Below are 64,121 nucleotides of genomic sequence, written 5' to 3' on the forward strand. Positions count from 1 at the left end.
CTGTTATTGATTTTTTTTGTTATTTTCCAACAAAAAATCTTTTTTTTTGAGCTAATATACTTTATATTATACTAAAGGCTTAATCTGTTATTGGTTTGTAATTTCACTCCATTGTGGTTGTATTATTTCAATCCTAAATCTCTCTAGGCCTGCTTTGTGGCCTTGCATATTGGTCTCTCCTGGAGATCGCTCTAGTGCACTTCAGAAAAATACCTATTCTGTTGGTGTTGGTCGCAGTGCTCTAGACATAAATCCAGATTTTTTAGGATATGCTCTCTGAGCGTTCTGTCCGAGGGCCTGCAATCTATATCGGTACTAACTTCCGCACATTTTATCTGATCCCGAACCCGCAGTACCACAGGTCGTCCAGGTCCATTGAGTAACGATGCTGCTGTCATCAATCACTCCGACAGGATTTTCTATTGCTCTAGTCTTGCTGCCAGCTCAGCGGAAAAGCGAAGATCTGTTCTCAGTCTCGGCTTTCGGCTCATTCTGCCTGGGCTGAGCCGCCAAGGGGTTGGGACGCTTGGGCGTCACGTGGTTCAGACTTGACGATGGCGGGCGCTGGGGAAGATGCGCGAGCGCTCTTCAGGGCCGGCGTCCGTGCCGCACTGGAGGCTTGGCCTGCCTTGCAGGTGAGTGGGGGCCACGGCGGGATCACGGTTAGGGCTCGCGGCAGAACAGGACTTGGCCGAGCGAGGCGCCTGAGGTTTGTGTGGGTATCGTGAGCGGCGGGCCCCTGGCCATGCCGGGGACTGGCTCATGGGCTGACGTGGTGGGCTCGGGCCTGTGTTCGCAGATCGCGGTGGAGAATGGCTTCGGGGGCGTGCACAGCCAGGAGAAGGCCGAGTGGCTGGAGGGGGCAGTGGAAGATTACTTCATCCGCAATGGTGAGTGAACACGAGGCGCTGGCGGCCCGTGTGGGGGACGTGGAGGGGAGGAAGCCAGCCCTGGTGGGCCTGCGCTTCCTCTAGAGCAGCTGGTGGTGATATATGAAGCCAAGGTGGAATAAACCCTGACTTTGAACTCGGAATCTTGCGGACGAATGCCTTGGGGGCTGTGCTTTGGACAAGGCGTTTTACCTCCCTGAATCTGAGTTTCCTAGCTCTTCAAACGGGTATGTGGTTACAAATGTATCCACCCTGGCACTGGCCATTGCCAGTCACATTTTGTAGTTTCAAGTTTTTTAGCAGCTACTTTAAAGAAGCAGGCTGAATTAATAATGTCACCCAACTCAATATATCCAGAATATTTCAATGTGTCTCAGCATAAAATATCATTAAAACATTTTACATCTTTTTTAGCGTTATGTTTTCTTTTCTTTTTTTTTTTAAAAAAAAGATTTGTTTTATTTGAAAGAGAGCGAGCGAGAGAGGTCTTCCATCTGCTGGTTCCCTGCCCAAATGGCTGCAATGATCAGAGCTGCACCAGGAGCCAGGAGCTCAGGGGCCCAAGGACTTGGGCCATCTTCTACTGCTATCCCAGGCCACAGCAGAGAGCTGGATCAGAAGAGGGGCAGCCGGGACTAGAACTGACGCCCATATGGGATGCTGGCACTGCAGGCCAGGGCTTTAACCCACTGCGCCACAGCGCCAACCCCTAGCGTTATGTTTTCAAAATCTGCTGTCTTACAATTTTAGCACACCTTAGTCTGGCCATTCCGTTTGGTCAGTAACCACACGTGGCTATTGTGACAGCAAACATCTGCACCTTAGGTTTATCTTAAGGGTTATAGAGCAACAAGGGGTCTGAAAGAGGACCTGTTGCAGAATGTGGTTTTTGAGGAGATTCCTTATTCATTTTCTAGCCCTTGGAATGATAGTAGGCAGATTCTCATGTCTCAAGAAAGTTTACTGTCTAGTGAGGGATCCAGACAGGTAGACAGTTACATCCTGGGTGATAGGTGGTTTGTTTGGTTTTATTTATTTATTTCTTTTATTTGAATGGCAGAGTTAGAGGCAGAGAGATAGATAGGTGTTCTATCTGCTGGTTCACTCCCCAAATGGCCACAATGGCTGGAGCTGTGCCAGTCTGAAGCCAGGAGGTAGGAGTTTCTTCTTGGTCTCCCACGCGGAGGGCAGGGGCCCAAGGACTTGAAACATCTGCTTTCCCAGGCCATAACAGAGAGCTGGATTGGATGTGGAGCAGCCAGAACTCGAACTGGCGCCTATATGGGATGCCTGCACTGCAGGTGATGGCTTTAACCCGCTATGGCATAGTGCCGGTCCCGATGATAGGTGTTTTGATAAAAGCTCAGAGTACTTGGGGTAACATGAGACTGGGGAGAAAGCCTCTCAGAGGGAGGTGGTGATTGGGCTGGGTCTTTAGAAAAAAGAAAAGGTTTATTTATTCATTTGATAGGCAGAATTGCAAAGAGAATGATATCTTCCATCCACGGGTCACTTCCCAGATGGCCACAATGGCCTGGGCTGGGCCGACTGTAAGCCTGGAGCCAGGAACTCCATTTGAGTCTCCTATGTGGGTGGCAGGAACCCGTGTACTTGGGCCATCCTCCATTGCTTTCCCAGGTACATTAGCAGAGAGCTGGATCGGAAATGGAGCAGCCAGGACAGGTGCTCATATAGGATGCCAGCGATGTAGGCAGCAGCTTAACCCACTGTGCCACAACATACCCCTGGGCTGCGTGTTAGGGGATGAGAAGGAGTTAACTACATTGGGGAGGCAGAAAGAACAACACTCATAGTTCTGTGGTTTGAGGCGATAATGAGTTATATTTGGAACGTGGCAGGGAACTCAGTGTTGTAGCAAGGGTGTTTGCACGTGTGTGGGGTGGGGTGGGGTGGGGTGGAGGAATGCTCTAGAATGAAACTGGGGGCGGGGGCAGGACCTGGAAGGCTCTGTGTGCCTTTGATTTTATCCTTTAGGCCAGTGTTTCCAAAATGCATGCTAAGGAAGACTCATCCCAGTTAGATGTTTAGTGAAGAAAAAGCTTCTCCAGTCAAATTCTGTAAGAAAAGCTCTTTTCTTCAGTTCCTGCTTGAGTCCCGACACTCATTAACATATTATAGGCTTGGCTAAGGATAAGAACCACTAAAAAGAAACCTATTTACCTTTGTTTCCCATTAGCTTTCTATGGATAGCTTCCCTTAAAACCCAGCAGAACAGATATTTCTCAAAGGCAAACTATGAAACACTGCAGTCGGTGATAAAAATTCATGGGTAGGTTCTAAGGTGAGTAATAGGATGGGATTTGCTGACTAGAGAGTTCAGAAAGTAAGCAGTATGGGGCCCAGCCTGGAGAGGGAAAGACCCGATGAGAGGGCTGTAAAGGTCTAGAAAATGGTGAGGCCTGAAGCAGGGCGGTGGCCATAGCCATGGGAAAGAAGATTAAAGGCCTGGGAGATTGCTTGGCTGTAGAGGGGAAGGGAAAAAGAGGCCGATTTGGGGTTCGAGTTCCCTCAGCTGGGTGGATTAAGTGCCTTTCTTGGAATAAAGGAACCCAAGAGGATGAGAAGCAGGTGCTTGGAGTGGAATGTGATGAGCCTGGCTTTGGGTATGGCAGACTAGAGGCCCCGGTGAAACATCTAGGCACAGAGGAGTCTGAGTTAGAGACATGGGGACTGTTAGGTTTGAGTGGTGGAGGAAACCAAGGGAGAGGATGAGCTCTCGCAGGGGGAGCATCTGGGGGAAGGAGGGTGTGAGGAGTTTTGTGCAGGACTTGAGTCACTGTCTAATTCAGCAAATTAGAGTAGGGGCCCATAAGATTCCTGGAGCCCAGAGAGGGCTCAAGTCACACAGTAGGATGTTGGTGTCGAGACTGTGACAGATGCATCATTGGAGATGTCACATCCATTTTCTTCTTACCTTTCCGATTAGTCTGTGGCCTTCCATGTCAGTGGAGTCACAGTTGTGAAGGGTCTCTACACTTAAAAACCTTTAGGCCTTGAGTCATGGAAATTAACCTGGTTCATGGATTTCCCCTGCACCAGGCATTGCATTGGATGACTCCTCATAACAGACCTTTGAGGAGACCACTATTAGACCCACCTTACGGATGAGAAAACTGAGGCTCAGAGAGGAAGAAGTAGCTTGCTTAAGGTTTCATAGAGGGGAGGTGCTTCAGAATAGGCCAGATGAAAGAGGCTAGGAATAAGGCTGCAGGGGCTTGAAAATTAGATATTAATATTCAGAGACTTTTTAAAAGTCATGTTAAAACCTGGCATGCAGAGCATTTTAGCAAATAAAAGGCTCACTGCTTGGGCCTTTACCCACCAACCAGATGTGGAGCCACCAAGTAGGTATTGAACAGTAGTGGGCAGGGGTGATGAAGTTGGCTGGTTGTTGACCAGAAGGTTCTCTCCTTTCCTACTCAGCTGACTTGGAGCAAGAGGAGGTGGAAGACTTCCTTGGGGAGCTGATGACCAACGAGTTTGATACGGTTGTGGAGGATGGGAGTCTGCCCCAGGTGAGTTTATCGTGGTCACAACTTGCCATGTCCCTGCCTGTTTTGGGTCCATACTCCTGACTCCAACCATTCTCCTGGGTGGTGCACAAAACTCTTCTAACCGAGACTCTCTTGTCTCTGTGTTCTTTTATTTCTCTCCGTGTGTCATTCTCCGCCAGGCTTATTCCTCAATCCCACCCCACGGGAGGTCAGTCCACCTCTGTCTTGGTTAGCACGGTTCCCCATGATGAGACTGCTTTCCCTTTTTGCATCTGTGGTTTTTCAAAGCCCAGTTCTAGTGCCTTCCCAGCTGGAGGCCCTCCCTCAGTGCTTCCAAGTCTTCACCTGAGCTCCTCATAATGTGGTTGCTTCATTGGTGAACTGTTTGGGGGAGAGCATGCTCCATTCTTTTCTGGAAAATTCCAGCCCCTTTCCCACCCTTGCTGCAGACACTGGTTGGCGCTATAGAAGACTGTCTGGAAAATGCAAGCTGGTTGAATGTTTTCTTGCCAGGTGAGCCAGCAGCTACAGACCATGTTCGGCCACTTCCAGAGGGGTGATGGGGCTGCTTTAAGGGAGATGGCCTCCCACATCACTCAAAAAAAGTGCAAGGTCACAGCCACAGCTGTTATGACAGCCAAAGAAACTGATGAGGATGAGGTGGATGCGGACAGCGTGGAAGAGATGGAGGTGACAAGGGTGCCTCTTGGGTGGGTGGGGTACAAATGTTTTCAATTTTCTGGGAAAGCAGCCAGATGGACAAGAGAAGTGATGAGTTGGGGCGGGCAATGTGGTGTGGAGAGGGAGGGGAACTTTACTAAGGTCACTGCAGCAAGCAGTCCTGCAGAAGCTGGGAGCAGAGCATGGGTTGCCAGTGGCCAGTGGATTCAGTGCTGTCTTGTACTTTTCCACCAGGTCACGGCTATGAATGATGGAGCTGCTACAGATGGGGTCCGCCCCCAGCCTGAGCCCTCTGATCCCAACTCCCAGACTATTAAGGAAGAGGATATAGTGGAAGATGGCTGGACCATTGTCCGGAGAAAGAAATGAGTAGGGCTGAAAGTGGTTTGGGCCCTTGGTTTGCTAGGTGTTTTGAGACTTACTTGTAGGGGGGTTTGTGGAGGGTTGTAGACCGCTGGACTGGCTACCCTTTTCCCACCCTCTCCTTCACTCCCCTGTCCAGTTTCCTCCACGTTAAGGAAAGCCCCTAGAGTCTTTGGTCCTGGGGGTGGTAGGACCCAGTCTACCACAGCCTCTCAGGCTTTAAGTTACCATGTGAGTCTTGAGGCCCGTTTCCCGGCAGAGTGCCTCTTGGGTGACGGACGGCATTATGAAGTGGACATGAGTGAGTATTGTGTGGCTGGAGGAGGAGCTTGAGCTTGCCAGCGGGCAGGTGGATTTGTGAAGGGAGAGGCCCAGAAGGAGAACTGGTAGTTGGCACTAGGGGCCTGGCTGGGTCAGGAGTGGTGCGGTGAACATGCAAATGGAAGGAAGTTGAACGTGGGAACTACAAGTAGCTGCGGTGCGCTCCCCTCGCCTTCCCCACCCTGCCCACAGCAGCTCTGAATCTCTGCCCAGAACCTGGAACCTCCCAGGAATGCTCCTTTTGTGCAGCTGGCCTCCCACCCTGGGAATTCCAAGAGCTTGGCTAGGTGGTGAGCTTGGGAGACTGGGGCTTTGTTTTCTGCCTCCTCTAACCTCTTTCCTGACTCTATCCCATCCCATTTAAGTCCAGGGATGAGGCCTAAGACCTTAATAAATGCTAGCTTATTGTTTAATCCGTGGCTTGACCTGTGAGTAACCTTGGAAGCAGCCTTCTGGGAGCCGAACCTCAGAGTCCACAAGGGAGTGGTTTCTGGGCCCACCCTAGTAGCCTGGTACTTTCGACAGACAGACAGACAGATGAGTGCAGCAGAGCAGTGCTCTGGGAGTTACTGTAAGCCTGAAATAAACTGTATTTTTCTTTAAAAAACAAAACAAAACAAAGAGTATCCGTTGTCCTCCCCCCACCCCCCTTCCCCTGTCCTGCCCGGTGGCCCCGCCATGGGTCTGGACGATAAAATACTGGGTAGCCTTGAGGCCAGGAAGCTGAAGCCATGGGAGAGGTGAGAGGGGGTCTAGTCACCACCTCACGTGGAAACACTGGCTGAGGAGGCAGGGCTGGGTCGGTGGCAGGGCTGGCACTGGAATCCAGGTCTCCTGCCCCCTGGTGCTTTGGAGGTGGGGGGATTAGGTGGAGGCAGGATCTGTAAGGTGTTGGAGATGGGAGACTCAATGGCCCGATTCAGGCGAGGTCTGGCAACAGCTCCCACCCTCCCTGGGGACAGGGATTAAAAAAAATGAACATCACTGTAGGAATATCTTTTTAAAAGCCCACAATTTGTGAAAAGATGAATTAAAAAAACCCAAAACCCAGCATTCGGGATTGAAAGTGCCCGTGATGGGAGTTCAAGTATTGACTGAGCTGGGAGGGAGGGGCTGGAGCTCCCCAATCGGATATGGGCAGCTAGAGTGTGGGGCACCCCCGAACCCTCTAGGTCTTGTCTCGGGGCTGGGGGGCTTCGAGGGGTTCAGCAGTGGCTCCTGACGCCGCCACTGGTGCCTCCTCTGTTTCCCTGTCCTCAGACAGTGTGGGCCCTGGGCAGAACGTGTCCCCACGGCCAGCCCGGCCAAGCACGGCCATCCAGCGCCGCTGTAGCTCCTCTGTCTCAGGACTGAAGTACCAGCTCAGGTGGCTCTGGGTGATTTTAAAGACGTGCCTTCGGTCAGGCCTCTCCCCTGCCTCGGGAGGCCCCACCTCAAAGCCAATGAGGGGCAGGCTGCGCTGGGCTTTCACATCCTGGAGAAGAGGAATGGAGCTGGCGTCACCGCGGGGCTGCTCCTTCCCCTTGGCCCCAGCTTCTCTCTGGTTTTGCATCTGCCTCCCTGTTTTCCTTCCCCTGCTCAAGAACCTTCCACGGCTCCACGGTTACCAACAGGAAGGTGTCTGAACTGGGGTTAGAAGGCAGGCCAGTGCAAATAAATCCCTGTCTCCTCCCACACCCAGAATCAGCTGGGCCTAGTCTCGAGCATACCAAACAGTGGTTCCAGGCCTTTGTCCCCTCTCTGCATGCTCTTGCCTCCCCCGAACCAGAACTAACTCTTGTTTCCTCTCAAAAGCCACCCCCTCGCCCGAACTCACCCCCATTTCTCTCCATCCTTGGCCCACGATCACCCCTTGTCTCCAGTCAGTCTTTGCCTCGTATGGTTGGTGGTTCTGGTTTCCTCAGCTAAAAGCGAGGCTCACCTTATCACTTGTGGCCAAGGACTGGAAGGGACAGGATGCATACCTGAGGGGCTCCATAGATGTACAGCACCAAGGGTTCATTCTCAGGGACCACGAACCATGCCTTGTGCCATCCTTTCCCACCCTTCTCCATGTAGTGCAGGAAGCTGCAGATGACGCTGTTCTCCGCCGCCACTGAGGCCTGTTTCTGTGGCCGGAGACACATGTGGAGCATCAGTGTTGACAGAAGGCCCTGCCTGGCTCCCCTTGGCCTTTAACCCACCCCACCCCACCCCACCCTCCTAATGTAGAGATCGCCATTTCCCTGTCTCAGATGAAGATGCTGCAGCTCAGGTGGCAGGAGCGATTTGCCCAGTGTCACCCAGTCATGTAGAGTGGAGGAGATTCCAAGCCAGACTTGTCTGCCTGCTGTGGACAGGGCTGCTGGCTCTAAGAGCCAGTGGAAGGGGTGTTACCGATCTTAGGTGGGGCCCTTGAAATGCTAAGTGGGCATTCTTTCTTCAGTTTATTCCTCAAGTCATTCGCACACTTAGGCCTCACTCTTCTCTCATCTTTTCATAGTACATCTGCTCCCTACACTCCAGCTCCAGCACTGTGGCTCAGGGGGTGCCGGTGAGTGGTTAATGCAGTTGGGCTGGGAAATCCCAGCTCTAGATGGGAATGTATTGACTTGGAAGGAGAGCACTGAGCGCTGTTAGGATGAAATGAGTTAGTATATGCAAAGCATTTAGACTACTCCTGGCACAGAAGTGTTCTTTAACTGTTAAATACCTCCATTGGTTAAAATAACTAACTGAAAAATATGTATGTGTGCACGCCTAGAAAGATGAGCGTTAACAGTGCTAACTTGGGGTAGAAGGAATATGGTGGTTTTTTTTTATTGTTTATATTGTCTTATGCTACTTGGTGATAAGAAAAGGCAATTTGTTCATTTAAAAAGTCCCAGCTCTGCCATTCGTTGGACAAATGAGTGCTATGATCCTTGGTTTCCTCATTTGTAAAACAGGGATGATAACAGTATGGGCACATACTCTGAGGATTAAATGTGTGAAGTTCTTCAATAAAAATGGCTTTCGTTCACTCCTTTTACTCACACGCTGCTAGCCTGGGCCGCTTGATCAGCAGGTGTACATAGTCCCCTACGGTTTCAAAGACATCCGGGCCTCTTCCATCACACTGGGTAGGCTGCTGGGGTCCCCTGGGCCACTGTGGGGGTTAGTTGGGGCCTACCTCCAGGATGGACCTCCGGCGCTGGGGTGTATGCTGGCTGCAAGCTGGGCTGCTCCCGGGCACCCCGTGCAAGGCCACGTAGCAGTCCGTGCACACACGGTTGGAGCGGTTGTTGTCATAGATGAGGCGGGCCCGGAACTCGGAACACTTCCCACAAACCACCTGGGTGGCAAGTGGGCAAGAAGAGCCTGATTCCAGCAGGCCTTCCCCTTTGGTGTACCAACTCCCACAACCGACTTGTCACCTCCCCCTACTTGGAGGGTACCCACTCAGAAGCGGGCCTTTAGGCTGTCAGCCTGTCCCTCCAGCTGTGCCCCTGCCTCCCAACACTCACATGCCCACAGGCCTTGCAGTGGTGCCTGCGTTTGGTGATGGAATTGAAGGGTTCCTGGCAGCGCATGCACATGGTGACTTCTTTTTCCCGGATGGGCGTGGGTGCCCTCTTCCCAAGATCCACGTTCTAGGGGGAGGGCCAGGTCCCGGGTCAGAGACAGCTACTCCGCAGCCCAGTCCAGCCAGCCCTTGCCTGTTCCCCAAGGCCTGGGTCATCTTAGGATTGAAGGGAAAACCGGAAGGCTGGTGCAGGGAGAAGAGTGGGGGCTCTTACTGGAGAGTTGGGTGGAGTGTCTTCATCTTCCCTGTTGGTCGAGTTCAATAGTTTGAAGGTCTCCAGCGTCTGTTCGTGCTTCAGGAGGGTGGAGTTGATGGCCTGGAGAGGAGGTGTCAGGAGAGGTCACATCATCCTACAAAGCCGCCCATTTCCACCCTCCCCTCACCTTCCTATGCCCTAGCCTGGAGTCAAGAGAAGTTGGGTTCTAGCCCAGCTTTGCTCCTGTGGGGCACGTGACCTTGAGCAAGTTCCTTCCCAAATGCAGGGCACAGTCTTAACAATTGTAAGATGAGAGAGGAGCATGGCTGAAATCCTCAGGTGGCCTTCTTGCCTGTTGCTTAGACCTAAGGTTTTACAGGGCTTGACTCTCAGGGGGGTTATGTAACCTGAGAAGAACCAGCTTTCGAAGAGAAGCATCTGAGTTCTGCTTAGTGTCTGGATCTCCGTGTGCTTATTTGTAAAACGGGCATGGCAGTTTGGAGGGCCGGTGCCCAGGCCCATTCTGGTCTCTGTGACTTTTAAAGCAGAGCCCCCCTGCCTCCAGCCCCTACCCACAAAGCCTTCCTGGATGTTACCTGGACCCAGTCTTTCTTCTCCTCCTCAGTCCTTGGGCGGGGGAGAGGGGGACAGGGGAAGGAAAAAGAAAGGTATGGGTTAGGCAGACTAACACAAAGCAATTGCAGTGTTTGGGGTTCAGAGGGTTTGACCCTCTGCTGCTTCGCTTGTTACTTTTGTGGGCAAGTTATTTAACCTGTAATTGCCAGCCCCTGTGCTTACAGGAACTTGGACCTCAGAGAAGACCCTGCCCTCGAGGAGCATGTGGTCTAGCAGATGACGAGGTGCTGTAACAAGGTGAAAACAGGATCCAGGTGCCCAGAGGGGTGGAGGCTTTGGAGGAAGTTTTCCTCAAGGGGGTCCTAGCCTCAGGTAGAGCGTGTATATGATGAATGTGTATGGAACGCACAAGAAAGCAGCATTTCCGTAACTGGAGGAGGTCAAGCTTGAGAGAGTGCAGTTTACCATTGTTTTCTCATCTGTACACGAAGATGATGATTATCACTCTCTGAGCTGTGAGGAACAGCAACTGAGGAGCCGTGTCAAGTGCCCAGTACGGCGGCGTTTGCAGCGCTAATCAGGGCTTAATCAGTGTGAGTTCCCGTTCCTATTGTCTGTCTTTCCTGCCCCTCTGGTCTGCCCTGCTGCCCCCAAGACCTCTGGCCTGGTGCAGCTCCCTTTAATGGCTCACTAGGAATAGGACCCAGCCTCCCTGTGGCCTCCCATTTGGGCTCTTCTAATTGGCTTCCGCATCCACACTCCAGATGTCAAAAGTATTTTTCTACTATGAAAAGTTTGACTACAGTTGTAGAACCACTTCATGAAAAATTAAGGACGTGAGTCAATATTTAGCTACCAGAATGCCCACTGCAATGCTTTTTATTATAGTGAAAATTTGGAAGCAGCTTGTGTCCAACAATAGGGGGTCAGGTAAAAATCAAAAAAGGTAGTGTATAACTACTACAAGAGAACATTCATTATCTAATAAGATGTTTATGGTGTGCTAAGTGAAAAGGACATATATAAGATACATGTACTATCCCATTATTGTTTGAAAAATATATATGAAGGTACTTCTAAAAGTTCATGGAAAATGGAGTTTAAAGATAAGTTTAGGCTAAGGTAGGCATTCAGCCTAGCAGTTAGGAAACTGGTTGGAGGAGCTGTTGTGGCATAGAGGGTAATGCCAGCATTCCATACAGGTGCCAGTTCGAGTCCTAGCTGCTCCACTTCCAATCCAGCTCCCCTGCTAAAGGCCTGGGAAAAGCAGCAGAGGATGGTCCAAGTGTTCAGGCCCCTGCCACCCATGTGGGACACCCGAATGAAGCTCCTGGCTTTGGCCTGGCCCAGCCTTGGCCATTGCGGCCATTTGGACAGTGAAATGGTAGATGGAAGATCTCTCTCTTTCCCTCTCTATCACTCTTTCAAATAAATACATTAAAAACCTTTAAAAAAGGACACTGGAATGCTTGCATTAGAGTGCCTGGGTTCAAGTCCCAGTTCCACTCCTGATTCCAGCTTCCTTCTGGTGAACACCCTGAGTCCGCAGGTGATGGCTCAAGTACTTGGGTCTGTGCCATCACATGGGAGACCTGGATTGAGTTCCTGGTTCCCAGCAAGCTCAGTCCAGCCCAGGCTGTTGTGGGCATGTGGGGAGTGAGCCAGCAGTTGGGAACTTGTCAAACAAAAAATAAGTAAATAGCAAAAAAGATGTTTATTTTGGTGTAACATTTTTTGAAATCCACGTATGGTTTTCCATAGCATGCGTTTTCCCATGAATTTTTTTAAAGACCTCTCATATGTGACATGAGTGTTCACATTTCACAAAGCTCATCCATGGTACACTTAAGATCGTCACATTTTACAGTATGAAAATGTTGCCTCAAGAAAAAGGAGGAGAATGGGCATTGTGGTGTAGTAGGTTAAGCCTCTGCTTGGGATGCCAGCATCTTATATCAGAGTATCGGAGTCCCAGCTCCCTCTCTGCTAATGCACCTGGGAAGCAGCACACGATGGCTCGAGTGCTTGAGTCCCTGTCACCCACACAGGAGATACGGATGGTGTTCCTGGCTCCTGGCTTTGGCCTGGACCAGCCCTAGCTGTTGTGGCCATTTGAGGAGTGAATCTGCAAATAGAAGATATATCCCTCTGTCTTGAAATGTTTTTGAAGATTTATTTAGTTATTTGAAATGCAGAGTGACAGAGAAGGAGGGAGAGACACAGAGAGAGAGAGGACTTCCATCTGCTGGTTCACTCCCCAAATGACCACAATGGTCAGGGCTGGTCCAGATTGAAGCCAAGAGCCAGAAATTCCATCTGGGTCTCCCACGTGGGTACAGGGGTCCCAAGCAGCTGGGTGATTTTCTGCTGCCTTCTCAGGCACGTTAGCAGGGACCTGGATCACAAGTGGAGTAGCCAGGATATCAACTGGCACTCTGATATTGGATTCTGGCATCATAAGTGGCTGCCTAACCTACAGCACTACAATGCTGAGCCCTAAATTTTTTTTAAAGACTTATCTATTTGAAAGGTAGAGTGATAGAGGGAGGAAGGGAGGGAGGGAGAGCGAGCGAGCAAGCAAGCGAGCTCTTCTATCTGCTGGTTCACTCCCAGGAGCCCAGAACTCCATCTAGGTCCTGTCACATGGTGACATGGACCCAAGTACTTGGGCCATCATCAGCTGCCTTCTAGGGTACACGAACAGGAAGTTGAATTAGGAGTGCAGCAGCTGGGACTTGAACTGGCACTCTGATATGGGATGTGCGCTACACCCTAAGACATCTCTCTCTCTCTCTGCCTCTCAAATAAATCTTTTTTAGATTTGTTTAGAGAGAGAGAGACAGAGAAAGAGAAATCTTCCACCTTCTTGTTCACTCCCAACATGGACGCACTGGCCAGGGCTTGGCCAGACAGATGCCAGGAGCCAGGAGCTTTTTCTGGGTCTCCTACGTTGGTGCAGGGGCCCAAGCATTTGGGCCATCTTCTGCTATTTTCCCAGGTGCATTATCAAGCAGCTGGATTGGAAGTGGAGCAGCCGGGACTCGAACAAGCACCCATAATGGGATGCTGGCACCACAGGCGGAGGCCTAACCAACTATGCCACAGCATCAGCCTCCAATAAATAAATTTTTAAAAAGATGAAGTGGGGTCTTAGGCAAATATTGAATTCTAGTTCATAATTTGCATGGCAAACCCTTGAGGGTGTCTAGTTGTAACTGATTTTGAAATGCATTAAAAATCAAATGGATTGATAGATGAATAAAAGGACAGCTACAAAGTAAATATAGCAGAATGTTAACACTGGGAGGACCTAGATGGTGGGTTTACAGGTGTTCACTGTAATTCTTTCAAGTTGACTACTTTGGAGAGCTATCATGATAAAATGTGCCAAGTAAAGGACAAAAAGGGATTGTGATACCACATCAGTGTGGGTTATTTCTGGGTGGTAGGGTTCTGGCGGGGATTTTACTTTTTTTCTGATTGTATTTTTTTTGAAAACATGGTTTCATATGTATCTAAATTTTCTAATAATATCTTTACAGTGACCATATGTTGCTTTTGATTTTTAAGAGCCACAGTAATGCTTTTGGCCATTCATACCCAAAGTGTCATGATATTTGTTGTTTCCTTTGAAATGGTTCAATAAAAGACATACAAGGCAAAATTGTCAATAGTTGTTGACTCTTAAATCAGTGGTTCTAAACTCTCGCATACATGTTAACATCACCTGGGGAGCTTTGAAAACTTCCTCATGTTCAGAATACACCCCAAACCAGTTAAATCAGATCTCTGGGGGTGGGGCCCAGGCAGTAGTATTTGTTAAAAGCTCCTCAGTTGATTCCAAGGGTCAACTAAGTTGTGGGCAAATGAGCTCTTGTTGTGCTTTACTTTGTGGCTAGCTGAACATTTTCATTAAAAATAATTTTTTAAGGGCAGTAAAAGTGAATGCAAAGCGAACCCTCTGTCTTCCTGCCACCACTAGGAGGAAACCCTACACTGCTCAGGGGCCTCTTCAGGGCTGAGTCCATCTGTGGCACTCTCGCTCTCTGCAGACAATATATCTTTATCATGTGGCTTGTCACCACCTCCCCCGGATGTGACAGTACGCCTCGCAACCCCAGGCCTCCGGGAGGTTCTCTGGGTCTCCCTGAGTCTCAAGGCTCAGCTCCCATCTCACTTCATTTTCTACATGCATCTCTCTCTTACCTCCACACAATCCCGCCAGTCATTTCTCACTTCTCAGAAGCAGGTCATCTGATGTGCATCCATTCTCTGACCCTGACCATGACCTTGGTACCCTTTCACCCGAGTCCTTAGAAGGTAGCATGGACAGTGGTCAGTAGCTTGGACTCCAGGCCCAGAGACCCTGAGCTTTAATCCTAGATCTGTTCCTTTCTAGCTGTGGGATGTTGGAAAACGTACATAAGGGTTCTGTGCCTCTGTGTTCTTATCTGTAAAGTGGTTGGACACTTCCAAGGTTGTTGTAAGGATTCCACTAATCAGTTTAAACAAATGTATAGGTTAAAATTAGCTCACTGGCACAAGAGTAAGTCTGCATGAAATGTGAGCTATTATAATGATCTCTAGAGGAAGTAGATGAAAAACCCCTCTGTTAATGGCTGGGCACTTTACTCATGGTATTATTTTAACATTTTATTTTTTTGACAGGCAGAGTAGACAGTGAGAGAAAGAGACAGAGAGAAAGGTCTTCCTTTTTCCATTGGTTCACCCTCCAATGGCTGCCGCGGCTGGTGCGCTGCTGCCGGCGCACCGCGCTGATCCGAAGGCAGGAGCCAGGTGCTTCTCCTGGTCTCCCATGCGGGTGCAGGGCCCAAGCACTTGGGCCATCCTCCACTGCACTCCAGGGCCACAGCAGAGAGCTGGCCTGGAAGAGGAGCAACCGGGACAGAATCTGGCGCCCCGACAGGGACTAGAACCCGGTGTTCCGGCGTCGCAGGCGGAGGATTAGCCTATTGAGCCGCGGCGCCGACTTATTTTAAAGTTTTTATTCTGAAAAATTTCAAGCATACCAAAAAGTGGGCAGGATAGCCTAAGTATAGCACATCTATTCTCACTAAATACATGCAAATTAAAAAATATATTTTAGCATATTTACTCCATGTATATATATGTAAGCATGTCTTCAAAAAGTGTATTAAAAACCACTAGGCAGAAGTACAGGGATTCCAGTTTTCTTGTGCCAAAATAAACTTTTCCTTTAATTCCATTTTCCAGGAGCTTTTTGAAGCACCTTTGCTGATAAATGTGTGGGTGTGTGTGGGTGTGTGTGTGTAAATGTGTATTTTTTGGATGATGAATCATTTAAGGTAAATTATAGACATCATAGCAGTACATCCTCAGCACGCATTGATGAAGAAAATAAAAGGCCATTATCTAACCACCACATGCTACCACATCTAGGAAAGGCAGCAGTAATTCCCCCAAATATCCAGTGAGCAGTCCATGTCCAGTTTCCCTACTATCCCACAACGTCTTTAAGGGCTGTTTTCCCCAAACCACATTTTCTGCTTGCTACTTGTCTTAAATCTCTGGCCCCACAATAAACTATGAATTTATTCCCTCTCCTCTAACAAAACCCACCGGAAGAAATTCTTGTTTTAGTCCAGGGGAGCTGCTTCATTCTCCAAAAGGCTCTCGGGGCAGGGGTGCTGCCTTTCCCCACACCAGGAAGTACTCACCCAGCTCCGAATGGTATCTAGCCCTTGGGATCACCCTCACTGCGGAAGAGCAAGCCTGTGTCTTGGGGGAAAGTTGCCCGCTCTTTCTCTGGAACAATCTGTGGACTTGGAATATCTGCAGGACAGAGGGGGCTGCAGGGAGAGCATGGGCAAGGACAGGTACCTGGCCTGGAGCTCCAGGGAGCGCTGCTTTCCTGACACCAGGAAGGTCCGAGGCAGATTGAGGTTGGAGCTCTCCTTTAGCTGATTGCAGAGAGAAAGGGGTGTGCTGAGGCCTACTGAGCTCCCCAGGGCCCTCAGCCCTTTGCACACATGCACGTACAGACTTGGGGTCAAAGCCAGCCATGTCTGTATTGCTCCCGACACTAGTGCCCCCCTCCAGGTTCCCATTTCCCACCTCCTGGTGCTCACCTCCATGCCATCTACATCAATGCGTGCCCGCACGCTAAACTTCTGGCCGAGGAGCCGCAGCCTGGGCACGCAGTAAAGGAGGCGGTCGTTGAACTAGGAAGAGAAAGGGTTGGGCTGGATGTGGCGAGGACCTAGTGGAGATGTGGCCTGGCTCCCTACCCTCACAGGACTCCTCAAGCTTTACTGCTGAGGACTCCAGGCAATCGGTGGAGAAAAGCCCAGAGTGGGCACAGGGGTTGCAAGGAAAGGGTCTGGGCATGGGAGTTACCTCCTAGTGGGTGACCTTGGGCTTAGTCACTTCTCTCTAATGCTTAGTTATGCCAGCTGAGGCAAAAAAAGAAAAATAACACTAGGTGCAGTTAGTGAAAATACAATGCGTTACTAGAGGAAAGAATGGAGGTGCAGGTGAGTGAGTACCAGGTCAATGTGCATGAGGGCATGAGCCACTTGCAACCCCACACCTGGCACTTACGAGTATGAGGTATCGGTCTTGAGTGGTCCCATTCTTTGCTGAAAGCTTAAGGATGTGGCCTTCTTTTATGAGCTCTTTGGTGGGGCTGACAATGTCCTCTTCACCCCCTAGCAGCTCATATACCTTCAGCAGCTTGTGCATTCGCTCCTGGCAGGAAGACAGTGAGCAAAAGGCAAGGCTTGGGATTGCCAACTGCCCCCCATATGCACCCCACCCCCAAGTTGCAAGCTTCTCACCCTTGGACAGAGATGCCACAGGTGGGGGGCCAAGGAAGGGGAGGGGCAAGAAGGGCCACTCACCATTTTGCGGATGGCAGCATTAGAGTGCTCTGCTGCTGTGGCTATCAGCTCCAGAGACTCTATGAGCAAAGAGAAGTGAGGTCAGAGGGGGGAGGAGACGAGGTGAGGCTCCTGGGGGGCTTCTTTCCTCCCTGCAAACCTCCTCCTGGCCTCACCACGCTCTCCCCAGCTCAGAAAGTGCCAGCCTCAAGTGTGTCCATAGCAACATCATTGAAAGTCAGAAACTACCTCAATGGCACACGAGCAGAATCACAGTACCTAGGCTAGCTGGCAGCCAGTAAAATGCAAACTTGCCAAGATCATTATTATCATCAACAGTAACAAGAGTTACATACATAACCGGAAGGAGACACACCCATGTTTAACAAATTGGCTCTGGGTGGTGGCTTTAGGGTCTTCTTCAGATTTTTCTGTATTTTCTATGATTTGATAAAAATATCTATTACTTTTATGAGGGTACTTCAAAAAAATCATAGAGGGGCAGGTGTTTGGTGCAGCAGTTAAGATGCCACTTGGGACAACCATAGCCATACTGGAGTACCCTGATTCAAGTCCAGACTCTGGTTCCAGCTTCCTGCTAATGTGTAGCCTGAGAGGCAGCAGGTGATGGTTCAGGTACTGGAGTCCCTGCCACTCAACGAGAGAGTGCTGGATTGAATTCCAGGCTCCTAGCTTTGCTCTGGCCCAGCCCTGGCTGTTGTGGGCATTTAAGGAGTTAAACCAGTTAGATGGCTGATCTCTCTCTACACGTCTCTCTGACTTTCAAGTAAATAAACTTTTTAAGACATTCACAGAAAGTGGAATTGGAAGGTAAGTTTATTTTGGTGCAAAAACAATTGAAATCCATGCAGTTTTCCCATAACACAAATTTTCCATGAACTTTTTGAAGACCTTTGTATAATCTAAAAAAGTCATATAAAGAAACAGAGGGGCCGATGCTGTGGCATAACGGGTAAAGCTGCCGCCTGCAGTGCCATCATCCCATATGGGCGCTGGTTCGAGTCCCAGCTGCTCCACTTCCGATCCAGCTCTCTGCTATGGCCTGGAAAAGCAGTAGAAGATGGCCCAAGTGCTTGGGCCCCTGCACCTACGTGGGAGACCCGGAAGAAGCTCCTGGCTCTGGCTTCAGATTAGCACAGCTCTGGCCCTTGCTGCCATTTGAGGAGTGAACCAGCAGATGGAAAACACATACTCTCTCTCTCTGCCTGTTACTCTGCCTTTCAAATAAATGAATAAATCTTTTTAAAAAACCAAAGAGATGGTCTCTGTTTCTCAAGATAAATTTAAAAATAAATTTAAAGATTTATTTATTTATTTGAAAGTCAGAGTTGCATAGAGAGAGGAGAGGCAGAGAGAGAGAGAGAGGTCTTCCATCCGCTGGTTCACTCCCCAGATGGCTGCAATGGCCAGAGCTGCGTTGATCCGAAGCCAGGAGCTTCTTCTGGGTCTCCCATGTGGGTGCAGGGGCCCAAGGACTTGGGCCATCTTCTACTGCTTTCCCAGGCCATAGCAGAGAGCTGCTGGTTCATTCCCCAAATGCCCCCATCAGCCAGAGGTGGAGTAGGCTCAAGCCAGGTGCCTGAAACTCCATCTGGGTCTACCATGTGGGTGGCAGGTGCCCATGTGCTTGTGCCATCACCTGCTGCCTCCTAGGGTGCATGTTAGCAGGAAGCTGGATCACAAGCGGAGGTGCTGGGACCCAAACCAGGCAGTCTGATGTGGAATGAAGGTGTCCCAAGTGTCATCTTTACACTGTGCCAAATGCCTGCCCCTCCATGAACTTTTCGAAGTATCCTTGTATGTTCCTTCTGCCTATTCTTTGGGGATTCAGATCACAGATAGTATTTCTTTTCCCCCTGCTCCTTTTTTCCCCCCTATAATTTCCCTATTTCTCATAGTGACCAGGTATCATCAAGAAAAAGTGAAAGCAGTCCTCTAGGATCTGCACACGCTAGTAAACCCTGCCACTGCTTAAGGCCTTGTCACAGCCTCACTGCACCCCATTCTACATGTTGGATTGCCCCACGCAGAAGATACCTGTCTTGGAGAAGCACAGGTACTTCTGAAGAGGGTTCAGATGGCTGGCAAACCAAGTCTCGTTTTCCTAGGAGGCTCTCCGCGTGACCAAGTTTTGGTCCTCAACAGGATCTATGGGCCCTTGGCTCAGCTCAGGCCTCCACATGCCTTTCAGTCACCGGGCTTCAATCTGCGAACCCTCCTACAGCCTCGCTACCAGAAGGCACTTTTTTCTCACACACAGCTTACTGCGTCTGCTCAGATCGGTCAATGGCTCCCTCCCCTTTGCCTGCAGGGTAAAGACTCAGGCTTTTCATGGGAAGTCCTTGGTGATCTGGCTTCTGCTGACCATTCCAGCTTCCTCCATGTGCACCACCCTAAGCATGCCCTGTCTTGTTTCATCTGGCCAAGTGCCACTCGGTTTTCTGGATTTAGCTCACCTCTCCCAGTAAGGCTGCTCTGAGTTCCCAGGCTGGGCCAAGTCTCTGTCTGGGTTCCTACATTCCCCCTTCCTCCCTTCTGTTCCACTGGTCAGGGCCATAGTCCCATTACCCTGTCCAGGGTTGTTTTTTTTTTCCAGCACTTTCTATAAATCACTATGCCCCACTTGTCCAATAAGGAAAACAAGGCTCAGAGAAAAGGCGGCTGCCTAGGTTGTCTACCTGGGGCTGATCTCCTAAGCATTTTGCATTTCTCCTACCCAGGGCAGGAGGTAGGCTAGGTGGTGGAGGTAGAGACTGCCTAGGGAAGGGGACAGGACAATTTTGGCAAGCTGTAGGCACACAAGCTCAGGCCTGAACAGGCTGCTGGGCTCAGACTGGAGGTTTTCCTACAGGGAGCTCTTTCTGCAGATGTCTCATGTGTGGCAGAGACTGGCATTTCCAGTCCAGTGTGGGCAGGCTCCGGGGTTCAATGTGGAGATGTTAGCCCAGAATTTTACTTGGAAGTTCAGGCCAGGGAGTGCACTTCAGGGAGCTTGGTCTGGAAGCCTTTACTGGGGCTTGGTCTGGACTCAATAGTTTAGGATCTTGGCTGGAGTTCAGTTTTGGGCTCAGTGTGGTCAGCGGAGGCCAGGAGTTCTAGCTAGCTGGTTTGGAGAGTTAAATCTAGTAGCCAGCCTCTGCAGTTCAGACTGGGATACAGAAAAGTGTAGGTGAGTTAGTCTGGGGAACCAGAGAGATGATGCAGTGGAACTCAGACTGGAAGGAACTTTCTGGGGCTCAGCCTTGGGATTTCAGTCTCGGGCAAAAAAATAGAGAGCTCAGGGGCTGGCATTGTGGCATAGTAGGTTAAGCCTCTACCTGTGATGCCAGCATCCCATATGGGTGCCAGTTCGAGTCTCAGCTGCTCCGCTTCTGTACCAGCTCCCTGATAATGTGCCTAGGAAAGCAGTGGAAGATGGCCCAAGTGCTTGGGCTACTGCACCCACATGGGAGACCCAAAAGAAGCTCTTGGCTCCTGGCTTCGGCCTGGCCCACCCCCAGCCATTGTGGCCATTTGGGGACTGAAGCAGCAGATGGACAATATCTCTCTCTCTCTCTCTCTCTCTCTCTCTCTCCTCTTATCTCTGTAACTCTACTTTTCAAATAAATTAAAAAGTTAAATCTTAGAGAAAATGTGGGGGTGGTGTTGTGATGTAGCGGGTAAAGCCACCACCTGCAGTGCCGACATCCCATATGGGTGCTGATTCGAGTCCTGGCTGCTTCACTTCTAGCTGGCTCCCTGATAGTGCACCTGGGAAAGCAGTAGAAGATGGCCCAAATCCTTGGGCCCCTGTACCCACACAGGAGACGCAGAAGAAGCTCCTAGCTTCGGCTGAGCCCAGCTCTGGCCGTTGTGGCCATTAGAGGAGTAAACCAGAGGATGGAAGACCTCTCTCTCTATCTCTTCCTCTCTCTCTGTAACTCTGCCTTTGAAATAAACAAATAAATCTTAAAAAAAAAAGGGAGCTCAGCTGAGCAGAAAACCATGTGGGGAAGTTCTTTCTGGGGGTTTCATCTTTGGGCTCAATGTGGGGAGCTTGGTTGCCCAAGCTCAAGCTCTGAGGTTTATTCTGGGGGCTCACATAGGGTTGGGATTGATATAAAACAGGAAGTTAACTTCCTTATATGGGAACTAAAACAACAAAAAAGAAATGCCTGTGTGTATCAGTTTTGCTGTAAATACGGTATCTCATCAAACTTTGTTTTAAATCTTTGTCAGATTGATAGGAATTATATACTACTATAGTTTTTAATGGTTTTAAACCATTTTAAAATCGACTTTATGAGTGAAGTTGAGCTTTTTTTATTTGATTATTTTTTGCAGCCCTTGCCTATTTTCCTGCTAGACTGTAGTCTTTCTACTGTTTATTGAACTCTTTATTTAGCAGAGCCATTAAACCTTTAATGTAAATTAAAAATGTGATTGCAAAAAATAAGTAGAATATTGCTACATAAAAGAAAACTCAGGAAATTAACTGTGATAAACTTCATCTGGGGGCTGATTTTCAGGGAGTCAGCCTACAGAGCGTCAGCCAGGGTATTCGGTAATAAAAAGCAACCTTTATTGAGCCTTTACCATGCACCAGGCGTGTGCTAAAAGCTTGACCCAGAGTATCTCACTTCACCTCAAACCAACCCTATGAGGTAAGTAAGACTGAGAAGCTTCATGCAGAGTTGATAAAAGGATCCAACCCGAGTCCCAGTCTAAGAAGCTTACACTGGAATCCAATCCAGGGAACTCATTTGGGGGTTTTCTATCTAGGAATGCCACGCAAGGGATCCAGTGCAGAAATAAAACCACAGCACTGGGCCCTGGAAACACAGCATACAACGTGTGAGTCTGTGGGGCTCTGAGTGTAGCATTGAGATGGGAGGCGCCTTCGTGGGGATCCCAGCCGGGCAGGTATAAAATGTGATGACTCGATAAGGCAGGGAGATGGCCTTCTGTAGGGCCAGTTTGGAGACCTGCCAGTCTGCTGGACTCAGCCTGGGAATCTCAATCCCTGAAGCCAAGTCTGGGAGACAGAAAATAGGGGGCTCAGTCTGGGAGTTGAGGCTTAGAAAATTAGACTAGGTGCTTAGCCTGGGTGATTTCATTTTGGGGGACAGTCTTAGGGCATTAGTCTGAGGGCTTGGCAAAGGACACTCAATGTGGTGGATGGAATACAGGGTGTTTAGTCTGGGCACTTGGGCTAGGGAGAACAGACTGGAAGCTCTGGAGCTCAGGGTGGGCTGCTCAATGTTAGGGATCCCTTTGGGGTTTACACTGGGAGCTCTGGTAATCTAGTCTGTGGGATGGACCGGGAGAGTCAGGCTTTTGGCTAAGGCTGCAGGTTTAGGTCTGAGGGGTAGTAAGTAGACTAATCTAGGGTGCTCATTTGGGCAATACCTGTGTACAGAAAGGTGGCCAGGGAGATGACCTTGGGATGTTCCTTTGGAGGACTCATTCTGGGGCCTCAGGCAGACAGCTATGACTGGAAATCCACTCTGAGGGCTCATGGCGGGCACAACATCCTTGAAGCCCGGTCTGGGCATTTTGGTTTGAGAAAATGGTGTGGGGATCTCTAACTGGGACTCAGACTGGACTTGCCTGAGGGCTGAGGTTGCAGATAGCAGTTCATGAGGCTCACGCCACGGAATCAGTCTAGAGGGCTCTTTCTAGAGGTTTGGGTTATGTAGCTCATCCTGGCACCTCAGCAGGGGGAGGAAGGAGGTACTGATTCACTCTGTAGATGTCTCTCTGTGGAGCTCAGCCATGAAACTTCTTAGGGTTCTAGCTCTTTCTGGAAGGTCAGGCTTGGGAGCGAAGTGTTCCATCTAGTGAAGTGGACGGTGCTGAGTTTGGGAAGCAGACGCAGCAGCAGCTACAACTGCCTGCTTGCCTTTCTTGTACTTCCAGGACCTTATGATTTCCTGATGCTCCTCTCCCTTTAGAGCTACTCCTTCTAAGTCTCCTTCGGTGAGTCCACCTTCTTGGTCATTGTTCTCCTCCATTCACACTCCCTCCCTTTGGTGGTCTTGTCCAGCTCCAAGGCTTGATTACTATCTATGTGCCAGTGTTAACCAAATGTCTCCTCCTGGCATTCTAGATTCATCTAACTGCCCAACTGGCAGCTTAGTTTGAACATATCTGAAATAAAACTCTTGAACTCATCTTAGGAACCATCCAAAAAGCAGCAAGTCATTCTTGACTTTTCTTCCCAAGCTCCTGCATCCACTGTATCTCAAGCCTTTCGGTGCTACTTCCAAATATAATATACCTTCAATCTAACCACTTCTCACCACTTTCACTGCTACTAGCCTCACCCAAGCCAACATTTCTCACTTAGATTACTGCAAAAACCTTGTAACTTATCCCTTGGCCCCTGCTGTGGCTCCCGGGTAACCCATACTGGAATCTTCCCCTGGCTACCTACCACACTCAGACTAAAATCCATCTCCTTATCTTAGTCTTCAAAGTCTTGTTCATCTCAAATGTCTTTGATCATTCTACCCTCACTTGTCATGTCTGGATCATACTGGCTCCCTTGTTGGTCACTGATACACAAGCTGGCCACCTCCTCCCCCCAAACCCCTCAACCTCCTCCCTTCCTTGGGGGATTCTATTCCAGTTGTTGCCTTGGCCTGGAACATGCTCTTCCTAATTGGTGCTTACTTTCTTCTTGCTGTTCAGGGCTTGACTCCCATGTCTTCTATTCAGAGGGGTCACCAAATCTAAAGGGGGTTCCCCAGTCACTGTCACATTACCCCCTTTTTAATTCTCGAGAGTGTACTTAGTACCTAATTTTCTCCTGTGTATCTGTTACTTTTGTTTGCTGTCTCTTTCTCCGACTAAAAGGTTTGTTGCCTGAGATCAAGGACCTGCTCTGTTCTGTTCTGTTCACCTTTCTATCTCCAGTCTCTAGAACAATCCCCAGAACATGGAAGTGCTAAGTAGGTAGCTGGTAAGTTAACGAATAAGTGCAAACAGAAGTCTGAGAAAGAGAAAGTGGGGTAGACGCTGGTGGGGGGGCTCCATATGGGATGTGACCCTATGGGAGTGGTCTGATATGGGAAGAGTCAAAAGAAAATATTTTTCTGGTGGCTCAATGGGTAAAGACTCAGTCTGAGGAGGAGATATCTCATCCTAGAGATTCGAATCTGAAAAGTAGAAAATATGGGATCCAGGGGCCAGCACTGTGGTGTAGCCAGTAAAGCCTGCAGTGCCGGCATCCCATATGGGCACCAGTTTGTATCCTGGCTGCTCCACTTCTGACCCAGCTCTCTGCTATGGCCTGGGAAAGCAGTAGAAGACGGCCCAAGTCCTTGGGCTCCTGCACCCACGTGAGAGAGCCGGAGGAAGCTCCTGGCTCCTGGCTTCAGATTGACGCAGCTCCGGCCATTGTGGCCATCTGGGGAGTGAACCAGCGGACGGAAGACCTCTCTCTGTCTCTCTGCCTTTCCTTCTCTCTCTGTGTAACTCTGACTTTCAAATAAATAAATCTTTTAAAAAAAAAGAAAATATGGGGTCCAGTTAGTTGTGGAGTGGTGATTCTGCATGGCTCTGATCAGACATGAGGTTCTTTGAGGAAGGTTTGTTCAGGGTAGTGATTGGTGTACATGGAGTGGAACTCTGTGCAGGCTGAAAGATCAGGAGCTTGATGAGAGAGGGCTCTTTCTGGGGGGCTTAGCCATGGAGACTCAGTAAGGAGGGCCAGTGTGGGCTCTCATCCTGCTGGCTCAGTCCCTGAGGGTTCACACTGAGTTTCATTTCCCAATTGGTACAACTTCACTTGGGGATGAGTCTGGGGCTTGGCCTTAAGGTCTTGGCCTAGGAAACGGGTAGCTCCCTTTAGGTGACCATTCATGGTATGCCCCTTACACTCAAAATTTCCAGTTGGGAAGTTCACACCGGGCTCTACTTCTGAATGTTCTCTCTGGGTAAGTCAGACAGAGTCCTCAGCCTGGAGCTTCACCCTGCAGTCTCACATCAGAACTTCAACATTAGACCTTCTAGTTTGTGGAGCCCATCCTAGGATCTCAACCATGTATGTGATAACGTAAGGGAAGGCTGACTCTGAATTAAGATTTGAGGCCCAGGGCATAGCAGGGCAGTGGTGGGGAGGGGCAGTGGTGACTAGCAGTTAAACAGGTCATTTGAGATGTCCATGTCCCACATCAGAGTACCTGATTCTAGCTCCTGACTCCAGCTTCTTGCAAAGACACACTCTGGCAGGCAGTGGTGATGGCTCAAGTAATTAAGTCTCTGCCACCCATGTGGGAGACCTAGATTGGGTTCCTGGATCTCTGATTTGGCCTAGCCCGGTCCAGACCCAGCCATTGCAAATATATGGGGAATGAACAAGCATATGGGATCTGTCTACTTCTCAGATAAAAAAAAATACACGCATACACACACACACACACACACACAAAGACCTGCTCCAGAGGTCTGGCTTAGGGCTATCTGTGTTGAGGAGCAGGGCAGGGCCTAGGTGTGCACACTTACTTTGGGCATCCTTGCTGTCCGGGGAGCCATGGGGCAGCTTTAATAGATAGTCCTTGAGAAGCAGCTCATAGCGGGGGATGCGCTGCACAGGCTCCAGCATGTGATGCTGCAACGTCAGGTTGCCACAGGCTTCCTCCTTCTATGGAAAGTGGAAGCAAAAGAGCTCAGGTCTGGCTGCAGAGCCTGCCCTACGTCCCCACAGATTGCTCCTCTCCCAGGCTGCGCCATCCAACTTACCTGCACCTCATGGATGATGACTTTAAACTGGGTGGAGCGTTCTGTCCAGGTGTTCACCAGCTCCACGGCCCGGTCAAAGTTCTTCACATACTCGCCATACATCTTGAGGAAGGGCGCTAGCTTCTGCAGGATGTCCCCAATGCGTGGGTAGCGGTCCCTGGGTACAAGCTCATATGATCTGCCTGAACCTTACCTTCCAGAATCCTCCCCTAGTAGGTCTCCAGCCCCAGGCAGACTGCACTCATCTCAGTCCTGGAAACCCACTTCTCAATCAGTCTGCTCCTTTGGAAACGGTGCTTAGTTACAGGTCAATTGAGCCAAGAAGCTCAGGTTGACCTTAGCCCATGGCCTAGGACACAACTTGCCCCAACTCTGCCCTCCTAAGCACCAGGAATGACGCATCCTAGACCTTACTTCAAGGGCAGCTTCAAACATTGATTATTGATCTGTGCCCAGTGTTGTGCCAGGTGATGATTGGGACACAGAAACGCATCACACCCAGTTCTGCCCCTGAGAAGGTCACAGTCTTGGAAGTAAAGTGACCAGGCCTGGTCATAGTCTGAGGTGGGAGACAAAGAAACTAGACCTGGTGCACACCCTCGGGGGTCACAGGCTGGGAGAGGGAATATAGAAACCAGGCTTCACGCCAGCCCTCCGTGGTCAGAGTCTAGGGAGGGGAACACACTTTACCCTGCGGGTGTGGGCAATGTGGAACCAATTTTAAGCAGAGAGTGCCATGGTCTGATTGTTGTTTAGAAAGACCATTCCAGGGGCTGGTGCTTTGGCTCAGCAGGTTGAGCTGCCATCTGCAGCACCAGCATCCCACAAACTGGGCACCGGTTTGAGTTCCAGCTGTCCCACTTCCAATCCAGCTCCCTCTAATGCACCTAGGAAGGCAGTGGAGGATGGCCCCTATACCCACATGGGAGACCTGGAAGAAGCTCTGGGCTCCTGGCTTCAGCCTGGCCCAGGCCTGGCTGTTATAGCCATTTGGGGAGTGAACTAGCAGAACGAAGATTCTCTCTCTCTCTGTTAATTCTGACTTTCAAATAAGCAAATAAATCTTAAAACAAACAAACAAACAAAGACCATTCTAGCAAGTGATGCAGACACTAATGGCTAGATTGGAAAGACAGTCTTCTTCCTCAGCACTCAGCTCAGGCATTACCTCCTCCCTGAATCTTTCCCAAAGCCCCCAGCTCACCTTGCTCCCTGTGTCTGGATTTCCATGGCCTCCCATTCTCACCTGCATCATAGCACTGACACAAATGACAGCAGCTCGCATTGACTGAGTCCTTATTATATCCTGGGTGCTGTTCTGAGCTCTCTATGTATCAACTCACTTCATTCTTTTTTTTTTTTTTTAGTAAAAGGTGAAAGATTTATATGATCTGAAGAGAAACCAGAGTATTCACTTCATTCTTACAAGCCTTCAAGATAGGTTATTCTTATTTTGATCATGCCCATCATACAGACGAGGAAACCGAGGCATAGCAACTTCAGAAAGTCAGCAAGTGGCAGAGTCAGAATTTGAATGCAGCTAATTTGGTTCCTAACCTCAAACTCTGAAGGGCTCTGCTATTGCTGTAATTTTCTGAGTCTTCGTGTGTGTTTTGCATTAGATTGGAAGGCCTAAAGAACCTTGGGCCTGGTTCTTTCTGTGAAAGTAATAGGAGGTGGCAAGCAGCACGAACTCTTGTGTACACTTCTGGGCTTGGCCTGGGCAGGCAAGTGGGCAGCCTGGTGGGGAGCCTCTCACCATTCTTCCATGCGCTTCTCTAGCTCAGGCAGCAGGAACTGCTGGTGGAAGCAATAGATGGAGCAGATGTTGGAGAAGATGCCATGGACAACGTCAGCAGGGAAGGAGCTGCGGTTCCGAGCTTCTTCCAGCAGCCGGGCACAGAACACCTGTGGGGGTAGGACAGGAATGCTCAGCCCAGCTGGTTCTGGGACTTGGCTGGGGAACAGACAGCTTGCCAGTGGGGATAGTACTTGTGGGCAGTTGTGTGGAGCTTTGGGATTGGCACTGGTGTTGAGACTGAGGAGGGAGGGAATGGAATTAAGGTTATATATGAGGTTGGAGATCAGGTTGTCAAGGTGGGACCTGCAATTAGGCATTGGAATGAGAATTCAGGATCATGGTCAAGGTCAGAAATTGATTCAAGGTCAGAGAGAACGTTATAATTAGATCCATTCATTAAACCATATTTGTGAGTGTTTACACTGTGTCAGGTATTGTCCCAGAGGCTGGGGTAGATCGGTGAACAAAACAGACAAGAATCCCTATCCAGGGCTGGTACTGCGGCATAGCGGGTAAAGCCACTGCCTGCACTGCTAGCATCCCATATGGGCGCCAGTTTGAGTCCCGGCTGCTCCACTTCCGATCCAACTTTCTGCTATGGTCTGGGAAAGCAGTAGAGGATGGCCCAAGTCCTTGGGCCCCTGCACCTGTGTGGGAGATCCAGAAGAAGCTCCTGGCTCTTGGCTTCAGATCGGCATAGCTCTGGCCACTGCAGCCAATTGAGGAGTGAACCAGAGGATAGAAGACTTTCTCTCTCTCTCTCTCTCTCTGCCTCTCTTCCTCTCTCTGTGCAACTCTGACTTTCATATACATAAATAAATCTTAAAAAAAAATAGAATCCCTACCCTCGGAGATTCTACTGGTTTGAGGATGAGGAATAGGGACAGAGTTAGGATTAAGTCCACAGCCAGGGGTAAACAGAGGATATGGGTCATAGTGAGCATTAGTGTCAGAGTCTCAGTGAGTGCTGGTGTAACTTCCCAGGATTAAGCATGAGGGTTGCTACAAGGACCAACTTTGGGGTCATAGAGTTATCTTTCATGGACAAGTTGGCTTCAAGGTCAGAGAGGGGGCTTACTACCTCTAGATTCTGGCCCCAGAGGTGGAGCTGGTCTCAGGCCCCTTCGCTTCCTCCTTGGAACCCACCTACATAGTCCTGGGGCCCTGGGACCACTCACCTGATCCAGGAGATGGAGCCGGGAGACGTAGGCTTTCTCCGTTTGCAGGAGCTCATTGGCAATGTGGAATACCTTCTGCTGCACAGTCAACTGGAAAGGGGGAAAGATGCCCCCTGGATGCAACAGCCTCTCCCAGAACCCTCACTCAAGTCCTCAGGAGTCTCCGAATAGCTCACACGCTACTCTAAGCCTAAAGTCACCCCAACAGCCTCACCCTCACCCCAGACTCCTCAGCCTATCGTACAGCCCCGCTCTCAACCCAGAAGGCATGCACTCCATCCCCCAGACACTCGTTCACCCACGCATCTGCTCTTTCCATTCCTTCAGCATAGTGCAGGGCAAGTGGGCAGAGCCATCAGACTTCCTGGGTTCAAATCCTAGCTCTGCTGTTCACTAGCTCGCATAAGTTGTTTAACTACTCTCTGTGTTTCAGATTTTTCAGCTATAAATATAGATAATAACAGCATCCAAGTCCAATTGAAATGGAGACTATTAAATGATTTCATACATAAAAAAAAACCATATAGCAGACTACAGACCAAGTAGTCTATGAATGTTACTTATTTATTCACCCACTCAGTTCACTGTCAGCACAAGCTTGCTGTGCACCTGGGGTGTGAGAAAAATACAAAAGGATAAAATTATAGAAAACTCACTGCCTGTTGGCCCAGCTTCCTACTCATTAGACATCTATTTGCTCAGTAGCTGCCATCCCAGCAGTCCCTGGCTTTAGCCCTCACACTTGAGCTTGGTCCTGGCAGAGACCTAACTCAGGTGCACAGGTGCCTTTTGAAGAAATCCTGGGCTGCCGGGGTGCAAAAAGCGGTCCCTGCCGCCAGAAGCCTTCATTGCCATAGCCTCAGGTCCCTGGGGAGCTCTTGCTCTCGTGCCCCTCCTCCAGCTGTCAGGAAGGCTCTCTGGATGTGACTTCCCACTTTACAAATAAGGAAACTGAGGCTTGTGGTGGCAGAGCAGAGACAGAAGAGACTTGCCCTACACAGCTGCTGAGTCCTAGGATTTTCCACCTGGAATAGGACTGTAAAGGCCCCCCAACTAGGATGCCCATCTTGAAGATGGCAAAACTGAGGTCCAGCTAGTGGCTCTGTGATGAAAGGAGACCAACCTTCCTAGTTGGCATGTGGAACCGTACAAGGCGGCTTTGGTAGTCACAATGACCAGGGCTTCATGACTGGTATTTAGTACCGGAAGGACCAGGGACGCTAAACATTCAAAATGGCAATGATGTCCCTGTTTGGAGAACTACTGAGCTAGGGGAAGAACCAAGCATAAAAGCCCGTCTCCTGGTTTCTCCAAAGGGTCCTGCCTCTCGGTGAACATAGGTCAGTACCTCCACAGACTCCTGTCTCTCCAGCGGGGGCACTGGGATTTCTCTGTCCTTCTCCTCATCCTCCTCCTCGTCGTCCTCCTCCTCCAGGTCACTGTCAACCTCCTGGGAGCCAGGCCGGTGGGGGTCGGCCAAAGCAACAGGCACACTGGCCAGGGCAGGGGGCCCGGGGCAGAGGCTGTGGCTGGGGGGCCCGTCATCACTGACGAAGCAGGTCTCTTCGCTGTTGGATGGCGAGCTGATGCTGTCAATGCCGCTGTCCCGGTTGGGCACCTTCTCACCATCCCGGGGCCCAGGAGCCAGCAGGAACAGGCAGCGGGAGGCCTCACCCTCAGGGAGCTGGGGCACTGGTGGCTGCGGGGGTGGCTGTGGCAACATGGCTGGCTCTGGGGGACCTGGGCAGGGGCCAGGGGCTGGCCTATCCGAGGCGACAATCACAGGCTCTCTGAGGTGGGTGGCGGACACACATGGAGGCAGGGTATGAGCTATGAGCTTGACTGAGAGGCCTCTCCTACAACTACTATCCCTTCCTGTCCCAGGCCCGCCCTGCCCCCAGGGCCCCCCAGGGACCAGACTCACCTTTCAAACTTCTCAATGAGTGAGGATACTGCTGCAGAACTCGGGCTGGCCTCCACTCTGGGGGCCAGGCCCTTTGCCACTCGGGGGTCTGCAGGCAGCGGACGTGATGGTGGAGGGGGGATGGGCTCAGGTGGAGGGGGCATCCGGGGCATCTGCAGGTAGCTGGGCTTTGGGGGCACTGGAGACGAATGGGAAAGAGAGAGCAGGGAGAACTCATGAGTTGGCCTTGCAAGTGGCTGTCATGGCCAGGCTACACCACCCTGAAGTGGGCGCAGTGTAGATCTGAGGTAAGATGCGAGTATACACACGTGACCCCAGGCCACAGCTCTCAAGCCCTGGGTAGACAGCCATGCCCCAGAGATCATGGTGCTCCCCCCGCCCCAACCCCATCCTAATAAGCCCTCTCCCGCCACTGGCTAACCTTCTCCCTTCCTCTAGTCCATTTCTCTGTTCCTTTCTGGAAACACTTACCCTGTGGCTTTGGGCCTGGTGCCCGCTTCAGTGGCGAAGGACGCTGGCTGGGAGACTCAGTGGGGGGGCCTGGGTCTGAGCGAAGCCGCTGGGGGCCTTCGGGATGAGGCTCAAGGCTCTGGCCAGGGTCAAGGGACAAACTTTTAACCAGGATCCGGTTTCCCTGGTGTAGCCCTTTAGAAAGAGAAAGTAGGTGTGAAGCAATTGACTTTACCCAAGGGGGACAGGGGAGTTACCTATCTGAGCAGGTGTCTGCGGTGTTGGGTTTCTCTGAGCCCCTTTCCTGGGCACACTGCTTTTTTGGGAAGTCCTGACCCTGGCTCTCAGCTGGGGAGCCAGGCCCAGGGCTGGAGCTGCCTGTTTTCATTAATAGAGGCTTTCTCTGGGATCAGGGCATTGGTTCCATGCATGTCAGCAGGCAGTGTTATTACAGAGTTTAGCCAGGCTGGGAGTGTGAGTGAGCATGGTCAAGTTTGTGTGTTGCAGGGGGTGTGCTGAGAATAAACCATTCCTCTCCCTTTTTCTTTCTTTTTACAAAATATTCATTTATTTGCTTATTTGAAATTCAGAGTTAGAGAAAGAGAGAGAGAGAGAGAGAGAGAGAGAGAGAGAGAGAGAGAAATCTTCCATCCGCTGGTTCACTCCCCAAATGGCCAAAACAACCAGGGCTGGGCCAGGCTGAAGCCAGGAGCCTGGATCTTCAACTGGGTCTCCCACATGGGTTCAGGAACCCAAGCACTTGGACCATCCTCCTCTGCTTTCTTAGGCACATTAGCAGGGAGCTGGATCAGAAATGGAGCAGCTGGGTCTTGAACCGGTGCCCACATGGAATGTTAGCATCACAGGTGGCAACTTAACCTGCTATATCACAGTGCCAGCCCCAACTTCCTCCTTTATCTTAAGGCCCTAAGAATAGCTGGAGAAATAGATAGATAGATAGATGATAGATAGAGATCTTCTATCTACTGGTTCATTCTCCAAATGGCCACAATGGTCAGGGCTGGGCCAGGCTAAAGCCAGGATCCTAGAACTCCATCTAGGTCTCCCAGATGGGTGTCAAGCGACCAAGGACTTGGGCTGTCTTCCGCTGCCTTCCCAGATGCACTAGCAGACAGCTGGATCAGAAGCAGCCAGGCCAGGACTTGAACAGGCGATCTACTATGAGACGCCGGTGTCACAAATTGTGGCTTAACCTGCTGTGCTACAACACCGGCCCCATTCTTGCTTACAGTTTTGTACAGCTTGATGTGCTTAAAAGTGATGACATTGTATTTCTTTAAAAAAAAACACATATATTTATTTCAATTTTCACAACTGTTACAGGCCATCATGGTTTAAATAAGAACAAAAAATTATGAGAAAGGACAGGAAACCTTTAGTTTAGAGAATAAATATAAATTGTTAATTCACTTTTAAGACACAGAAACATTTTTTGTAGTAACTTTTTTTTTATAAAAAGCCATCGTGGACTTTTTCTGTGTCTTAAAAGTGAAATTATATTTCATGAGCCAAAGTTTTGCTTTCACTGATCGGCACCAGCCTCCTCCACTTGCACATCCACATCCACATCCACATCCACATTCCAGCTCACAGGAGCAACTTCAAAACCAGCAAGCAGGGAATTCAGGAAAAAGCGGAGGCCTTTGCACTGTCCCTCTCTCCTCATTGTAGGTCCCCCAGAGCCACCTCTGTCTCTGGCTCTGGAGGAGATGATGGTCCCACTTACAAGGGAAGATTCGGTGTGGGAGGCGCAAGGAACCCCTCACAGAAGACATGTCCCAAGGAAAGGAGTGTGGGGCTCACGTGCGTGTGGCTCGGCTGGGGTTGGGGGAGTGCCTGAGATGACAGAGAATTCAGGTGGGGCCAGAGAGGAGGGGAAAAAGCTGTGGGTGCCAGGCTGTCGAGCCGGCCATCCACCCATCCTGTGGCAGAAGGAGCCATGACAGCATCTGTGCAGGGAGAGACATAGGCAGACAGGTGTGCAGACAAAAGAGTGAGCTCCAGCCGAGAGCTCCCCAGAGCCGCCACCTGCACGAGCGTCAGCCACATGGCCTCTAACAGCCACACAGTGTCTATTACCTGTGTCACACATGGTCTCGCCAGTCACAAAATCACACGGTGTTATTTATACTGTTCCACACAACTGCAGGGCCACACAAATCCAGACATCTAGTCACATACCCTCACCCTGTTGAAAGCCTAGTCACACACAGTCACAGAGAAAGACCCCACAGCCACAGCTTCACAGGGCTGGTCACATGGCCTCACACTCACCTGCAAATATGGTCAAGCGCAGTCACAGACTCGGTGACACCATCATGATATGATCATACAATGATCATGCAATGATCGCCCAATCACATACTATCCACATACCCAGTGTATACATCCCTTAAATGTGGTTTCACTGAGTCACAAAGATACACAGCATCATGTACACTGTATCTCACAAGTGAATGGCCACAGAGTGACAAATATATCATAATGGGCCTTTACACACCTGCAAATATGCTTACATATACTCAAAGGTAATCCATATGGGGTCAATTATACCAGGGCAGACACGACCTCACACAATGGCAAAAGTGCATGCCAACATATACTCAGAAACACAGATACTTATGTCATACTCAAGAAACAAACATGGCCATAGAGTCCCTGGATCTTAGCCATGGGTTCAGGGACACACACGTATACACACACACACACACACACACACACACGAGACACTTACCTCCTCCTGGTCTACATACTAACAGGTGGCCTCTGCTATAAAATCATATGGCTGTGACACACCCCAAATCATGTGTACCCTCCCTTATAAGGTCACACAGACAGAAAGCGTTACAGGGGATTGGCAGTCTCCCAGTCCAAGAGATTCCTTGGGCCCCCGACCCCACCCTGGCTACCACACAGCCAGGAAAGCCACAGGGGACTTGGGCCAGAGTCCCTTCCCAGCCCCAAGGGAAGTTGGTACCCCAGACCCCGGGCCAAGCACCCATCCCCCACCCTGTACCTGGTTCTGGGTGCAGTTTCCTCACTTCCTCTCCCACCTGAACAGGCAGTGCCGCAGCTGGCCGGAGGAAGTGTTCCTCTCAGCTCAGCTGGGCTGCTTACCCTGCCCGGCTCAGCATATCCTGGCCTGGTCCTGCCCTTGCCCTCCCCTGGGCGTGGGGTTGAGGAAGATGAGTCACCTAGAGGTGGCACCAGTGGAGACATGGTTGCAGAGACACATGACCAGAGAAAGTGAGAGATGCAGACAGTAGCTGGAAGGGTCAGAGAGCCAGGGGGCAAAGCCAAGTGGAGACCCCCTACTTCATCTATACACACATGGGTGTTAGGGTCCCTGAGGCTCCTTGCCTGCCTCCTAGTGCCAGGTGGTGCCTATCTGGCCCCGTCTCCACATCTCAAAGTGGCCAGGCCTCCCTCCTGGGCAAGCCCTCTCTGCCTGGCTAGGGTTTCTGTCCCTCTGGCTACACATGCCACCCTCCACAGCACTGGCTTGGCCCACCCTCTGCCCCCTGCACAGCTGGCAGCCCTCAGTTGGGCCAGCCTTTCCATTCTGTGCGCCTCCTTGCAGGCAGCTCTACAGAATAGGAGGCTGAATGAAATTCACACCTTAGAGTCCCATGTAAGAGGAGAAGGGATGGATAGGGCAGTGTCTAGTGAGGAGATAAAGGCAGACAGAGAGGAAGTGACTTGCCCAAGGTCTCACAGCAAGTTCATGGCAAACTCTCAAGCTGACTAGCCATGCACTGCACTCCTTGCTTTGAACTCTGCTCTCCAAGAGGAAGCTGGAAAAGAGGGAGACCAGAAGAGGCAGGCCTGAGTCCCGGTGCTTCCAAAAGTCACAAACTGCAGAGTGGCTAGTGACAGGGACACCCCCAGCTCTGCCCACATGGAGAACAGTAAGGTTCTATCCAGGGGAAAACGGTTCAAGATCCCCCCCAGTCCCCTGTCCAATTTCAGCACTCTCCCTTCCTTGCCTTTTTGCCTACCTTCTCCTGTCTCCTCCTGTGTTTTCCCTCAATGGCTCCCTGATCCCTGGGTCTTGGATTCCCTGCAGATGGCTGGATAAACTTTCTTCTAATCCAGCTCAGCTCATGCCACTTCCCTGCACTTGAACCTTCTTGGAACTCCTCGCTGCCCATGAGAAAATCAACTTCTCAGTTAGGCCTCTGTGGCCCCCTAGCCACCCTGAGGAACTGTCTGGCTTCTCTCAGCTCAGTTTGAGCCCCTAAATATTTCTGAGCCTGGTAGACTCTTGGGGTAGGACAAGAAAATCTTGCCTCTTACCCTTGGGGAGCTCACAAGGTAGGCCCCCCTCCCTCTTCCTTGAAATCGCAGCCAGCTCTTCCTATTGCCCCATCTCACCCCCGCCAAGCCAGACCCTGCACGGATTTTCCAGAGCCCGTTTTTCTTGCGGTTGATCATTTCCGACCTTGTATCTCACACATACTCATCCCCACACCTACACCCCTGACAAGATCCTCTACCAGCACCAGTGTCTCCAGTGCCCATTAGAGCAGAGGCCACACAGTCTATAGCAACAAGTCCTATAATGCTTGGAGAAGCTGTCCCCCTCCACACACCAACTGTGTGTATCCCCTGAAGACCTAGAGAGAACCACAGAGCTGTACTCAAGTTCATGTGCGACGTGTTCAGCCCAACATGCACACCCACCACCATCACTGCCATTTGGACACCTCTCATCGCAGATGGGAAGCATACCCTGGAAACTGCAGGGATAGCACAGAGCCTCCCTGGCCCATCCTCACCCCTGCCGGGCCCTCAGCAAGCATGGGAAGTCAGCGGGGCAATCTTGACCCTTATCCTCAGGGAGTTCCCAATCTCAAGGACAAGAGACTCATTCAGGAAAAGCCAACTGGTGGCTCAGGAAGTGCAAGGGGGTCAGCCTGTTGGGATGGGGACACTGAGGAAAAGGAGAAGGCAGGGATAGGGTGGCCACATGAAATGCAGGATATCCAGTTCAATTTGAGTTTCAGATAAACAATACATTTTTTAATAAGTCTCTCATGCGATACTTATACTAAAAATTCATTATGCTATCAGGTTGACTATCCCTTATCTGAAATACTTGGGACCAGAAGTGTTTCAGATTTGGGGAGTTTTTTGGATTTTTTTAAAAATTTGTATACATTTTACCAATTACGCATCCCTAGTCCAAAAAATGTGAAATTCAAAATGCTCCAAAATCTGAAACTTTCTAATTGCCATGTTGACCATTTCTGAACATTTGAGGTTTTGCATTTTCCAATTAGGAATGCTCAACTGGTCATAGCAGCCCCCTCACTTGGGAGAAGCTATGAGACCACGAAAGGAAAGAACACAGTGCTCCCTCACACACACACACACACACACAGAGAGAGAGAGAGAAAACCCCTAAGAATCACATATTCGGAAAGACACAAAATGTCATACACAGATGCATACATGCTCAGGTCACAGGCTGCAACCCAACATAGAGCTACAGATATGCTACAAAGCCAACCAGAGACGGGCCCAGAATCCAGCCCTTGCTCCCCAGGACAGTTCTGCAGATGGAGAAGAGGATTATTGAGAGGTGCAGCGCAGTGAAAAGACAAAGGTACTCAGCACCCCGACTTTCAGTCAAATTCAACTCCAAATACAAACTGTCCAAGACTGCAAAATCAGGGTTGAGAAGTGTTGCTGGGTTTTGAATTTTCCCATGACAACTTATTGTTGTTGAAATAGCAAAGATCGTTCCAAAAATTGTTTCTGGTTGCCGCATGTCCCTGCTTGGCAGGTGCCTGGAGCACATGCTTCCAGGTTGAGTGGCAGAGCAGGTCCAGTCTCTATCTGTGTTTCAGAACAAGGGCTCGTCTGCCCATTCCCCCCTGGAACCAGACCCCGCTTCTCCCTCACCTCTTTCTGGGCATTTCAGCTGTCAACATTCCCCATCGTCCCTGGCCAGCGGCAGCCCCCTCTCCCTTCTCCCATTTGTAGCCTTGGCTTCATCTCAAGACAGCTATTAGGGACCCTGGTGATCTGAGGCAAGTGACCTCATAGCTTTGGACCCCAACATCGCCATCTGCAGAAAAAGGTGGCACGCGGTTGGGGGTGGGGGGAAGGTGGAAAGAAATATGTGTGAGCTGCTCATTGTGAGGAATCCGAGATGCTAGGGTGGACAGAAGCCGGCTGCCCTCACAGCTGATGCGAGCTTCTCCCTACACGCCCCAAATCTCTGCCTTTCCTGGCTGAGAGGTAGGCCCCGGGGACAACTGGAATTCCTGCGGGTGGAGCGGGGGTTGGGGGGAGCAGAGGGAGTGGAGAAGAAAGAACAACAGCAAAAAAGCAAAGCAAAGTGCCTTTTGGGAAGCCAGCTCCCTGGGGGAAGGGTAGGGAGTCCCTCAGCTGTGGAGAGAAAAAAAAAGCAGGGGATAAAGGCCTAACTGCTCCACCTCTTCCCACCTGCCCCTTGAATGTCAGCTCCAGCCAAGCTGTCCCACTCCAACCTCGAGGCCAGACTGCAGCTAGGCCCCTGCTTGGCCCGGCAAATGTGCTCTCTGAAAGTTCAAACACGAAGCTCTGTCAAGTGTGAAAGGTGCAGGAGGAGCTGTTTACAGGAACCCTGTGGGTAGTCCAAAGGCTCCTTCCCCGAAGTCTTCTGACCACAAGGACTCTGCAGAAAAATGTGTGTGTGTGTGGGGGGGGGTGAAAACACTTGGGGAAGATGGGATTCATTCTGGCAAGTGAGGCGCTTTCTAAGCCTAAGCCCTGTTCCCACCTGCAATATGGAGAAACTGTGTGAAAAGGGAGGGCTCTTTGATAAAAAGAAGAGCCCTTCTGTAAAGGGAAGAAGTTTCTAGCAAATGGAGGAGGCTTCTTTAAAGCAGAGAGGCATTCTATGAAGTGGAGAGAGTTCCATAAAGACCCTTTTGTAAAAAGGATGATCTGAAAATTACATACTCTGACAAAATAGGAGACTGGAGAATCCCCTTTTTTTCTAAAATGAGTCCCCTTCCATAGAGCAAAGAACATTTCTGTGAAGCGTAGGGCCCTGTGTAAAGTGAGGAACTAAGGAAGTATAAGCCAACAGGGAATGGTGCAGACTGCGGAAAACTACAAAGCATATGCCTCACCCGAAGTAGGGACAGCAGCTCCTCCCCCTCTGTCCAGTTATCACCTTGCAGTTATGCAGCCATGAATTGTCAGATCTTCCGATATTTGAAAAGAATCCACATAGCTAGATTTTTATGTAAAATCTCCTAGTTATAAAAAGTGAGCAGGCCAGAGCAAAACTTTGGCCTAGCAGTTTAAAATGCTAGCATCCTATATCAGGGTAAATGTGTTTGATCACCAGCTATGGCTCCTGACTTCCTGCCAGTGCAGGCCCCGGGAGGCTGCAGTGATGGCTCATGTAATTGATTTCCTGCCGCCCACATGGGACACCTGGATTGTTTTCCTAGCCCAGGATTTCAGCCTGGCCCAGCCCTTCAGCTGTGGCTGTTTGGAACATTTGGAGGGGCTTTCTCTGTCTCTGTGTTTCCAACCCTCAAATAAATAAATTTAATAGAAATGAGCAGGCCAAACGAAACTTGTGAGTTAAGTTCAACTCACTCAACTTAAGGCCATCACATTGTAAAAATCTAAGTTGGATGGTCCTGAAGGCTTCTTCCACCCCTGCTGTTTACCTCTTGCCCTATCTGGAATGTTCTGACCCTTAGGGCCTTGGAGGTACCTTCTTCCATTCCTAGGAAGGGCCCAGTCTCCTCTCGTCCTAAGCAGGCTCAGTGAGTTAACTCATGCAATATTTGTCAGCTGTTCCCTGAATTGGAATCTGCCTTTTGTTCTGTCTGGCCCCATTCACCTTCTGCTCTGTGCAGGAAGCCTGGATGAGAGAGCAGGAGACAGTGGAAGAATACTCAGAACTCTCAGGAACCCCAGCTGTTCATTTTTCCGTATAGGGTATATAAGGTATGGGATGCAACTGTTCGTTGAACACCTACTCTGGGGCCAGGCATTGTGTTGATGCTTTCCAGGAGTGTAGGGCATTCTGCTAATAACCCTGGGAGCAAAGGGCTCCATTTTACAGTTGAGGAATCTAAGGCACACAGAAGCAAAATAATTGTTCTGAGGACACAGAGGTAGAAGTGGTTGAACTGGGACTGGATCCCAAGTGGGTCTGTTTCCAGAGTCACAGAGTGTATCTTCAGCGAACGTCTACTAAGTTGGAAAAGACATCACATTTGGAGGGGCGAGGGAAAAGACTTTCTAAAGCAGGTAGCTTTTAGTCGAACCATCCAGGATGGATGGACCAGGATTGGATGGACCAGGATTGGATGGACCAGGGATGATACTGCAGACAAGGGAAGAATAGCATGCAAAAATGTGGATAATAGGGAAAGCGGTGTAAGTGAAGCATATGTTTGATGGACAGAGTCCTGAGTTTGCAAGAAAGTCCAGAGCAGCAAGAAAGGGTAAGGGCCAAAAGATGCATGCATGCAGGCAGGCTGGCAGGCATCTCCCTCTGCTCCCAATACCACCAAGTGCCACAATCATGACACAGACCTACAGGGGGCATTAAAAGACAGACATAGGGGCCGATACTGTAGGACAGTGGATTAGGCTGCTGCCTATAGCACCGGCATCCTATATGGGCACGAGTTTGAGTCCCAGCTGCTCCACTTTTTTAAAAGATGTATTTGTTTATTTGAAAGACAGAGAGAGGTCTTCCATCCGCTGGTTCACTCCTCAGATGGCCACAGCAGCCGGAGATGCACTAATCTGAAGCCAGGAGCCAGGAGCTTCTTTCAGGTCTCCCATGTGGGTGCAGGGGCCCAAGAACTTGGGCCATCTTCTACTGCTTTCCCAGGCCATAACAGAGACCTGGACCAGAAGTGGAGCAGCTGGGACTCGAACTGGCGTTCAAATAGGATGCTAGCACTGTAGGCAGCGGCTTTACCCGCTACACCACAACACCAGCCCCGCTGCTCTACTTCTGATCCAACTCCCTGCTAATGCACCTAGGAAAGCAGCAGATGACCCAAGTGCCTGGGCCCTTGTCACTCATGTAGGAGACCCAGATGAAGCTTTTGGCTTCTGCCTGGCGCAGGCATTGTGGTCATTTGGGGAATGAACCAGCAGATGGAATCTCTCTCTCTCTCTCTCTCTCTCTAACTCTGTCTTTCAAATAAGCAAATGCGTCTTTTTTAAAAAAGACACACGGACACACACAAGATCCAGAGACCTATACATAGAAACATGTAGAAACCCACATGGGCTTACATAGAGCCAAGGTGACATACAACCTGGAACACACAATAACAATGCATGCAGACTCAAAGACACACAGGAATAATACACACACATGCAAATTTGCATGTGGACATATTAAAACCAAGAACATAAAGACCTACACAAAATAGGCCTATGGTGACCCAGCCAGGCAGCTAGGCACATGCCGGCAGGCACGCACACACAAACCACACGGCCACATGAGAACTTCAGCAGCCCATCCCTGTTCTAGTGGCTTGATTACTGTGAGGGCCTGGCCACCTCTTCCCTGCTTCTCTGGACCAAAGGCCAGAGGACAGGGGTGGTGACTCCACCCCCAGCCCCTCCCCCGAGGAGCTGGGGACTTCAGAGGACAGGAAGGGAAGGGAGTGGAGCTGCAGCTGGGAGCACTGGGGGCAGTAATTACCCAGTGCTGGGGCTGCCACGCTGGCTGAGATTCCCCTCCCTGCGAGGACAAAGCCACTAGGGGGATGGTCCCTCTGACCCCTGCCTCCACCCCAGGGACCCCACCACCCACTCATGTCCCTTCCCATGCACCAGAGCCTGGTCAAATGTGAGAGTTGGAGACACTGAGAGATTATGAGGGAAAAAGACAGAGATAAAGAAAGACACGGGGACAAAGACAAAGAGGGAGAGGACAGGAAAAGTACAGAGAGCCACAGGGAACCAGAAAAAGGAAGCGGTCAGTGAGAAGGGAGACACAGTCCCGAGAAGTTCACACAGGGTCTGGGAGTCAGCGAGGGACAAGGGCAGGGACACAAAGGGTGACCACGACTGTGGGCTTCAGCTCTGGCAGTTAAATCCCCACAACGCCCTAGGAGGCGGGATGACAAGCCCCTATTACAGATGAGAAAACCAAGGCGCAGAGAGATAAGGTGACTAGCCCAAAGTCACATAAAACTTAAGAGCTTGGCAAAACTGGGGTGGCTCTCCCCACTACGGGTTCCTGCCATGGACACGTGCCCAGATATCTCTAAAAGAATTCTCCAGAGAAAGAAGCCATCAGTGAGACTGGGAGACTCACCCTAAGAGATGTACTATGAAGGAGACCCACGGCTTCCCAGCCCCCCTCCCCGGCCGCCCCTGGGTGGGGGAAGGGCACATCTACACCTGGAATGCATTAGGTAGGGAGGCCCGGCCTAGGGGAGCCAGGAAGAAGCTGGAGGGGGAGCAGGAAAGGTGAAGGTGAAGGTGAAGGCGGCGGCGGCGTGGGCGGCAGCGGCAGCGGCAGCGGCGGCAGCAGCAGCAGCAGCAGCAGCAGCAGCAGCGCGAGCCCAGCAGGCCCGGGCGGAAGGGCTTCTCTGCCAGCTGCAGCTCCCAGGGGCAGCCCTGCCAGGCCCGCCTTTCCCGCTTTCCACAAGCTCCTTCCCTCGGTGACTTAACCCCTTCCCTTCAGGAGCCCCGGGTGAGTGCCTTGGACTAAAAGGCCGCTGGCACTCGGAAAAGCCTGCCCTGCCCTCTTGGCCTCTGCCACACACCTGTGCCCTTCACCCTCCTGCTCTAAGTCCGGGGGCTCAGAGTGGCACAGCTGTTGCCTGTCGGGCGCTGTCGCCTCAATGTCCGGGCTTCGGGCTGCTCGGACTCCGCGTCCTAAATCAACCACACGCCTACACTGCTCCTCTCCTGCCCCTCCAGTCCATCCCGGCACAGGCTGGGCTGTCTCTTCTGCTCCTCCCTCTCCCTCAGTGCACACATCCGGCCATCTCCACGGACTTAGTAGCTGAGAATCTGTATATTCATCCGGAACCCCCGCCCCCACCCCAGTTCACCACACCACAGCCCGCTTTGGGAAAACACAGCCCCCCTTCATTTCCTTCAGCCTCCTCAAGGGCTCCCCTTTGCCTTCAGGGCCAACGCGGAACCCCTGAGCACCAGGACAAGGAAGGCCTAAGCTCAAGTACACTTCCCTGCCCCCACCCTCCAGCCACAATGGCCTCTTGTCTGTTCCTCGAAAGTGCTCTCTTCCGCCTGGGGCTTTGGCACATGTCGTTCCCGTACCCTGAATGGCTTTTCCGCTTCTCCTTACCTCTGGACTCTATGTATCCTTCAGGTCTTAACTCAAGTGTCCTCTTTGTCTCTGCCCCCCAACCCATTGTGCTCCTGCAGCAAGTGTGCTGGGGATAACTTGAAGAGTTATCCTTCCTGCTAGATATAAGCTCCATGGGGACAGGGGTTGTGTTCCTCGTGTGGCCCACAGACACTCAGTAGGCACATATTAAACAAATGGTCTCCTCCCTCCCCTCTTGCACACTCCAGTACTTATCCATGCCATAGTCTCTGCCAAGCAAATGCAACGATCATGTCTGCAACCTTACAAATGGGGAAACGAAGGCCCTGCGAGAGGGCAAGGGAGGCCTGGAGGCATAGTGGACGAACAGCAGAGCCCGCAGCGCTGAGGCTCCTTCTGCGATGCCCTGCGTGTCTCCAGCCCTGCGTGTTCGAAGGCACCTTTTGAAGGTGCCTTACAGGTTCAAGGAACTGGCCACTGGAGCTCCAAGAGGCCAGACTGGCTGCTCCAAGGATGGCTGCTCTCTTCAGAGGAGGGAACTTAACTTTGAGGGGCTAGCCAATGGCAGACTGTGCTTCCTGCCCTCATTCCAGACAGGTCCTAGCCCCACCCAGGCAGTGTCTGGCCAGCTCCACATCTGCCTAAGGCATTTAGCTAACCGGCCCCCAGAAAGCCACAGTTTGTATCTGACTGAGGCACTGTTAGCTGTCACTCACCCTTGAGGGAGCAGACAGCTCCAGCCAGGCCCTCCTCCAGGCACAGAGGCCCCTGAGAGGGCTGAGGAGTGGGGGCGCCAACCATGTGCAATTTGGAAACCAACTCTTTTAGTCCTGTCTGGGGGAAGTCCTTCTCCCAGCTACCCAGAGTCTTTCCATTTTGTTGGCACTTGTTGGGAAGGCCTCAGCTGATTAGAAATGGAATCTGGGTCTTTTCCCAGACACTCTCCTGGAATCGCAATAGCACTGCTCTGCAGAACTCTCCAGCAGGGTCCACCCACCCCTCCCATCTTGAGCCCCTTCTTCAATCTTTCCGCGAGCTAACCACCTCTCAGGATGCCGTGACTAGGGAGAATAGCCAGGGAGTCACATGAACTGAGTTTACCTGTGTCTGATTGGCTTTCCAGCAGGCCTCCCTCACTTCTTTGCACCCGGCTAGCCTGGATGTCCGCGAAATGGATCTCGGCTTCGTGCAAACGTGCTTCAAGAACTCCCACACACACAAGAGGCATTCCTTCGGCAGTTTGAGCAGGTGGTAGCGAATGAGCCACCTGAGTGTGACTCTGCTGATCTCACTTTCTGACTTGGGGGAGGAGACTGCCTCCAGAGCCACACACACTCTCCCCGTGAACGGTTGTGTGGGGCGTGGTATGTGTTGCTGGTGAAACTCCCAACCATCTCTGGCCCAGGCCCTTCTCCTGAGTTTTCCAATCTTACGCCTGCTGGCCATCTGCACCCTGATATTCTCCTCGATCTCTCAAACTCAATAGATCTCAAATATTATTCATTATCTTTCCCTAAACCCACTCCTTCTCTTTGCATCTAGATGGCCCTGTTATCTACCAGGTCAGTGTCAGGCGTTTCAGAAAAAAAAAAAAAAAAAATTAGAGCCATCTTGGACTTGCCTCTCTTCCTCGGCCTCTACATCCATGTCACCTTAACGCCTGTCCATGTTAACACCTAAATATCTCTCAGGCCTTCCTTTCCTCACCTGCCACCATGAGCTCCACCACCCTGCACCAGGCCACCTGTAACACCCACCTGCCCGTCTCCCTGCTGCCTCTCTTGCACCGCTTCCATCCATTCAGCCTATGCAGCTTGCAGACACCCACATCTGAGCACATGAGCCCATGATTCCCCAGTTCTTCAACCCTCCAGTGGTCCGTATGCACATGCGAGAACATTTCTCTGCCAGTCTCATCACACTGCTCCTCCTGACAGCAGCTTCACTCGCCAGTGCCCCGTTTTGGCACCTCTGCTCCCTAACCCACCCACCTGAACTGCCCTCCACATTCCCCTCTAGCACTACGAGCCTTGCTGGACATCCCTCTAGTAGCTCTTCCTTTGGCCCAGGCCCTGGGCTGGACACTGCTGAAGCCAAGGTTTCCCGTGCCTGCAGTCCCAGAAGTGCAACTTGCCTTCCAACTTGAACTGCCAAATGGTAGCTATTCATGAGAGCTGGGACTGGAGGGTAAACTGAAACGTGTGTATGTGGGTGAGGGGTTGACCCACTCCCATTTATTTCTGATCTTGTCCCTCCCTAGGGGGTTGAGGGGCCCATCGAGGGCCCTGGAGACAGGGCCTCAGGAGGAGATGGAGACATTCTTCAGGCCCTAGAGCTGCTGACTCACTGCGGGACCATGGCCACATTCCTGCCTCTCCGAGCCTCCACTACCCCAACTGGAAAATGGGCTTGAGCAGCAGTTCCCACTGCGGGCTGTGCGTCAGAAGCATCTGGGCAACCAGACTACTAGGTTCCAGCCCTGAGGTTCTGGAACTCCAAGGTGGAGTCTGGGAATCACGTTTCTTTCCCTCAGGCCAACAAGGGATTCAGATGATCACTCAGAACCAAACAGTGTGGAGGCACCTTTCCAGCTGCCATTTCAACTCCTGGAAGTCTCCGAAAATGCCCCAGGCTCCAAGTCAGAAAAAGCCAGCCCTTCTTGCTGCTCCTGGCTCCCCTAGCCCTGGTTTCCCCTGCTACCCAACAGAAGGCTCTAACATCAGGTGTGATGGAGCTAAGGTCAGGGCCCCAGCTTCTCCAGCACCACCATCGGGAAGGACGTTCTAGGCTTTAACCCCAAGGAATAGGGTAGCTCTCCTGCAAATCCTGTGGGGTAATCCATACTTGGGAGCCCCTTCCTGACTCTCTCAAAGCCTTCTCTGGTATCTCAATATGTTATCCCAGTGCTGCAATGAGGCCTCAGGTTTTATCAATCCGGAAAATGGGCACACTAACAATTGTCCCTCTCTCCAGGAATTGGGACAGGATAACGAAAAAAAGGGCTCTCAAGCAATTCGAGGCTCTTCATAAGCATAAGATATACTTAGTACTTTACAAAGCCTCCCCCATCTCCACGATCAGCCACTGAGTCCTGAGGATGGTGATTCAATAAAGGCCTTGGCAGTCTGAGGGAGGAAGTCGGGCGGCGCACGGACATCTTAACATGTGGACTAAAACGTTTCAACCCTTTAATTGAAGCTCAGGAATCTCTCTCTCTCTCTCACTCGCTTGCTCGCTCCTTCTCTTACATACACACCCTACAACCACCAACCCTGCCCTCTTCGGGCCAATTATAGGCGAGTCCCATGGAGAGAGAAGTCAGTGGCTTGCGCCTGCCCCTGGGCCGGCTGGGCAGTGGGGGAGGCGGGTCTCTCACCACCCATGCTGCTGTGAATCACATGGCCCAGCGCCCGCCTTGCCAGGCCTGAGTAATCCCTCCGCCTCCTCTTCAGGAGCTTTTTCTCTCTTATGATGTGATTTGAGTTTTTTTTAAACTCCTGGTGGCTGACGGTTTAGGCCATGCTGCAGGCTTTGCAAACAGACTCTTCGCGGCATTCTCCAGATGAGGAAATTGAAGCTCAGAGAAGGGAAGTCACTCAGTGAGTCAGTTAGGAATGATTGGATGGGAGGCCAGGTCCTTCCCGGATCTCTTTCTTATTCCCAATCCCCGTTTTGGATTGAAAAAAAAAAAAAAAAGACTCCCCACCCCCATCCCAGGCAACTGCAGAAGCAGGGACTTCAGTGGGGAAAGGGTCCTGAACTTCCTGCTGTTTTTTGGGGGGAGCAGGAGAGCGGTTTAGGCAGGGGACTGTGAATTGGGACTCAAAGGATTGGTGCAGTGGGAAGGCATCCTCAGAATCATCGCGGTGTACTGATCAGAGAGGCCAGAGAACTCTTGGTCTCTGTGTGTGGAGAGCAGGAATCTAGTGCCCTTTGCTTAGGTAATAGTTCCTGAGGGCCTACTATGTGCCTGCTTGCTCTCTGTTCAGGCATTTGTCCAACAAGGACTTATGGAGCACCTACTGTGTGCAAGGCACTGTGTCAGTCAGTGGGGACCCAACAGTGAACAAAACAGAGAGGATCCCTTGGCCCTCACGGAGCTCACGCTGTAGCGGCAGAAGATGGCCAATAAGCAAGGGGAAGCTAACTTCAGACTGTCCAGAGTGCAAGGGTGGGAGCAGGCTGGCAGCTGCGGTGGAGGGGTCAGGGAAAGTCTCTTGGAGGAGGTGACATCTGAGCTGAGACCTGAAAGATGAGGAGCAAGCCAGGTGGAGGGCTGGAGGCAAGGCTGCAGGCAGAGAGAAGAGCAAATGCAAAGGCCCTGCGGTGGGAGTGCCCGTGGCATGTGTTGGGATAAGAAGGTGCTGTAGGAGAGCACTGAATAGCCCTCTACCCACAGTCTGACAAGGGGAGTTTAGACAGACAGTGGAAACGGGCTGTTAGCTGGTTACCTCCAGCCCACGTGCAGGGAGCCCCCTGAAATCTCCCAAAGGTTCCAGGACTAACTCGAGGTCACAACAGCAGCAAGGGGCCATCCTTTATGCTTAGCCACTGCTACCTGCTGCTGGGTCACAGTCCCAAAGCCCTGTGGGACGTGGAAGGTGAGCCTGGGGAGCTCCCAGAGACTCAACAACTCCTTTGGTCCTAGTGAAAGACAGGGCCCACAGCACTGCTCTTCTCCTGCGAGTCTTGGGCTCAGCCCACAGGAGAATTTGCCCAGATGCTGGGTCCCTCACTCAGGTCTATGCAACACAAAGGACTCTCCAGGCAGTGGTCTGTGGCCCCAGCCTCTCCCAGGGTTGCTCTACCTCTACACATCCAAGAAGCAGCCTCGTGGCCCTGCAGCTCTCTAGCTCTGCTGCAACTGCCTCCTGCCCCTGCTGATCTCTGCTGTCTCCCTACCCAACAACCCTTCCAGCTTGCTCCCCATCCCCCCCTTCCACCTTTCCCTCTCATCAGTACCTTCTGCTCCTTCCTTCCCTTGTCCTCCCGCCACACACCCCTGGCAAAACCCCAACCTTGGATCAATCCACCATCCCTCTTTTTTTTTTTTTCCACTCATACTCCAGAGCTGCCGAACAGTACAGGAGAAAATCACATAAGCAGAAGGCTTGGCATTACTTTCATGCTCTCCAGCCTCAGTTTGGGGAAGGCGGAAAGACCACAGACTTTGGACTCAAACAGATCTGGTACTGAATCCTGGCTCCATACAAGCTGTGTGACCTTGGACAAGTTACTTAACTTCTCTGAGCCTCAGTTTCCTCTCCTACAAAATTTGGTTAATCTAGCTGCTTGGCTAATGAGAGGCTCCTCCTTTTCTCCTACTCCTCCCAATTAAATTCTGATTCCCCCAACTAGACCCAGATTCCCCCAACCAAATCCCTGCTGCTGTCTTGCAATCCTGCTCCTTTTTCTTGGAGTTTTCCTTCTCCCATTAGCCTCGGCAGACAGAAGAGAGGGGAGCTAGAGGGTTGAGGGGCACAGGGGACAGCAGGGGAGACCAGGCCCGAGGTTGAAAGGACGGGTTGGAAGGCCCAGGGACGAGGGCAGGAGGTGGAGGCTGAGGGCATCTGAAGGACCGGGATGAGCAGGCCGGCCCCGAGGTGGGGCTTAGAGGGCCTGAGAACAAGAACCCGCTCCCAGTACCAGGCCTGTGGCCCCGGCTCCCATGCCCTCTGGATCACTCACCAGGCCGAGGCTGCGAGCCCTCCAGGTGGTAAGAGAAGCGCAGGGCCCGGTGGTGCTGTGGACTGGGGCCGCAGGGCAAGACCCGGGGCCCTGGTACAGCACCCAGGCTGGCGTCCGAGGGTCCGGGAAACTGGGGATCCAGGGGGCCGCCGAGAGCCGAGCCTGAGCCCCTGCGCACCGGTAGTCCGGGCTCCGAGGCTCCAGGGTCCGAGTCGGCACAGGCCGGTGGAGCGGCGCCGGGGGGGTTCGCAGCCGGGTGTTCGGGCTCCGAAGGCCCGGCGCCCCCCGGAGCTCGGTGGCCGTGCATGGTCCGGGCCTGGGCGCGGGGCCCGGGCTCCCCGCTTGGCTCCAGCTCCTGGGGCGGAGGCGCGGGCGGAGGAGGCCCGGCGCCCGGCAGAGCAGCGGCCTCAGGCTCGGGGGGCGGGGCTGCGGGCTCAGCCCCACTGCGGAGACTCGAGCCCCCGGCCCGGGCCCGGGCCAGCAGCCGTGGCAGCGGTGGCAGTGGCAGCAGCAGCCGCGGCCACCGCCGCTGCCGTGCCAGGCATCGCCGGCCCCGGCTCCGCGCGGGGAGTGGGCTTGGCGGGGCCGGGGGCCCGCTGGGGAGCGCTGTCTATGCGGCTGCGGCTGGGCGAGGGTCGGAGGGCTGCGCTGGGCGCGGGCTCTCCGTTGGACTGCGAGCTACTTCCGTGGCCCCGGGGAGAGCGGTCGGTCGGATCCGAGTGCGGGGTCTCTTCTTTCTGCCCGAATGGGAATCGATCTGGACTCTCCTGGCTGGTCGGAAAGGGTTCTTCCTCCCGCCGCAGCGGAGGCTGGGGGCGGAGGAGAGGGGAGGGGAGGGAAAGGAAGGGGAGGGAGGGGAGGATGGCGGTGGCCGGGGGCGCGCGTGTGCGCCGCGCGCTTGGGCTTCGGGGCTCGCCTTCGGCCAGTCCTCCCGGGCGATGCTCCAGCCCCGGGGACAGGGGAACGGCCTGGGCCGGGCTTCACCGTTCTCCCCAGCCTCAGCCTGAGTCTCGACGGCGGCGGCAGGCGGGAAGCAGCCCTGGGAAGGGGGGTTGGGAGGCGGGAGCCGTCGCTGAGGCAGCCGCAGCCACAGCGGCGCTGGGACCCAGTTACCGGGGCCCCGCCCCCTCGCCCGGGATTTGCGCTGACCACGCCCCTTCGCTCGGGTCCGCCTCCCTTCTCGCTGCGACCGCCCTCAAGGTCCTCCTTCTGCCCCTTAAAAATCCCCCCTCAAGCCGTCTTCCCTCTCCCTTCCTGGTCCCACACGGGCAAGTCTCGGGCTCAACCCCTCAAATTTGCCCTTCTGACCCAGCTCGGGTCTTTTCACCTTCTCGCGCCCTTCACTCTCTTTTCCAGAAGCCTTTTCCAACATGTTCCAGAGCTTCCCGTAGGGCACAGCTCGCCGACTCGACTCTGCTCAAACCAGACTTCATGGTTCTTTACTTGTCACTGTCTTAGCAGTAACCTCAGTTCCTGGTTTGTCGCATCCGCCTGGCAACAGCCCAAGTTTGGATCCGTCCTCAACTGCCTGCCTTTTCCATGCCTGAGCGAAACACTGCTGGAGAAAACGTTGAACCTCGCAGATTTGGGCCATTGTAAACCCACAGTTTCCAGCTTCTGCTGGGCCCTCCGTGCGGTCCCAGACCCTAATAGCCATCCCATTTGTCACAGCGGCCGTTTCAAACCTTCTGTTCTTCTGTCAACCCCCCCTCCAACTTCTGTAACTACCCTCTAACTCTCAGCAGCTGACCCTGCCTATGTCTTCACAGAGTCAACAGAAGCCACCTAAGAGGTTTCTGACTTCTTGCCACCACGCTTAGAAATTTGCTCCTTGCTCCTTCCGGTCAACATCTAAACATACTCAGGTGTCTTCCATCTAAAAACAGATAATTACTTCAAATTCTCCCTCTCCCACCACCTCCCTCTCTTCTCCTTTCTACGAATTTCTCGAAAGAGTTGCCTACACTGAACTGTCCTCATTTTTCACTTCCCACTTATGTTTCAACCCACTTCAATCTGCCTCCACTGCTTGCCCGAAACTGTTGTCTCATCAAGGTCTGCTGTGGACCTGTGCCACCAAATCCAAGAGCATCTCTTCAGAGGTTATCCTCCTACTTGGCTCTGGGTAGCATTTGGGATTGGTGACCACTCCCTCCTCCTTACCACCTCCTCCCCCTTGTTTTTCTCCTACTCCCTTGGTAATTCCTTCTTACTTTCCAGGCTCCTCTGTTCAACTTTTTTTTTTTTATTTGAAAGAGTCACAGAGAGAGGTAGAGACAGAGAGAGAGGTCTTCCATTTGCTGGTTCACTCCCCAGATGGCTGCAATGGCCAGAGCTGTGCTGATCCGAAGCCAGGAGCCAGGAGCTTCCTCCGGTTCTCTCCCATGGGTGCAGGGGCCCAAGGACTTGGGCCATCTTCTATTGTTTTCCCAGGCCATTCAGAGAGCTGGATTGGAAGAGGAGCAGCCAGGACTAGAACCGGTGCCCATATGGGATGCTGGTGCTTCAGGCCAGGGAGTTAACCTGCTATGCCACAGCACCAGCCCCAATCTGTTCAACTTTAAAAAAAAATTGGGGGGGGGGCGGCGCCGTGGCTCACTTGGCTAATCTTCCACCTGTGGCGCCGGCATCCCATATGGGCACCAGGTTCTAGTCCCGGTTGCCCCTCTTCCAGTCCAGCTCTCTGCTGTGGCCCGGGAGGGCAGTGGAGGATGGCTCAAGTGCTTGGGCACCAGCACCTGCACCAGCATGGGAGACCAGGAGGAAGCACCCAGCCCCTGGCTTCGGATCAGCATAGCTCTGGCCGTAGTGGCCATTTGGGGAGTGAACCAATGGAAGGAAGACCTTTCTCTCTGTCTCTCTCTCTCACTATCTAACTCTATCTGTCAAATAAAATTAAAAAAATTATTTATTTGGAAGGCAGAGTTACAGAGAGGCAGAGGCAGAGGTGGGGGGGGTGGACTTCCATCCGCTGGTTCACCCCAATGGCCGGAGCTGTGCCGATCGGAAGCCAGGAGCCAGGAGCTTCCTCCGGGTCTCCCATATGGGTGCAGGGGCTCAAGGACTTGGGCCATCTTCCACTGCTTTCCCAGGCCACGGCAGAGAGCTGGATCAGGAGTGGAGCAGCTGAGACTCGAACCGGTGCCCATATGGGATGCCGGCACTGCAGGCGGTGGCTTTACCGGCTACACCACAGCGCTAGCCCCTCTGTCCAACTCTTAATATGAGTTCTCTTTAGGGCTTGAGCTCTCTTCTCTGTCTATGTTCTTTCTTTTGTTTATCTCATTCACTCCCATGGCTTCAGTTAGCATCTCTTTGCTGATGACTCCCAAATTGATATCTCAGGTCCAGATATTTCTCTTGATCCATGCATTCAACTATTTTCTCTACCTAAATATCCCAGAGACACCTAGAACCTCAGCTTTTCTCTGACTTAATGCATCCTGCTCCCAGTTTGTTTGTCCTTCCTTGAATCTTGCCTTAGTGAATGACCCCAGTAGATTCCTGGCTCTTCTTGCTCTTCCACCCTCTATGCAATCTGCAAGTCCTGTCATTTTTACCTCCTGAATGTCTATCAGATCTATTTATGCAGGCTTTTTATTTAAGCCAGCACATACTCTCATTTAAGCCAGCAACTTTTCTCTCTCTCTCTCTCTCTCTCTCTCTCTCTCTCTCTCTCTCTCTTTTTAAAGAATTATTTTATTTGTAGGGCAGAATTAGAGAGGGAGAGGGAGAGACACAGAGAGGGATCTCCTATCTGCTGGTCCATTCCCAAAATGGCCACAACAGCGGGAGCTGGGCCAGGCTGAAGCTATTAGCCTGGAACTCCATCTGAGTCTCCCACATGGCTGGCAGGAGCCCAAACACTTGGGCCATCTTCCTCTGCTTTTCCAGGAGCATTAGTAGGGAGCTGGATCAGAAGCACAGCAGCTGAGACTGGAACCAGCGCTCATATGGGATGCTGGCATCCCGGGTGGTGGCTTAACCCACTGTGCTGCAATGCCAGCCTAAGCCAGCACCCTTTCTGATTTGCAATGTTGTCATAGCCTCCCTGTTTGTATCTTGTTCTCTGGACTCTATTCTTTACACTTTTGCCAATATGTATCTTTGAAAAGGTAAATAAAATCATATCACTCCCATGTTTAGAATTCTTCAATGAGAACTTACCTTCCTGAACAGGAAAAATTTAAGCTGAGTCCTTCATGATCTGCACTGCTCCCCTGGACTCACCAGCCTTTCCAGGTTCCACGATTGCTTGAGTCAAAGCTGAAATTCTTAGACTGTTCTTAGCCTCGTTAGCTTCTGAGTTGTGGCACATGCTGCTGCCTCTGCATGAAACTCTCTACGCCACATCTCCCTGATTCCACCTCATTAGTTCTTCAGATCTCAGCTCATTCAATGGCTGTCTTTTGAGCACACACTATGGGCCAGGCACCAGGTGAAGCACTGGCTATGCAGCAGTGAATCAGACAGACATGAACAAGACCATGGTGAGGGGCCGGCACTATGGCGTAGTGGGTAAAGCCACCACCTGCAGTGCCGACATCCTGTATAGGCGCTGGTTCGAGTCCCGGCTGCTCCACTTCCCATCCAGCTCTCTGCTATAGCCTGGGAAAGCAGTAGAAGATGGCCCAAGTCCTTGGGCCCCTGGACCCACATGGGAGACCTGGAAGAAGCTCCTGGCTCCTGGCTCCTGGCTTCAGATCAGTGCAGCTCTGGCTGTTGTGGCCAATTAGGGAGTGAACCAGTGGATAGAAGACCTCTCTCTCTGTTATTCTCTGTCTCTCCTTCTCTCTCTGTGTAACTCTGGCTTTCAAATAAATAAATAAATCTTTTTTAAAAAAGACAGTGGTGAACAAACTCTGCTTTCAGAGTTTATGGTCTGGTACTGGAGAAGACATGAAACAAACACATAATTATGACACATAAACACACATAATTATAAATTGTGATAAGGCTTTATTAAGGGACAGAACAGGGTGAGAGGAGAGAGAATAACGGGTAGGGGTGATTTAGCCAGAAGTATCAGGCAATGCCTGATATTGGAGCTGAGACATGAAGGAGTGGGAGTGATCAGATGAGGAGTGGAGGCAAAACTGTTCTAGGCAGAGAAAGCGGTAAGTGGGAAGGCCCTGGGGATAAAGGAAAATGGCATATTCAAGAGCTATAAGAAGGCCAGCCTGGCTAGAGCACAGTGAGCCCAGGGAAAGAGGGTGGCAAGTAAGATTGAAGAGGAAGGCAGGAGCCAGATTGTGTGGAGGCTTCCTAGGCCTTAGCAAGCAGGATAGATTTTATTTTATGAGCAATGGCAAAGGTATTAATGCAGTGCTTTTAAGTGTGGGTCAAACTGGAGAAGGTACTGAAATCAATTTAAGAATAGAAAATATCAGAGTGTATCACAGGATCAAATAAGGGAGGGGGAAATACATGGGTACTTCAACACACTTCATAGAAACGGAATTAAAAGTATGAGTTTATTTTGGTACAAAAAATTTGGGGTTACAAAGTTTTTTTTATAATATGTGGAAAATGTGTATTATAAAAAACTATGCATGTATTTGAAAAATGATTTTTGCACTAAAATAAACTCATACTAAAATAAAACTCTTTTTTTTATTTGAAAGGCAGAGAGAGAGACAACAATTGAGACAGACAACCAAAGAAAGCTCTTGCTCTCACTGGTTCCCTCCCCAAATGCAACAGCTGGGGCTGAGTCAGGCTAAAGCCAGGAGCCTGAAACTCAGCGCAGATCTCCCATGTGGGTTACAGTTACCATTGCTGGCTCCCAGTGTCTGCATAAGCAGCACGTTGGAATTGGAAGCAGAACCAGAACTCAAACTGAAGCCCTCCAATATGGGATGTGGGTATCCCAAGAGGGGATTTTAACTGCTGTGGCAAGCATCTGCCCCTAAACTCATACTTTTAATTCAATTTTCCACGAACCTTTTGAAGTACCTTTGTATGTTTCATGAGACTTTTCTATTTGTATTATGTATGAACTGTATCATGAGGATATAGTATGTCTTGTAGATACTTTACATCCAAAAGATGTGGAGATACACATTGAAAGGTTTTAGGCTTGGGGTTGATTTGGTGTATTTAACATTTTATTTATTTATTTATTTGAAAGGCAGAGTTACACAGAGAGAGAAGGAGAGGCAGAGAGAGAGAGAGAGAGAGAGAGAGAGAGAGAGAGGTCTTCCATCCGCTGGTTCACTCCACAATTGGCGGCAATGGCTGGAGCTGCGTTGATCCAAAGCCAGGAGACAGGAGCCTCCTCCGGGTCCCCCATGCAGGCGCAGGGTCCCAAGGACTTGAGCCATTCTCCACTGCCTTCCCAGGCCATAGCAGAGAGCTGGATGGGAAGTGGAGCAGCCGGTACTCGAACCAGCACCCATATGGGATATCAGCAGTGCAGGAGGCAGCCTTACCCACTACGCCACAGTGCCGGCCCCTAACATTTTATTTTATTTCGTTTTGTTTTTTAAGATTTATTTATTTGAGAGAGAGAGAGAGAGAGAGAGAGGTCTTCATCTGCTGGTTCACTCCCCAAATGGCTGCAATGGCTGGAGCTGAGCCAGGAGCTTCTTTTGGGTCTCCCACACAGGTCCAGGGACCCAAGGATTTGAGGCATCCTCTGATGCTTTCCCAGGCTATAGCAGAGAGCTGGATCAGAAGTGGAGCTGGTGCCCATATGAGATGCTGGTGCTGCAGGCCAGGGCTTTAACCCACAGCACCGCAGCACCAGCATAATATTTAGTATTTTAAAAAGATGACTTTGGTTGCTGTGGATTGGATTGGAGGTGAACAAGATTAAGAACATACAGCAGTCAGAGGTCATGACAGGTTGACTAAGGTGGTGGCAGTGCACATGGAGAGAGGTAGACAGATTTGAGAGATATCTAGAATTTGGAGGGTCTGTTGTGGAGGCTTGGAAGAAGGAGGGAGAGGGAGGAATCAAGGATAATTTCCAGGATTCCAGCAATGGTGGTGCCAGTTATTCACTGAGACAAAGAAACAGGTTTTCAGGAGAACATTAAGAGTTCAGTTTTGATACATTAAGCCAAACAAGCCCTTGAGATATCCAAGTGGAGAAGTCAGGCAGGTAATGGCATCTACATATTCAAGGGGAGAGGTCTGGGTTTCAGAAAAAAATGAGAATTGTCAACAGAGAGATGGCATTAACATTTATGAGGATAGGGTTGGTTATTTTGATATACCTGTTAAGATGCTCCTTTGGTATACCTACACCCAAAATCAGAGCTCCTGGTTCAAGTCCTTGCTGCTGTTTCTGATCCAGCTTCCTGCTAATGGGTACTCTGAGGGGAAGTGGAGGATGACTCAGCAGTTGGGTCCCTGCCACCTAAATGGGAGATCTGGATTGAGTTCCAGGCTCCTGGCTCAGTCCCAGTTATTGCAGGCATTTGGGGAACGAACCTGTGGATGACTGTTTGTCTGTCTCTGTCTCTGCCTTTCAAAGAAATAAATTGTTTCTTTTTTTTTTTTAATGTGAGTCAACAAGATCAGCCTGAAACACAGCAAAGAGTGAGAAAGGAAGGGTATCTGTGATTTTTTTTTTTTTTTTTTTTTTTTTTTGACAGGCAGAGTGGACAGTGAGAGAGAGACAGAGAGAGAAAGGTCTTCCTTTGCCGTTGGTTCACCCTCCAATGGCCGCCGCTGCAGCCGGCGCACCGCGCTGATCCTGGCAGGAGCCAGGAGCCAGGTGCTTTTCCTGGTCTCCCATGGGGTGCAGGGCCCAAGCACCTGGGCCATCCTCCACTGCACTCCCTGGCCATAGCAGAGAGCTGGCCTGGAAGGGGGGCAACCGGGACAGAATCCGGCGCCCCAACCGGGACTAGAACCCGGTGTGCCGGCGCCGCAAGGTGGAGGATTAGCCTATTGAGCCACGGCGCCGGCCTATCTGTGATTTTTTAAAAAAAGATTTATTTATTTATTTGAAAGTCAGAGTTACACAGAGGAGAGGCGGGGTGGGGGGGTGTCTTCCATCTGCTGGTTCACTCCCTAATTGGCCTCAATGGCTGGAGCTGGGCCGATCCGAAGCCTGGAGCTTCCTCTGGGTCTTCCCACGTGGGTGCAGGGGCCCAAGGACTTGGGCCATCTTCTACTGCTTTCCCAGGCCATAGCAGAGAGCTGGATTGGAAGTAGAGCAGCCGGGACTCGAATCAGCGCCCATATGGGATGCTGGCACTGCAGGTGACGGCCTTACCCTCTACGCCACAGTGCTGGCCCCGAGGATCTATGATTGAGTCCTAAGAAATGCCAACTTTACGGGTTGGCTGAAGGAACGGAGAGACTGAGAGAGAGGTTAAGAGGTAGAAACATAACTAGGAGTGTGTTAGGGATGTTTCAAGAGCACTGAGTTGGGTAAGATGAAGACAGAAGATGGTCTGTTGGATCAGGTCACATGGATATCATTAGTGACCTTGACAGGAGCAGTTTTGGAGAAGTGATGGGAGTGAATGCCAGAGTGGAAAAAGAGTGAATGAATATACCAGGGGAGGGAGCATTCTTTGATACAACCATGCGTAGATAAAGTTGAGCATTTTGAGCAAAGCTAAATGACGCACCATACTCTATGACCCAGCAATCCTAGGTGTATTGGGATATCCCAGAGTAGTGATTCTCCCAGTGTGGTCTGGGGATCCTGTGGACCGGGGTGGGGGAGCAAAAATATAAAATACTAGTAAGATATTATTTGCTTTTAAAAACTCTTATTCTCTCAAGAATGTAGAGTGGAGTTTTATAGAGGCTACATGACATGTGATATCATAACAGATTGAATGCACAAGTAGATAGGAGAATCCAGTTGTCTTCTCTGAAGCCATACAGTAGAAAGATTTACAAAAATGTAAAATAGTGCCATTCTTTTCACTAAATCCTTTTTATTTTGGAAATTATGGTTATTTTTCATAAAAAATGTTATTTGTGTTCAATGTAATGGGTTTATTTTTGTTATTTAAAATTAATATATGTAAACTTTCTCATTTTTAATTTCTTTTTTGAAAGATTAATTTTACTTATTTGAAAGACAGAGTTACAGAGAGTAGAGACAGAGAGAGAGGTCGTCCATCTGCTGGTTCAAACCCAGATGGCCGCAATGGCCGAAGCTGCACCGATCCGAAGCCAGGAGCCAGAAGCTTCTTCCAGGTCTCCCACTGAGTGCAGGGGCCCAAGGACTTGGGCCATCTTCTACTGCTTTCCCAGGCCATAGCAGAGAGCTGGATCAGAAGTGGAGCAGCCAGGACTCAAACCGGCACCCATATGGGAGGCTGGTGCTTCAGGACAGGGCTTTAACCTGCTGCACCACAGCACCGGCCCCTCTTTTTTTTTTTTTTTTTTTGTTTAAAGATTTATTATTTATTTGGAAGGCAGACTTACAGAGAGAGAAGGGGAGGCAGAGAGTGAGAGAGAGATCTTCCATCCACTGGTTTACTTCCCAAATGGCCGCAATGGCTGGAGCTGAGGTAGTCCAAAGCCAGGAGCCAGGGGCTTCTTCTCCAATGTGGGTGCAGGGGCCCAAGCACTTGGGCCATCTTCTACTGCTTTCCCAGGCACATTAGTAGGGAGTTGGATCAGAAATGGAGCAGCTGGGTCTCAAACTGGTGCCCATATGGGATGCCAGCACTGCAGGCAGCTGCTTTACCCGCTATGCCACAGCACCAGGCCCTAATTTCTTTTCTTTAAAGATTTATTTATTTGAAAGGCAGACTGACAGAGAGGGAGAGAGAGTCAGAGAGAGAGAGAGCAAGCTTCCATCTTCTGGTTTACTCCCCAGATGGCTGCAACAGCCAGGTCTGGACCAGGCTGAATTCAGGAGCCAGGAACTCCATGATTGGCAGGGGCCCAAGCACTTGGACCATCTTCTGCTGCCTCCCTAGACACATTAGCAGGAAGCTGGATTTGAAATGGAGCAGCTGGTCCTCAAACTTGTGCTCTTATTTGGGATGTTGGCATTACAAGCAGTGGCTTAACCTGCTGTGCCACAATGCCAGCCCCTCAGTTTTCATTTCTAATGGCTATAATCCATATAAACCAAAGCCCTTTGAACATTCAATGCTTTTTAAGAATGTAAAGGGGTCTTGAGACAAAGACGTTTGAGGACTGCTTCCTAGAGCAACCTTTCCACATGTATACTGGGAGACCCTCCAGGACTGTTCACAAAGGGGAGGTGTTTGGCTTAGCCATTAAAGATACCAGTTGAGATGCCCTTGTCGATATCAGAGTGCCTGGGTTTCATACCTGCTTCCAGTTTCTGATTCCAGTTTCCTGTTGATGCAGACTCTGGGTGGCAGGAGATGATGGCTCAAGTAATTAGGTGCCTGTCACCCATGTGGGAGACCTGGATTGAGTTCCCAGTTCCTAACTTTGTCCCTTGCCTATTTTCCCAGCCCTTGTAGATATTTGGGGAGTGAATCAATAGATTGAGTCTCTCTCTCTCTCTCTCTCTCTCTCTCTTTCTCTCTCTCTCTCCCTCCCTCCCTCCTTCCCTCCCTCTCTCCCTCTCAAATAAATAAATATTTGTTTTCAAAAAAAGAATGTTCAGGGCCGGCATTGTGACATAATGGGTTAAGTCACCACCCGAGACAACGGTATCCTATAGGGCACTGGTTTGTGTCCTGGTTGTTCTGCTTCTGGTCTAGCTTACTGCTAATGTCCTGGAAAAGGAAGTGGAAGATGGCCCAACAGCTTGGGCTCCTGCCTCCCACGTGGGAGACCCAGATGAAGCACTTGGTTTCAGTCTGGTCCAGTCCTGGCCATTGTAGCCATCTGGGGAGTGAACCAGAGGATGGAAGAGCTCTGTCTTTCCCTCTCTCTCTGTAACTCTTTTAAATAACTAAATAAATTGTTAAATAAAAAAGAAGAATGCTCACAAAAGCCTGTTTATCATACCAAGAAACTGGAAACAAGCATGGGATGAACACATTGAGACCTAGCTATATAATGAAATACTATAAGGGAATAAAAAATGAATGACTGAGGCTGGCGCTGTGGCATAGTGGGTGAAAGCCACCACCTGCAACGCCAGTATCCCATATGAGAGCTGGTTTGATTGCTGGCTGCTCCACTTCTGATCCAGCTCTCTGCTAATGCAACCTGGGAAAGCAGCAAAAAATGGCCCAAGTGCTTGGGCCCCTACACCCCTGTGAGAGACCTGGAAGAAGCTCCTGGCTCCTAGTTTTTGTCTAGCCCAGCTCTGGGTGTTGTGGCCATTTGGAAGGTGAACCAGCAGATAGAAGATCTCTTTGTCTCTCCTTCTCTCTGTGTGTGTAACTCTGCCTTTAAGAAAAAAAAAATAGGGGCCGGTGCTGTGGTGTAGCCAGTAAAGCTGCTGCCTGCAGTGCCGGCATCCCGTGTGGGCACCAGTTCAAATCCTGGCAGCTCCACTTCCGATCCAGCTCTCTGCTATGGCCGGGGAAAGCAGTAGACGATGGCCCACGTCCTTGGGCCTGTGCACATGTGTGGGAGACCTGGAAGAAGATCCTGGCTCCTGGCTTCGGATCGACGCAGCTCCGGCTGTTTTGGCCAATTGAGGAGTGAACCGGTGGATAGAAGACTTCTCTCTCTCTCTTTGTCTGCTTCTGCTTCTCTCTGTGTAACTCTGATTTTCAAATAAAAATCTAACAAAAAATAAAAAAAAATAAATGAATGATTGTAGCTATATCTATCAATGTGGATGAGATTCAGGAAATCTAATGCTGATTCAGAAAAGTCATGGAATCATGTTTAATGAAGCTGAAAACATGCAAAATTAAACAATATATAGGTACACTTTAAAAAAAGATTTATTTATTTCAAAGGCAGACTTACAGAGGCATAAGTGGGGGGAGGGGTCTTCTATCCACTGGTTCACTCCCTAATTGGCTGGGACTTAAACCAGTGCCCATATGGCATGATGGCATCACAGGTGACAGCTTAACCCACTGTGCCACAATGATGGCCCAGATATGTATATTCTAAAATGTACAATGTATTTCATGAAAAACAAATACATTCATAGAAAAAAAAAAACAACACAACAGGGTTACTTGGCTAGATTGCTGGTGGAAATGTAGGGGCAGGTTCCCTTCCTAACCCAAGTGGAGTGAAGCTAAGGGTGCAGAAAATTCCCTTGCAAAGTTTGGCTGTCAGGAACAAAGCACAGAGATGTAGGGCAATGGTAGGAGGGGGGGGTGAATGAATGATTTGTTTATTTATTTATTTTTTTAAAACATAGGAGATACTGGGGCCGGCAATGTGGCACAGTGGGTTAAAGCTCCAGCCTGCAATGCTGGCATCCCCTATGGGAGCCAGTTTGAGTTCCAGCTGCTCCACTTCTGATCCAGCTCTCTGCTATGGCCTGAGAAAGCAGTAGAAGATGGCCCAAGACCTTGAGCCCCTGCACCCGTGTGGGAGACCTGAAAGAAGCTTCAGGCCAGTGCTTCAGCCTGGCCCAGCTCCAGCCATTGCAGCCATTTAGGGAGTGAACCAGTGGATAGAAGATTCTCTCTCTCTCTCTCTCTCTTTGCCTCTCTTTCTCTCTGTCTCTCTGTCTGTCTTTCTCTCTCTGTCTCTACCTCTCTCTGCAACTCTGCCTTTCAAATAAATAAAATAAATATTCAAAAATAAAAGATAGGAGATACTGAACTATGTTTGCTTCTGAGAATAATATAGTAGAGAGGGAGAGAAAGGGAATAAAACAAGGGAAAGATGGGGTTGGGCCCGGGGTCTGGAGCACTGGGCCTCAGAGGTGAGGAAAGGTCCCGCCCCTGCTCCAGTTGCCTCGTTGTAACAGGAAGGATGAATGCAGATACCAGTAGGTTTAGAAATTTGGTGGTGGGACGAAGAGGACTCTGTGACGATTTGCAAGTCCAGTGACTTCTATTTTATCACTGAAGCTTGAAGTGAAGGTATTTTCCACAGAGAGTAAAAATATTTGTCTTTCTTAATACCATGGTTGACAGAAGTTTGTTTTATGCTATGGATAATTTTTAAAACTTTCAGCTTTAAAATATCTTACGTATTTTTTAAGACTGCTGTCAAGTTTGGGAAAACCTCTGGTTTGTCTCATATGTGGACTGTAAGACTTCTGGGCATTTAAATTTTCTTGTAGAATAACAACTAATTCAGTATCCTGATTTCTCACTGTTCATTAACTAGGGCCTCCGAAGGAGCCTGTCTTTGATTTCTTTTTCCTTTTTCTTAAAGATTTGCTTATTTTTTATTTGAAAGGCGGAGGTACAGAGAGAGGATAGAGGGAGAGAAGGGAGCTCGATCTGAAAGGGGGCACTCATATGGGATGCTGGCACATCAGGCGGGCTATAGGCGGCTACTTAATCTGCTTCTGGCCTCTTTGAACTACCTCCTCCTCCAGGAAGCTTTCTTTGATTTTCCCTGGCTGATAAATCCTGTTCTCCCACAGGATTTATCTCTGCCACTCATAGGACTTTTCCCAGTCTCTCTGAGCCAGCCTGTTTAACTAGATGGCAGGAGCTCCTGTCCATAGATGCTCTGCAGTCGCCCATTAGACTGTCAGCAAGTCCTCACTGAAGCACTATGGTTTGGTGATCAATCATCTTGGCCTTGGAGGCAGGCACATGGGACTTTGCCTTTTTGTTCCTTAGGTATAAGGAATAGGATTCATCCCAACCCTTTGTTCACGATTTACTCCCAGGCTGGGGTTTCACTCCCAGTTCCTCTATGAGACTGTGGATAAGTGGTCAATTTGAACTCTCAGTTTGCGCATCTGAAAACTGGGGAAGATGGAGAATGCCTGTGCCATCACAGCTGTGACAATTTCCTGATGTAATCCACACAAAGGCATGCACAGTCCGTGGTATCCAGTGGTTAATAAATGGGAGCCCTCCCTATGACTGGTACTCTATTATGGCTGTCGATAGTAGTGGACAGCAATGAGGAACAAAGGCCTGGGCCCTGCCTTCCTGACCCTCTACAATCCAGCTCCAGTTCTGGTATATCCAACAGACTTTTCCATGATTGCTGGAGTGAAAGAACTTCATCCTTTTCTCTCTATTTCCTTTTCTTTCTTTCTTTTTTTTTATATGTATTGATTTGTTTGAAAGTCCGTGTAGGGGGTGGGGAGAGAGAGAGAAATAGATTTGTGATCCATTGGTTCAGATATCAAATGCTTCCAACAGCTGGGGATGGGCCAGACCAAAGACTGGAGCCAGGAACTGAATCCAGGTTTCCCACATGGGTGGCAGGGACCTAAGTATTTGATCCATTACCTGCTGCCTCCTAGGGTGTATTGGAATCAGAAACTGAGCCAGGACTCAAACCCAGTGACTCCAATATGAGATGCAGGCCTGCCAAGTAGCATCTTATTGCTGTGCCAAATGCCCACCCTCCTTTCACATATTGGTCTGTGTTCCCCTGCTGCCCATCCCCCATCACCATCCCCACCTCCCAGCCCCCATCTCTCTTTTGCTTTCTCTTTTTTTGTTTACATCTATCTGGCTTTCTTTTTCCGATCTCTCATAATTTGTTTCTCACACTTGCTCCCCTTCTTCCTGTTCTCTGTCTCTCCCTATTCGTTATGTTGAGAGTTGTCTTGTCTACATCTTGTCCCCATCTAATGCATGGTCCCCAGTTTGGTCTGTATCCTTGTCCTTATATATATATATATAGTACTACATTGCTTCACCTCATCTGTTTCTGAATTTATATGTTCCTAAATTTCAGTCTTTTCTGTTTGCCCTGGCTTCTTGGCCTTTTTTCTCTCCTTCTCTCACTCTGTTCATATTTATCTTATCTCGGGCTGTCCCTAGTCCTTCCTCATCTTTCTCTTGTGTTGCTATATTCATCTGTCTCCATTCCCCACCTGTCTCACATTCTGTTCTCATTTTTCTGCTCCAATCTCTGTATATCTGTCTTCATCTTTTTTTCCCTTAACATTTACATGCTTTGTCTCTATCTCTCTGTCACTGACAGACTGGTCAAGAATATGGTCTCTGGTGCTAGATTGTTGCATTCCAATTCTAGCTGTGCCATTGACTTTCTGTACCTCAGTGTCCTCATCTGTAAAATGGGGCTGATCATAATACGTATGCTTCATAGTGTTACTAAGGGGATCAGATGAGTTCATGCACATACAGTCTGTAGAATGATGTCTCCGACAGAACAAATACTCAGACATGTTAGCTTCTATGTCATCAACATCATCCTCATTATCATCACCATCTATTTCTATCTTTGTCCATCTAATCCTAGTCACCCCCTCCTGATCTATTTGGCTCTGTTATTATCTCCGTGTCTCTTTCTTCCATCATTTTTAAACATTTATTTATTTATTTGAAATACAGAGTGAGAGTGAGAGAGAAGATTTTCCATCTATTGGTTAACTCCCCAAATGACTGCAATAGCCAGGGCTGGGCCAGGCTGAAGCCAGGAGCCAGGAATTCCATCCTGGCCTCCCATGTGGGTAGCAGGGCCTAAGCTCTTAAGCCATCATCTACCCCCTTACAGCGTTAGCAGGAAGCTAGGTTGAAAACAGAGGTGGGAATGGATCCCAAGCACTCTGGTATGGGATGTGGGTGTCCCAAGTGGTGGCTTAACCTGCTGGACCACAATGCCTGCCCCTCTGCCCTCATTTATTTTAACATAGCTGCTCTTCTCACCCCCATATGACTCCGTCCATATCTCTGTATCTCTGCCTACATTCCTACCTCTTTTGGGGCTGTCCCTCTTCCTCCACTCTGCTCACTGCATCTGTGTGTCTCTATGCTTCTATTTCTCGGTCTCCCTCTTGCTTCCATTTTTTAAAAAGATTTATTTATTTATTTAAAAGTCAGAGTTACACAGAGAGAAGAGAGGCAGAGAGAGAGGTCTTCCATCTGATGGTTCACTCCCCAATTGGCCACAACGGCTCAAGCTGTGCTGATCTGAAGCCAGGAGCCAGGAGCTTCTTCCAGGTCTCTCACATGGGTGCAGGGGCCCAAGGACTTGGGCCATCTTCTACTGCTTTCCTAGGCCATAGCAGAGAGCTGGATTGGAAGAGGAACAGCCGGGACTAGAACCGGCGGCCATATGGGATGCTGGCGCTTCAGGCCAGGGCTTTAACCCG

The 64,121-nt window shown here is 50.5% G+C and overlaps 2 protein-coding genes across 7 annotated transcripts; one reads left to right on the forward strand and one right to left on the reverse strand.

Moving 5' to 3' along the window:
* The first annotated feature begins 539 nt into the window (after positions 1-539).
* On the forward strand, positions 540-8,758 carry TSR2 (TSR2 ribosome maturation factor). 5 transcript variants are annotated; one of them, XR_016228173.1, is made up of 5 exons: positions 540-635; positions 800-890; positions 4,335-4,426; positions 4,855-5,095; positions 5,321-8,758. XR_016228173.1 is itself a non-coding variant. In XM_002720023.6 (5 exons), exons 1-5 carry the CDS (start codon positions 555-557, stop codon positions 5,453-5,455), a joined length of 576 nt encoding a protein of 191 aa, XP_002720069.1. In that variant the 5' UTR covers positions 540-554; the 3' UTR covers positions 5,456-8,758. The 5 variants fall into 5 exon arrangements, 4 of the variants coding, with proteins under 4 accessions (XP_002720069.1, XP_089180667.1, XP_089180665.1 ...); XM_002720023.6 differs by having other exon boundaries at positions 4,919-5,095; XM_089324541.1 differs by having other exon boundaries at positions 4,855-4,918; positions 5,321-6,183.
* FGD1 (FYVE, RhoGEF and PH domain containing 1) lies at positions 6,337-48,351 on the reverse strand. 2 transcript variants are annotated; one of them, XM_008272662.5, is made up of 18 exons: positions 48,041-48,351; positions 31,066-31,239; positions 30,595-30,772; positions 30,019-30,460; positions 28,671-28,760; positions 27,451-27,599; positions 25,692-25,848; positions 25,455-25,593; positions 16,968-17,026; positions 16,669-16,815; positions 16,197-16,289; positions 15,949-16,028; positions 10,107-10,137; positions 9,529-9,630; positions 9,256-9,381; positions 8,922-9,083; positions 7,735-7,878; positions 6,337-7,244 (listed from the first exon to the last, which is right to left on the reverse strand). In XM_008272662.5, exons 1-18 carry the CDS (start codon positions 48,345-48,347, stop codon positions 6,939-6,941), a joined length of 2,886 nt encoding a protein of 961 aa, XP_008270884.3. In that variant the 5' UTR covers positions 48,348-48,351; the 3' UTR covers positions 6,337-6,938. The 2 variants fall into 2 exon arrangements, with proteins under 2 accessions (XP_008270884.3, XP_089180664.1); XM_089324538.1 differs by lacking the exon at positions 48,041-48,351 and adding an exon at positions 34,082-34,185.
* Positions 48,352-64,121: the final 15,770 nt, after the last annotated feature.

Source organism: Oryctolagus cuniculus, chromosome X (assembly GCF_051225735.1).
Source record: "Oryctolagus cuniculus isolate XC-2025 breed Fujian yellow rabbit chromosome X, ASM5122573v1, whole genome shotgun sequence".
Lineage (NCBI taxonomy): Eukaryota > Metazoa > Chordata > Mammalia > Lagomorpha > Leporidae > Oryctolagus > Oryctolagus cuniculus.

Coding starts and splice junctions, on each gene's coding strand:
- TSR2 (XM_002720023.6), top strand. CDS start 555: ATGGCGGGCGCTGGGGAAGATGCGCGAGCGCTCTTCAGGGCCGGCGTC. Junction 636..799: donor AGGCTTGGCCTGCCTTGCAG/GTGAGTGGGGGC, acceptor CTGTGTTCGCAG/ATCGCGGTGGAGAATGGCTT. Junction 891..4,334: donor AGATTACTTCATCCGCAATG/GTGAGTGAACAC, acceptor TTTCCTACTCAG/CTGACTTGGAGCAAGAGGAG.
- FGD1 (XM_008272662.5), bottom strand. CDS start 48,347: ATGCACGGCCACCGAGCTCCGGGGGGCGCCGGGCCTTCGGAGCCCGAA. Junction 30,461..30,594: donor CTCATTGAGAAGTTTGAAAG/GTGAGTCTGGTC, acceptor CACCCACCTCAG/AGAGCCTGTGATTGTCGCCT. Junction 28,761..30,018: donor AGAGACAGGAGTCTGTGGAG/GTACTGACCTAT, acceptor CCCCCTTTCCAG/TTGACTGTGCAGCAGAAGGT.